Source organism: Panicum virgatum, chromosome 1K (assembly GCF_016808335.1).
Source record: "Panicum virgatum strain AP13 chromosome 1K, P.virgatum_v5, whole genome shotgun sequence".
NCBI classification, from domain to species: Eukaryota; Viridiplantae; Streptophyta; class Magnoliopsida; order Poales; family Poaceae; genus Panicum; species Panicum virgatum.
The window spans coordinates 15,403,722-15,467,903 of NC_053136.1; the positions used below are offsets into that span (position 1 = coordinate 15,403,722).

A 64,182-nucleotide genomic window follows, 5' to 3' on the forward strand; every position below is an offset into this window, starting at 1 on the left:
GCCTAGGCCCATGAGGCTGGTCGGCCTAGCTCATTTCCGAGGCGGTTCGGCCTCCCCTTCGACCGGTGGCTTCCTCGGCTTATGAATAGCTCGCACCTTATTCAACTCGCGGAATCAATCCACCCAGAACTTGACGAAAACCTAGGGCGAAGGCCGGAGGGAGACGACGGCCGCCGCAAGTCTTCAAAGGTACCTAGGAGATGGCTTAGGCCACCCCTAGCCGCCATTGCCTCCCTGCGAGGTTGTGCCATGGTGGAGTTCGGGAGTCATCCCTAACATTCGTCGGGGTATGTACACACACGATGGTGATATCAATCTACTCTTTATTCTAGTTGTCTCAGCTTTGGTCTAATTCAATGCATGCTTTCTTTCTCATATGTGATGCATCCATATGTTCATAGTAAGATTAGATCTATTCGTGGTGATTAGTCTATATCTTGCGGATACGTTGAGGTAGCGTGTTTTAGCTAATTGGTTGATTACCCCGGTGTGGTGACAGCATGGCGGAGGGAAAAATTCTAGCGACACATGATGTGGAATAGGATCGATGGCGAGTACCATGGGAGTAGTTGCGCGGCCACCAAGAGGAGGAGCTTCGAGTAAGAGCACTTGATGGGCTTTTGGGGTAAATCTTTGGGAAACCTTAGGCATTAACAAGTACCTCGAACCGGCGACCTTGGGAAAGTAGGCTGCTTGCAAGCCGCCTTTCTGAGAGATGATTTCGTGTACCTTTAGTTGAAATGCAATCTATATTTTGATCACCTTTTTTACTAGAACTGTACCTAGAGACGATAGGCCCCAGCTCCTTGGTTGTGTTATCTCATCTACGGTTGTGGGTGTGATGAACACTTATGCTTCATTCATATCTATCAAGTGTTCAGTTTATATGCAATCTTCGCTTCATGTTTAGGATAGGTTCGATAGATTAGATGGTAAACTCTAGTCGGTTCGCTTCCGATCCACGGATTGATAAACCTTGGGGGAGTAGTCTAAGGGAAAAGCTACCACGATCCGTACGCTTGCGGTACGTAAATTGGGGCTCTAAGGAGTGTCAACACCTCCCCTAAGTCAACTATATCGCTTTACTTGTTTTCGAATGAAATTTTATAAAAAACTTTCAAAAACAAAATAAATATTTACTACTTTATTTTCCTTTTCTATCATGCGTGGTAAGAATGTTTTAACTCCTTATGATAAGTTGAAAGGATGAGTTTTGCTTTGCTCTGCCATGTCTGTTGTGCTTAGTTTGAAAATAAGAGTTCTCTTGAGTTTAAATCTGTTAGTTATGTAAATACCTTGCCAATGAATCTGAAAGTTCCGTGGGTTGCATATGCTTGATCCAAGTCTAAGTTGTTGTGAGTATAGATATGGTAAATAAAGTTGTGCAAGTTTGTTCTAGTGATGCTTGAAGTCTGGAATTATTTTTGAAAATCTAAAACGGCAAGATCCCCAGTGATATGCAAAGTCCTACCAGAGCCATATGTCATATTTCATGAAAAACCTTACACATATGCTGCTTGATCTTCTGTTGAGTTTTGTCAAATTGTGTGACCCTAGTGAGATGCTTTTCATGCTTTCTCGACCATAAGCACGTACACGACCCATCCATTTGCTACATTCCTACACTTGGAATTAGCACAATCATCCATCCATTCCACATTAATAAATGCTCTATGTCTTGGTGATCTCTCTCCTAGAACATCCCTGAAATAAAATAAAGTCAGATTATGGTTGCCCTAAAAAGAAAAAAGATGGCATGCCAAAGAAGCATGACCCAAAAAAAAAGAGAAAGGGGTAGCCATGTCTCAAAAAAAAAAGAAAGAGACATGGGATGATTCGAGAGAGAAAACCATTACCTCAAGGAGTAAGCCACATCCATCCATCCATTTACTCATACACTTGCACCTTTTGATCGAGATTGCATGACTTGTTTCTCTATGGATCCTTTCTTTGACTTTACAATATTCAGAATGCAAGTATGCCCTGTTCTTATTCTACCTTGAGCTCCACAAAGGCTTTGTAGTAGTAGGAAAGACAGAAGGCAGATACTGCTCTGGTGAGGAAAATACAAGTTGAGTGCCTCAAGAGAGTCATCCTGGGAACTTCGCCATGTTTTCAAAAATCTTTCAAAAAGTATCTCCAGATGGATTGCGGATCTATGAGCAAGTAAGTACTACTCTATGCACCGTTCTAACTCTCAACAGCCCAAGATAAGGAGACAACTAAAAAGCCCCATGAAGGAGTAAGGTAATTGTGCATAGGCACAATAGCTAACTTATTTAAGCTTATAGATGAATCTCTTTGCTTCAGACTATGACATGATAGGTAAGGAACGAGTCAAAGTGATTTTCTGATCAACAATCTGATTTGTCCTACTTTGCTCGGGATGAGCAAAGGACAGCTTGGGGGATCTTGTTGACGCTCACTAACGATCATTTCCAGGCGTCAACTTGATTAGAAAATCATAAAAGTTTGCATTTCTTACATGCATCTTTATCCAATAAAGTCCCTAAACCACACTTCACCTTCTAGAAAATACAAGTTGTGTTTTTGAGCTAATATGCAGGTTGCAATCACGCTTTGACCCGATATAAAATCACAGAAATTATCAAAGCAACGATTCAGGTTCAACTGGACCAAGCGTAGCCCAAGAATCACACCAAATCCACTCAAGATAGGCCAGCACCAGCATGGACCAGACGAGGCAGCCCAGGACAGCCCACCAGAGGAAATTGGGGGTGGTTGGCGCCACTAGCAGGCCGGCCGACCGGCCCGTGGGCCCCACCACCTTAAGCTTGCTATGTGGCGACGTCTCATTGGCTCACAACGTCGGTTTGCTGAGGAATGGAAACTTCTCACCTGTGGCTCCTTGCTATAAATACAAGGGGGGGGGGGGTAGAGAATAAGACACACACACACACACACACACACACCACACTCACCTCTTGCTTAGTATTTAGGTTTAGTGGAGTTTAGGAGAAGTCTAGGAGTCTTCGAGTCGCCGGATCTGCTCTAGAGTTCTAGTATGGGTTCATCTCTAGCTCTCTCTTGTAATATTTGGTTGTTTGTAATAGAATTAGACTATGGTTACCAATATCTGCCCAAAGTACGTTCTGAGTTATCAGATATATGCTTCTTGATATGGTTGCGCTATTGTTCAATGCTAGCATTGCATGATCGCCCTGTGCATGAGATGGTTATCATATCGTGCTTAGAACTCTATCAACTGCTCTGGTATTCGTATGTTTGCTCTAGTGTGATGTCTGTCCATCCAGAGGGTGGGGGTTCCACGCGGGACACTAGAGTATCCCTTACTAGTGTAGATATGGTGTCTAGATTAGCTAAGAGTTGCTGGATGTCAACTATACCCACGATTTGTAGAGGTAGCCGGCAGGTGGTGACAGCCCTGTCCGAGCTCGAGTAATCCTCCACGTTCGGTATGGGGGGTAGGAGGTACATAAAGCCGCCGGGGTGTACGGGCTCCTCCCGTTGCTTCGATAGTGGTCTCCCTGTTGTGTAGTTTAATCTCTAACGATCTAAAAAATGAGATAGTATAGATATAGCTAGCCTGGCACAGTTGACTCGAGCTCTAACTTCTGCCTTGCTCCCGGCCTTGAGCATCTTTTATCTTTTCTTTTATTTATTTATCCAAGAGGATAGTTTGCGTGTGTCACACTACCTCCTACCATGTTATATATCTTACCCCTATTTATGCATGAGAATATCCGATCTAGATAAAGTTCATCAACTAGTCTATATCTCTTCACTCATCGCCTTCCCTGCGGAAATATAAATGACACCCCGGTATACTCCCGGGTAAAATGCTACAGCGGTATTCCATGCGCTTGCGGATTTATTCATGGTTCATGAAATACTGCCACAAAAAATTGTCGTCTGCGGGCATCATCGCTGCTTTCCTGGTGGTGATGTTGGTAGGCGCCAACAGGTGGTGAGCTTCACCGCCAACCCATCTTCCCTTTGGGTCCACGCCTTCCACGCTGGTGATTGCTCGCCGGAGCAGAGCACCACCTCACCGGCCCCGCTCGCCCACATTGACCCTTCATCACGCGCGCCATCACTCCCTCGTCCTCCTTGGCTTTCCTGCGCACGGAACCCAGCTCGGGATGGCCAGATTCGGCCACCGCCGGTGAAGCCGTCCGCCACGGTCCCCTTGACCCATCCCTCGAGCTCGTCGTCGCTCCCTCCTTCTCCCCGGCAAAACCCCGTGCCGAACCATGGCCTGGAGCACCGGATTCGGTGTTTTCCGGCGAGTAGCCGCCGCCTCGCTTGCTGCCGGCGTGCTACCGTCGCCCACCGAGCCGCTGCTGTCGCTGAGCCGCGCTGCCGAGCCGAGCTGAACTGCCCCGAGCTGCTCGAGCCGAGCCGCTGAGCCGCAAACGAAGACCCCAGTCGGATCTCGATCCGACGGATCTGATCCATCTGACCCAAGTCAAACCTGAGCCGCCCTTAGTCTTTTTGCTAAAGAGCCCCTGCGGTGTTTACAAATCAACCCGCCATCTAGAGCAGTTCAAATGTAATTAAGTTTAGGTCCTTTTTCTTCTGTTTAGGCCCCTAAACTTTCTGGTTTTTGAACCCATCATCCAGACCTATCTTTTTGCATGCTAGCCCCTGGATCTAAAGTTTAATAATGATCTAGCCCTCGGTTTCTTCAAGTCTAGCTCCCGAAAGTTCTGTTTCTTCATAAATAAGCCCCTGAACCTTGGTTTAGCTATATCTTTCTCGTTCTAACTCCGTTTTCACCGATTCTTGCACTCACGCGATCCTTGCAACACGTAGAACATCCTTAGCACCTTGTCTTTCTCCATTTGTGCTGTTTGTTGTGTTGTTTCTTATTGGTTGCTTGTTTTTGTTTGTGTAAATGTGTAGACAACACGTCGTTCGAGGGAAATCAAGAACAAATATACGAGGAAGAGAATCAGTAGCTTGGCAAGGAAGGCAAGTAGATTTCTCCCCTGCATATTCTATTTTGTCCCAATAATAGCTTGATAATTCACTTTACTTTATTTTTGTTTTGCATAAACTTGATGGGAACCTAATTAAGGATTTTACCTAGTCTTTACTCCTGAAACCTTGAACACCTGGGTTTAATAAATCTTGTTGGGTAGGCATGCTTAGATGATTTATCTTGGGATGGTAATGTAATGAACTTTTTGAGAATGATAAACATGTTTTATTTATGTTGTTGTACCTGGATAAATACAAGATCACTTGATTTAATTGGAACATGGAGAATCACCCAAGAAAATAGTACAACCACAAGAACCACATGGCTCTAGTCTTGGATAATTAATTTGAGACTCTAGTTTGAAACGGTCATATCGAAAGGGCAAGAGGGACGGTGGTAGATGGGGTATAACCGGTCCTCTTGGGAAGTGGGCTTTGCTAAGACACTATGCCCATTAGGGAGGTTTATGCTCTACTACTGCTTCGGAAACCTTAGCGGACTACTTCTTACTAGGGAATCATTATAAAGGTCTCGTAGCGTCCCTATGCAATCACACCTCGGAAGTGTGGTATTGTGCCTGATCAGCACTGCATGGTTGGATTCAAAGTTCTTCTGAACTTTTACGCGACTTATGGTGAAAGTGTATAACCTCTGCAGAGTGAAAACTGATATATCAGCCGTGCTCACAGTTAAGAGCGGCCTGGACTGTCACAAGATAATTGAACTTGAAGAATAATTTAATCTGTGTTTCTATGGTTTTGATATGAGAATATATCCTTTGTGCTTAAGTGGGATGCTATAAACTTATACCTAGTAAATTGGTGCTTGCTATTAAAATATGACCAACTTAATAAAATGATAATCGCTATAACTCTAGCCTCTCTTGTTGGCCATGCATTCTTCCCCCACTTGCCGAGTACCAACATAAGAGTACTCACCCTTGTCTAAATGCTGTTCAGAAGAGAATGTTCAAGTGGAGAACTACAATGACTTCGAGGAGTTCTAGGCGTGCGTTCACCAGTCAACTGCCTGTGGAGGAAGCCGCTACTGCAGTACTCGTTTAGTTTATCGGTGAATCGATTAAAGACCTGCATGTCTGTTTATCAGTGTGTAATAAAGTTATGTTCTAGGCCTGCCAGTAATAAAGAATTTATGCAGCCGCAACCTCAGCCTCAACCACAGCAATATGAGGCTGGATGTTCGTCATGGCAGAGTGCCAGCTCCACCGAGTGGGCGCGGCCGGCCCCAGGGCGCCAGTTCATCAGCTCCAGTTCCAGTGTACCCCTGATCTCCGCTAGATGTTGAGCTTCGTCCAGAGGTTTCGCCATTCTGACTCGGCAAATGGGTGAGCTGAACATGCGCACCAACAACATCGATGAGTCGCTGGGCTAGCACATCGAGTCAACTCAGAACTGGTAGTGACACACAGGCGAGAGGATCTACAACTTGGAGCAGCAACAGCTGCAGACCCAGGAGGAGTGGAGGGCTTACCACCGTTGGGTTGGGTTCAACCCCAACCAACAGCAGTGAGCCTGAAGTTACCTTAGGGGGAGGACCCCCACGAGAGGTAACTTATCAAACTCTATCCTTTACCGCTTTCAAAATCTTGCATGAAACCAAACAAAAATTTGCAAAATTATGAAAATCCACAAAAATTTGCATAACTAAAATTAAATAAAAATTAGCAAAACTTAGAAAACCCCCCAAAAAAATATTTACTTCCTTTCTAGTATGTGTAGTAATCATGTGTAGTTTTTCCTTATTGAGATGATGAATAGTTGCTCTATTAGTTCCTTTCTTATGCCTAGTTACAACCTTATGCTCTGCCTAAATTTTGAGTTTGGTGGCTAATTGTTCAAACCTTAAGGTTGAATCTTGTGGGTAGCAAAAAGCAGAATCCGAATCTAGGTTGTTGTGGGTTATGATATGGCAGAAAAGAGTTGCTATGATCTTCTCCTACGTGATGCTTGATATCCAAAGTATTTCTTTTCAAAAATACAAAAATAAAATAAAGTTCCTTGGCAATATGAAATTTCCATCCAGAGCCATATGAGTTACAAGTTTGAAAAGCCTTGCCACATATGCAACTTGTTTTCTTGTTGAGTTTTGTCAAATTGTTGTGACCCTTTTGAGAGAATCATTTCATACGCCCATGATCAAGATCACGTACACGTCCACTCACATGCTATATTTCTACACTGGAAGATAGCAAGTACATCCCCCATCCATCTATCCATCCACAAATAAAACTTCATGACATACCATGACTATCTCTCTCCAAGTTACACCAAAATGTATGGGCTATACAAAACAAAATGAAAGATGCATGCCCAAAGAAGGTATGCCACATGCTCACAAGGCATGTCAAAAAAAAAGAGAGAGAAAAAAGATGCATACCCAAAGAAGGTATGCCACATGCCCCCAAGGCATGTCAAAAAAAAGAAAGGAAAAATATAGCCATACCAAAAAAATAATAATAATACAAGGGAGAGAGAAATCATATAAAAGGAGTTCATCCACCACCCACCTAAAATATCCACACGCTTGCACATCTTGATCAAGGTTTATGACTTGTTTCTCCTTTGGATCCGGTCTTTGACTCAGCAAAATATGAGAAGCAGGTTTGACTTCATATGCTCCATACCTACAGCTCCACCAAAAAGAAACCATTAGGAGTAGGATGGAAAAGAAAGGTGCATAAAAAGACCTTGGTGAGGAATGAAACACATTTGAGTGATCCGAGAGATCACCCGAGGAACTTACAAATTTTTTTTCAAAAACTTTACAAAACCTCCGGATTGATGGTTGAACAAAGGAGTGGGTAAATGGTACTCTACAAGCCGTTTTGACCCTCAACCGCCAAAGATGAGGATGATGCTATAAGCCCCACAGGAGTAAGATAAAAAGGTGCGAATAAGGCCAACTTATTCAGAATAAAGGTAAGAACACTCGGTTGTGCCTTGTGCATAAGTCGGGAATGCGACATTGTAGTAACTTATGATCAACAACCTAAGTCTAAAACTTTGCTCAGGACGAGCAAAGGGTTAGCTTGGGGGAGTTGTTTACGGTCCTTAAGTGCCAAATCCGACCGTCAACTATACACATTATAAAGGAAAACTATACACCTTACTCACATATTTGTATCACTAACTTTGCTCCACAGTTGTTTTCGAGTTTTGTACATTTCAGATGAGCAAGAGCAGAATAAGTCGAAAACACGTAGCAGACGCCACATAACTACGCAGAAGATCGCATTCGGCGTCACCCACTTACAAGGAGGGCCCATCTGGCAGAGCAAACGGGCGCGCCACGCATAAGGCATACAAAGAAAGATATCAAGGCCCACATGTCAGCCTGTCAGATAAGGATAAGGACGAGGGCCTGCCAGGTGGGGTCGGCCGAACCCCAGGTTCGGTCGAATCTGGCTTGGCTCCCGTCCAGGTGCATTTCGAGGATGAGTCGCCCCCAAGTCTCCTGTTCACCTTCCATATGTGCATTTGGCAGGAACCGACCTCCACTAGTATAAATAGGCCCCCCTCTCACCCTCTTAACATACACACACACCCACCTCTCATTCCACTCTCTCCAAGGAGTCTCTCTCTCTCTCTTGCTCTCTTAGCTAGGTGGTGGAGCTAGGCTAGTTTCCCTTAGCGAAGCAAGTCGTCCTCGGGGTCGTTGAGCAATCCTCGGCTTCCGGTATGGTTTTGTATCCGACTTGTCAAACTTCTATTCATAATATAGAAATATGCCACGGTTGCTTTGCTATCTTGATAGTTTATCAATCCATGCTTAGTTCGTTCGTGAGTTATGCTAAGGTCTTGGTAGGCCAGGTGATCCGGGTACGGATAGGGCTTCGTTGTGCTTTCGGGCTTGCTCTAGCGTTTTACTTGTCCATCTGAAGGGTGGGAGAGCCGGAGACGGTAGAGTAGTGACCTCATGCACGAGCGTGGTGCTCGGGTATGCGGGATCCTTCGAATCTGACCATGCTCCACGGTATGACTGGGGTAGACGACAGGTGGTGACAGCCCTGTCCGTCCGGCATAACAGTTGTGTTGTGTTTAGCGTACTCCCCGATGTTCAAGTTCGGTGTAGGAGTTTATGCAAAGAGGTAGCGGGACTGGATGTACTCCGATGCGGGACCTTCTCCCTGCTATCCTATTTTCCTAGCACTTGTACTCCTAACCATCTCCTAACATGACCCCAGCTTTAGATAGAATCACCAGGACATCTAACCTAGCCTAAGCTCCAGCTGACTTAACGTAGGATAGTGTAGTCTTTTGTTTTATCATTTCTCTCTTTTATTCCTTCCTCCTGGAGTGTGGTTGTGTGTTGTGTCGCATTATCCTTGCTTATTTCTTTACCTGGACTTACCCCTGTTAGAATTTTTCCTATTGCTTGAGACACAATGTCATGGTTAATGTTAAATACAATACCTTTGCCATTGCCATCCTTTGATAATAAATAAATAACGATACCCTTACTCTTCGGGTGAAATGATACAACGGTATATCCGTGCGCTTGCGGATCCATCTGTAATCGTATAGATTATATCACGAGAGTGGCACCCCTTAGGTGCAGTTGCTAGGATGGGTTTGCCGCCCTCATTTTTAGTGATTGTACTAAGGACCGCCAACAGGCGTTTCTGAGGCTGTTGCCGAGGTCTTCGCAAACCCAGTAGTGACTTAAGAAATGCCAACACTGCTGCAGAACACATTTAGTTTATCGGTGAATCGATTAAAGACTTGTGTGTCTGTTTATCGGAGTGTAATAAAGTTATGTATTCTTTCTTGCTTACGTTTTGAATACTGTCTTTTGATATATTCACTTATAATGTCTATTATATGTGTATAAACTTGATCATGGCGCACATATGAGATGCATTCGGTTTTGTTCTGAAAACCGAGCGTGACACATATCTTCGCGACGCGCCTCCGCCCCCGGTCGTCCCGCAGCCTCATTTCCCGCGCGCGAGGAATCCATTCCCGCGATTTTTTTTGTCGCACGCCACTTCGTGGGAGCCAAAAAGCTATGGGTTGATATGTTTTGGGGGAATTTGTTTCTAGAAAGAGTCCCCAATACATAGCTTTGGAGAAGAAATTTTTGGCAAACTCTTAGAATTGCTCTAAACTTAAGATTGATTTTGCATGTGCTGATGTCATCTTTTCTGTCCTTATCTGGCTCTGTTAACACAGTTTGCACTCCACCTCAGAGAAAAGTGAACTGTGTAGCAATTTTTTGCCAAAAAGAGAAAAAATTGATTCCCATGTTGCAAGAAAAGGATAGGTCGTACTGTCGGTTAAATTTACGGCTGGCATATGTTAGTCGGGTCCATATGTTTATGTGTAGAAATTTATCAATATTTTGGGGATTCAAGCGGATGCATATTATATTACATTAGGTGCAGCCAATCGATCATTAGAGAGAAACCACAAAAGGTAAAGCAATGCCAAAAGCAAGGAGTATTATATTATCCAAACAAGTTGATCTTTTCGGTCCTTGCGCATTCAAATCAGGCAGCCAGCTCTTAGGCCTCCTCCAATAGGGTGAACGATATCGTGAGTCACATGCAACTAAAAGACAATAAAAAAAGAAAAAAACTTTTCTTAGACCTTCTAAATTTCTATAGCTCCGGCAAACACGCTCTTTAATTGCTTTGACAAACGTGCCATAAGCTAGCGGCAAAGTGACCGCTAGCACAACAAGATTCTCAGAATTTCTCTCCATGCCACCTCAGTCAAGGCTGGCGATATCGTCGCCTGTTAGAGGAGGCCGTAAGGCTATTCACACTCATCCTCCTCTATTTTCTTTTTCTAAAAAAATATTCTTAGTCTGGTCATCGAAATACTCCCTTCTATACTCAATTTCTCTACACTCATACATCATCTATATCTCTTTTCTATACCAACTGTCTGGTGCGGGGTCTACATATCAGAATTATTTTATTATTTTTCTCTTCCTTCCTATCCAATCCCCTCCGCCCCTCTCTCCGACACCACGAGGGTGGGCAAGCTGCCGGGCCTCCTTCGAGCTCCACCGCGGCTGATCTCCGCGGAGGCCATGGCGGCCGGCCCCGGCTCCTCCTCCCCCCCCTCCCTCCCTCTCCGCGCCGGGGCCCCTACTCGAGCATGCCATGGCGGTGAGGCGGAGGAGGCCACGGCGAGGCGAGGCAGGGGCCTGGCGGCGGCGGCCGGAGCCATGCGGGGCCGGGGCGGGTGCCCACGCCGGGGAGGGGCGTGGCGGCGGCGGGTGGGAGGGCGTGCGTGGCGAGCCAGCGGTGGGCGCGCGCAGGGGCCGGCCTGTGGCGAGCCGGCAGCGCAGGGGCCGCCCGCAACTCCTCCTCTCCCCTCCGCTCGTGCGCGTGTCGGCCGAGGCGGGCAGAGCGGGGCCGCCTCCCTCCTCCCTGGCGGGCCTCCATGGCGGCGGCGTGGCACGGCTCCCCTCCTCGCCGCCGGCGAGTCCCCGGCCGCCGTGTCCGCGTCGCCGGCGCCACCGCCGGCCTGCCCGGCCTCCTTCTCCGTGCACCGGGAGCGCACGGCGGGCGAGCACGTCCTCCTCCCTCGCGCTCCGGTGCAGCCGCGGCCCCCTGTCTCCTCGCCGTGGGGCGGAACGGCGGCGACACATGTGCGGGAAGGGGGAGGAGGAGCAGGTGCACCCACGGCGCGCATGCGAGGTACCGGCGGCAGCGTGCGGGAGGGCCTTCTCCTCTCTCCTCCCTGCTTGCCACCATTGCTCGTCGCCGTGAGCTCGCCAACGCTCGGCCACACGTGGCTCCCCTCGGCGGGGCCATGCGCTGATCCATGGCGGCGGCGGCGGCGGATCCAGGCCCTCCCTCCCTCCGCCCTCCTCGAGCGCGGTGGCGGGGAGCATCCGCGGCCTCCCCACCTGGCGGTGGAGGCCATGGCGGCGGATCCAGACGCCCTCGCGGCCGTCCGCCTCCTCCCTCCCTCTCCGTCCCGCTTCGCTTCCTCTCCGTCCCCTCTCTCCTCTCTTCCTCTGCTCCTCGGCGTGCGCGGGGGCACGGTGGGCGGGCGGCACTTGGCGCGGCCGGCGCATGCGCGAGGGGTGAGGTCCGGCGCGCGGTCGACCTCTCTGGCCGGCGCGGCAGGCGGGCGGGCTGCGGGCCTCGCGCCACGTGGGCTCCTAGAGGAGGAACGGCATTGCCTTCACAGTTGGAGGATCCGGGCCCTTCCCCTATCGTATAGGAGGCTGTGGAGGATGCCGCTGCAGTGATTTCTTCCGTCAAACGCTCCTCTAGGAGGCTGTGGAGGATAGCAGTGTGGATAGCCTAAGGTTCTTGCACGGTGGCTGAGGAGAGACCACAGCAGTAGCTGGTCCTCGTGGAGCGTGAATCCACACGCCTGCAATCCAAGCAACAGAACTGGGTGTGATCAATAAGTTTGGAGGTGCAGAGATCGATAAAGGCCAATAATCCAGCTTCACCTAACGGCCTAACCTTTCCTTACTTGACGGTTGGGTAATTTTTCTCCTGGACATCTTTCAATCTTGATTTTAGCCGGAAGGCATCGCTCAAATTCATATTTGCTGATGGACATTTTTCAACCGTGACTATTTGCTAATGTACACCGGAAATAATAAAATATCAATTTTTAGAAGAGGGAGAGAGAAATGGATAGAAATGCCCATCAAGAGGGTGGCCGTCCTCCCGGGCCTCTCCGATGACGCGGAGCTCGCGCGCGCAGAGGCTGAGTTCGAGTTTGCGTTCCCGCCCGACCTTCGCGCCGTCCTCGCCCTCGGCGTGCCCTCAGGCCTCGGGTTCCCGGACTGACGGTTCCGCACGGGCCTCCGCGCTGCGTTCGACCTCCCCGCCGCCGCTGCGACTCCTCGTCATCGAGTTCCACGGGAGGCTGGGCCTCGCCGTCTGCGCCGGCGAGGACTGAGGTCTGGGTCCTCGGGGACGGGAAGGACCCGCGGGGTGGTGGAGCCGCCTACATCGAGACCACAGACCGTGGCTGGAACAAGCGTTGCGGTGGCGGTGGCCAGGCCCTAACGACGGCAGCTGCCCCCCGGTGAAGCTCTGGTGCGGGCGACGGCGAGCCACGGCGAAACGGGCGGGCGAGCAGGCCTGCACGAGGCTCGGACGTCCCGGCGACACGAAGGCCGGGGCAAGGGCGAGCAGACGGGGCGAGCCGTGCGCGGCACGGGCGAGCAGTGGCGAGGCACGGCGGCGCAGGCGGGCGGGCAGACGAAGGCGAGCCGTGGCGGCACGGGCAGGCGAGCAAGCCAGCACGGAGGCCGTTGCCCGTCGGCGTGGAGGGCGCCATCACCCGCGCCGACGCCATCATCACCGCCTACCGCGACCCCGGCATCCCCGGTTGAAAACTCCATAGCTAGAGGCTGAGATTGAGGTCGAGCTCCCTGCCGCCGTCGTCGTTGTCGCTGGTGCTGCACGGCCTCCTCGGCGCCGCCGACCACGAGCACCTTGATCACCGCCGGCTCGCCCCCGGCCACGACGAGGCTGAGCAGCATGGCGGCCGCGTTCTCACTGGACCTCGCCGTCTCGGCGCCGCCCCGGCCAGCTGCACGAGCGTGCTCGAGCCGGGAGGAGGGAGGGGAATCCAGTGGCCGCCGTTCGCGAATCCGGCGCAGGAGGGGCGCGCCGGCCAGGCGGAGGCCGGCAAGGGAGGAGGATGGGCGCCGCGGCCTCTGCTCCGCCATGGCCCCACGCGGCCATGGCCAGAGCTCAAGGCCGCCGCCATGGCCAGAGCTCAAAGCCGCCGTGCCGCGCGGGACGAGGAGGGAGGAGGAGGGGCGCCACCTGCCGAAGCGGCCACGCTCGAGCCATCTCTGCTGCGGCCGGCGAGGGAGGCCGGGGAGGAGGGCCGCGGCCGGCGAGGGAGGCCGGGGAGGAGGGCCGCCGCCGCCATGTCTCGTAGCTCGGCGCCTCCATCCGCGCGGAGGCCGTCGGGGTCCGATTTAGGGGCTTCGGCGGCCGGCACTTGGGGTGTCGAGGAGGGTGGCGGGGGCGGCGACTGGGGTGCCCAGGGAGGCAGCGGCGGCGCCTCCTGGGGGTCGCGCCATCGGGGGATGGGTTTGGCGAGGCGGACGGGTGGGAAGGGCTGGGAGGATTATTTTTTAAGGGAATATGTACTGTGTTGAACAGATAGAGTTAGGAGGCAGGGGTACTTTGGGCATTTTGGAATTTTTCTCCCTCTTTTTTTTCTAAAAATAAATATTATATTATCTAAAGTGTCCAGGAGCAAATATGCAAACTTAAAGAGCGTCTAGCTGCAAATAGAAAATTGAGTAGTGTCCTGTAACAAAAATCACCATTGTAAGATGTCTAAGAGCAAAATTACCCATGACGGTTCATCAGAGGATGCGGCTGTAGGCTCGTCGACGAGGGGACGCCCGGGGACGAAGTCGAGGCCACGGTGCCCGTTGTGGTCGTCGTACCTGCTCATCGCTGGCGATGGTAATGCCAGCGGCACGGCGACGATGAAGCCGAGGGCAGGGTGCCCGTTGCGGTCGTCGTACCTACTCATCGCCGGCGATGGTGCTGCCACCGACACGGGGACGAAGCCAAGGGCAGGATGGCCGTTGTGGTCGTCGTCGCACCTACTCATCGCCGCCGGCGATGGTGCTGCCCCTGCCCTCGACGCCAGTCTCGCCGAGTGCTGCGGCCGCCTGGCACAAAGTGCGTTGCCCATCTCTCTGCGTCTGCCTAGCTATCGGGGGTTGGGGGATTGCAACTGATGCATTAAGGGCAAGGTATCTATCATCTATGGCTGTGTTTAGTTCCGTTGCAAAAAAATTTTGTAAAAAAATCTTATTAATTTGAAGTACTAAATGAAGTTTATTTACAAAATTTTTTACACAGATGTGTTGTAAATCGCGAGACGAATCTAATTATGTTAATTAATTCATAATTAATCAATAATTAGCGGATAATTATTGTAGCATCACTGTTGCAAATCATGGATTAAATAGGCTCATTAGATTCGCCTCGCGATTTACCGTCCATCCATGCAGAAAAGTTTTGTAAATAGACTTTCCATACATGTATCGAAACATTTGATGTAATTTTTTTTTGTGTGTTTACGGGATTTACGAGGTGGGATCTAAACATAGCCTATGTCGGCCACGCACACCCTGACCCTGTATGATATCCGGGTGGTCCATTGTACGCTCTCGTTTCACACCCTGTATGCTGACGGCTGACCCGGGTCTGCTATGCATCTTCTGAAACTTCCCAGCAGCTTCTGCAGGGACGGGGAGAAGAGGCGTCCACGGTCAGGTCCACGCTAGAGCCAAGCATCAGAACTGTGCGCCTCCACAGTCCCCCCATCCATCAGCTACAGCTAGCGGGGAAGCCACAGCCTCCTCGCCGACCCGACAGATGCAATGGCTGCAAATTTCTTCGGATGGTCCTCCTTCCTTGTCAGCTTCATTACGGATAAACAAAAAACATTAAATAAGGTAGCTTTTCCTAAACTCGTACAAGAACCATGCCTCATGTATATATGATTTGTGTTCCCATTTTCCTTCTCTCTGCAATGGAATCCCAATTCCTACTCATGGTATTGAATTATATTATATATAATTGTTTTTGTGATTAGAGGGACACTTATTGTATTAAAAGGCATCATCATTGTATTCATAACTTATGGTATTTAGAGGTATCTTTGTCATTACCACAAATCTAACTACTATTCTGTGTATTTTCAAAAACAGGGCTGCTACAAAGTGGATGCAGCTGAACTAAACAGGTCACTTAAAACACCCTAGATTGGTATGTAGCTTAATTTCACTTAAATCACCCTAAATATGAGCTTAATCTTACAAATTAACCTTCATTTATGCAATTGATGCTATAATTAATTTATATTTAATATTTAATTGGTGTCAAATATCCAATGTGCCGGGAACTTATTAAGGGCCTGTTTGGCAGGGCTCCGGCTCTTCCAAAAACAGCTCCGGCTCCGGCTCCTTAGATGGAGCGGCTTCTCTGATGGAGTTGGAGCCATTTTAGAAAATGTTTGGCAAAACAGCTTCACTTGTTAGATTGATGTGTAAGCCGCGTGAAGCCACGATTTCATGACTTCACCTTGCCTGTGTAAACCGCTGATGGCTTCAGGACCGACTTCATACGTGAAGCCGGTTACAAAACAAACATTTGGGAGGGCTTTACCTGGAGCCGCTCGTGAAGCCGCTCCAGAAACCCTCCCAAACGGGGCCTAAGTCCTGGAACCAATCGAAGTGTTAGCAGCTGGGTCTGCCATTGCCATTGACAAGTGGATCAGCAGCTCCATCCTCCATGGACGAGGAGACCACGTCCTCTGGTGCCACGCCGGACGCGTCGCCTGCAGGTACGACGGATCAGGAGGACCCCTTGGAGCTCGCCGTCGAGCGACGGCTTGCCAGCGACGGGCGCCACGACGATGGGGGCTCCTTCACCATCTTCCGCGTCCCGGCCTGCGTCCGCGACGCGGACCGGACGCTGTACGAGCCCCGCCTCGTGTCCGTCGGCCCCTACTACCGCGGCCGCGCCGAGCTCCGCGCCATGGAGCGCCACAAGTGGCGCTACCTCCGCCACCTGCTCCAGCGCGCCGCCGCCACGGCGCAGCCGCCCCTGCGCGCCTTGGTGCGCGCTGTCCGCGCCGCCGAGCCCCGCGCCCGCGCCTGCTACAGCGAGCCCGCCGCCGACGCCGACGACGACGCCGAGGACGCCGGCAGGTTCGCGGAGAAGCTGCTCCTCGACGGCTGCTTCGTCCTCGAGTTCTTCTTCAAGTGGAACAGGCGGGAGCCCGACGCGCTCTGCGACGCCGGCTGGGCGCTCGCGCTCCTGCACTCGGACCTCCTCCTCGTCGAGAACCAGATCCCCTTCTTCGTCCTCGAGGCGCTCTTCGACGCCTTCTTCCGCGGCGAGGTCCCGAGGGCCGACCTGCTCAAGCTCCTCTTGCGCCACCTCAAGCCCAACGGCGCGCTCCTGCCCGGCCACCAACCGCCGTCGCCGTACAAGGCGCCCACAGGCCCGATCGACCACCTGATCCACCTCTTCCACGAGGCGTTCGTGCCCAGACCGCCTCCGGCGCCACCGTCGAGCCAGGCCTCGCCGCCGCCGCCGCCGCGGGTGATCCCTTGCGTCAGCGCGCTCCGCGAGGCCGGCGTCCGGTTCGTGAGGAAGCCGCCGGCGGCGTCCCCTCGCGGCATGTTCGACATCACGTTCGACGCCAGGAGGGGCGTGATGGAGATGCCCCCCGTAGCGATCGACCAGGCGAGCCTGCCGCTGCTCGTGAACCTCGTCGCCTTCGAGCAGAGCAGGGGCCACCGGAAGGGCTCCGGCGGCGCCCCGCTGACGAGCTACGCGGCGCTAATGGCGTCGCTGGTGAGGACGGGGAAGGACGTGGAGGAGCTGCAGCGCCGGGGGATCGCGGACAACATGCTGTCCAGCGACGACGGCGCCGCCCTTCAGTTCTTCCAGTCCCTGGGCGCCTGCAGCACCATCGACTACGACGACCACCTCTTCGCGCCGCTCTTCGCCGACGTCCAGCGCTACCACGACAGGAGCTGGCACAGGCACAGGGCCAGGTTCATCCGCGATCACTGCAGCAACCCGTGGTCCGTCATCGCGCTCGTGCTCGCCGTCCTGGCCTTCTTCTCTCTTTTCAACAATTCCGTGACCGTCTACAAACTAGTTCACCCTCAACCCAAATGATCTTCGTCAGCGACGAAGGAGGATTTCCTGCATGTGGCACTTGCAACTTGCATTGCAAATGTAGCTAATATCTTACTTTAAATAAGTTTGATATGCTAAAATTGGTGCCTAGTAAAATTTCTCAAAATTTTATGACACTGAAGAAAGTCATCAAAATTTGCTAGGGGTAAAAAAGAAAGGCCCCAACTTTTCTTTACACCCAAAACCTGTAATTTTATGACTAAGCATCAAAATCAAAATCTGATTGCACCATTGAGTTGCCGCCAATAAAAACATCAAAACAAGTTTCTCATACCGTTCCAAAAACATTTTATTAAAAATTGAAAGCATATCATAATAAAACAGATTGATTTGAAACAAAATTAATTAGGAGGATGGAGCTGCTGATCCAGTTGTCAATGGCAATGGCAGACCCAGCTGCTAACCGAATTTAGGCGGATTTGTTCGGGGACTTTAAGTTCCCATCACAACAGATGTTTGACACCAATTAGGAGTATTAAATATAAGTTAATTATAAAATCAATTGCATAAATAAACGCTAATTCGTGAGAAGAATTAGTTCATAATTTGATAATGATGTGCTATAGTAAACATGCGCTCTAATACATACGGACGATATAAAAGTAAACACATTATTAGGGCATCAGTTTTAGGCGTAGTAATTTGAGCTGGAAGATTGTTATGTTTCAACGTACATTAGAATGTATTAGACAACACATTGTTGCAATGCTGAATACACGAGCTACATACATTTCTTGAAATTAAGCTCTTCTTCATAACAAATCTAGGGTGTTTTAAGTGACCAGTTTAGTTCAACTGCATCCACTTTTGTAGCAACCCTGTTCATGAAAATACACAGAATAGTAGTTAGACTAGAAAACCTCGTGGCTTTGCCACGAGTGGCCAGTGGATGTACCCGTCGGACATTTTTTTTCCGTGTACGATGTGGAAGCACTTTGAATTTTGAGAAACTTTTTTATGAATCACTTTTTTTAAAGATGTTTTGGTTGAACGGGTGATTTATCATAGAGCTTTGTATTTCTAAATTTGCTCTGTAGCGGTTGTAGGTTTTGGAATTTTTAGTAACCTTTATACTGAATGCTTTTAAATTATAAGACTTTCATTTGAGCGGGTTTGGACATGAAGGCCTATTTGATCAATTTCATTTGAGCGGGTTTGGGCATGAAGGCCGCGTCTGCCAACCTCTGAGCTTTTTTCTCAATGTTTCTCCGCACGCGTCAGAAATTGAATGGTCACCAAAAAAATATCTCCTCTAGAAACATCGTAGCCTTTCTCGGCAGCGGTTGCTCCTCCTCTCCGGGCCGAGGCCTTGTGCCGCCCTGGCCGCGGCTGCCTTTGTTACATTATTGGCATCCATTTCTTTTCAAGAAGTAGAACATATACTTAATTCGCATAATGGACAGGAATAGGTTTGTGTAGTTGAGAAAATCTGCTATTATAATTCAGCAGATCTTAAGGGTTTTGATTAGAGGTAGAAAAAGGCTGCAGAACAAACTTGGGAGCATGTGGATACATTGGAAGCTTCTGCTGCTCATATTCTTAATTTTAGACTGCGAGCATGTGGAACATTGTCAGCAGTGACAAATTGTCAATATAATATATCACATTATATTGCTAACAATGTTGGCTTTACCCAAAAGATAGGTATCTAACAACCTGTGATTTCATCATCTATGCTATTTGATGGTGCCTACAAATCTTCTAGACTGTCGAAAAGTTCTGTTTTCGCCCAAAAGATATGCAGCAAGAGCGTCAGTTAACGAAAGTTGTACCCAAAACTATAAGCAAAAGTAGCGATCCACATTGCCATTCCCTGTAAAGCAAAATGTCCTTTTGCTTGGTTCATTGTTGTGTTGTGTGTAGTTGTAGCACGCAGCATCAGTTAACGAAAGTTGTATAAGAAACTATAAGCAAAAGTAGCTGTCCACATTGACGTTCCCGCTGTACAACAAAATATCCCTCTGTTTGGTTTATTGCTATTAGTTGTGCAGTCCTGCCACATATAGGTAAAAATAAGGAGTGGCATATATATATGGATAAAGGTAACCTTTGGGACTCGACAATTATGTAAGGGTAACATACTTTTGATCATCCTTCAATTTTTAGCTTCTTCCTCTTCTGTTCCTCATGCTTCTTGTCATCATCGTCATTAATCTAGAAAAAACAGATGGATGAGAGCTGAAGGCATAAAAATTGACTAAGCACTATTAACCTACTTATCATCGAATGTATTCACATGGTATGATCGTGATTTGGTTAATCAACAAACAAAAATATATTTCTATGAAGTAGGAATATGAAGATATCTGATTAAGCCAAATAGTGGTGTTATTGTTACGTTGCTCAAACACTAAAATCATCCAAAATATGTATCAATATTTACATGTAGATCATAAAGGAAGCAGCCAGAGAATACCAAGAATGCAGAGAAATATATTCTAGTTTAGTGGTATGTGTGTGTGGTATGTAAAAAGAATTCAACTGCAAAATATTATAGGCCAAGTTACTGCATGGTGAAACAGCTAATAGTATCCACAGATTTAGCAGCACATAATTTTGTCCATTTCCTTGTGCTGCGCCATGCACATTTACTTTATTACTTGGAATGGAGCTGGTGAGTATCGCAAGGAAGAAGAGTACCTGTGATTTAGAATGCTTCTCTGTGGTATCCCAAGCACTGTAATTTCTTGAAATATTATTAGAAACAGGGAAATAGGATATGTGTACGAAATAGTAAAAATATACTTACTCAGACTGCTGGTCGACATCCATATCTTGTATATCTGTGAATTGAGGAGTGTATGATAATGATTGCTGCAGCAAGTACATAGTTAGCAGAAATATATTTTATAAAACATGCATGGATGAAACAAAAAATTATCTTTTGGTATACCTGATCGGTCTTTTGCTTTGAGGATATTGTTACCAGTGGCGGGAGATCATCATTAGATACACTTTGTATGATGTTTGGTAATGTTGCTTGTTTTCCATGTCTCTATTTGATCATCACAACCTCAAAAGAAGGCTCCATGTTTCTGACACTTATTTTGAATAGCACTTTGACTACGAAAGTAAATTTATGGGAAATCCATTGTGATATCTCAAGTGGAATAGAGCTGGGGTCATGTTGTTTCCTTAGGGTCTGCGCTTTTTCCAATAAGCTCTACCCCTTTTTTCTCGAAAAACATGAACTCAAGGCTATGTGTATCGTCTGCTCCTCTGAAGCAAACTTTGTACCTGGAGCATATAGAAACTGCAGTTAAAGGACCATTTGAAGATTTATAAGTGAGTATATGTTACATTTTAGGTATGGAGGAATTTTCTTACTTCCAATCATATTGCTTGCATGAGCAGCCATCTATCTTTGTGCACTGATATCCATCATCACCTGGTGTCATTCTGGAATTGCAAACTCGGGAAGCTCTGTAGCACCATTGCTCTTTTTCTGGTATAGATATCAGTGTGACCGTGCACTGAAATCTTTTGTTCTAAACATGTTCATAAAAAATAGATACAATAATACAATGATCCGTAGCCAATGTAAATATAGAGCTTGCAATTGTTGTTAATAAATAACAAGGATTAGTGTTTTTACCTTGTCAGTCAAAGGATCTATCTGTTTCAGGTCAAACAGAGTTTTTTCTTTGACACCTTGCTCCATGTAGTCCTCACTTTGGAGTTCTAGTTTTTTAACTGGTGTCACCTGAGATGGCAGTCTGTTGGCAAATTATAATTAATGAAACATTAGTGTAGGGATAAGATATAGATGTTTGTATTTCAATTCAGAATTGAGAGAATACCCTCTTTGAAATGTCCTCATTGCTGGAATATCATTTTCATTTATGTACAACCGACATGCTGAAGTTCCACTGAGAAATTTGTAGTCTTCTCGATATATTTTCATGAGTGTGCCCACAAATATTGCTATCACGTGATGATTCTGACCAATATGAAAGACTGCCTCAGCATCAAATTCAAGGGCCCTTTGTCCTGAGAGCGATAAATCAATTGTGTTTCCCCTGCAAGTAATGAAGAGAAATCAAGAATAGAGTTTGTATATAAAAATATGCATGTGAGTTGGCAAATGCAGAAATTGTTATTTGGAATATTACTTGTGGTCTTGAAGCGTTATCAGCCTACGCATCATAAGGTCTCCAGATGTGTTACGCACTACAGCTGCATTTGAGATGGCTATGATTTTTCCAATGACATCTACATTTAAAAAAGACAAAGAGTGTAAGTCATGATACTTGAATAGATGATGAATGTAGGTCAAGTGTTAGCCAAGGACGAATGTGCAATTTTTTTTTTGTTACCTAGGAAACGATCTGTCCTTCTTGCATATTGGGGTAGCATTTCGATTGGTGTTAATGAAAATACATACTTTGGGAAACTTGTGTCATTGCTATTTCCTTCAAAGATCTGTGTTCTCATGATCAGTTTTAAAATATAAGGAGCATCCACAACTCTGTACCCAGGCTTAGGCCTTTCAACACATGCGTTGCATATGTAGAGAACCTTTCCTTCTTGAAAATATTGTTTGAACTGATCCACCGCTTGTGGAGGTACCTCACAATACATCGCATAACCCTGTAATTTGTAACTTTTAAAGATTAGTACAGATGGAAAGAATAATTTTGAAGGGAAAATGCTCTGAAAGAATATCTGTATAAAAATTGGTAGCAAATGAGTGTGCAGTCATACCTTTTGATCGATGAGCACCATGTAAAAATGGATCAGAGGATTTTTCTCACTTTTACCCCTGTATTCCCAAGTCCTTGACACCCTGACATGAACATTATACAGGGTGTTCATGGGACGGAGCTCTGGTAATGGAGTTATTTTGCCCTGCAAATTGTTATTATTTATTCAATTTGGAGAGCAGTGTAAACAACAATGTAGCTGGATACATTACCTGCATTGCTAGTTGAATAATGGACGGGAAGCTGCAAGGATTAAAAAAAGGAATAGGTTAAATCAAAGCGTAATAGTAATAGTTAATGTAAAGAACTATTATAAAAACAAAAAGGTAGAACCACCTCATTGTTTTGTTTCCTTTTTCTTTTTTGGAGTGATGTTTTTTTTTCTTGCCTAAGCTTCTTAGAATGTGGTTGAATGTCTATAGGATTAATAGCGCAGGTGTGGAGATGGAGCTACGACCTGGAGGCTGGAGCTATCGACCAATACGAAGGGGGCGTCGACCCCTTTTGTGGACGACATGAGATGATGCAGACTGCGACATCGATGCAGGGTAGATAAAAAGAGAAACTGGTGATGGATATAGGAAGATTCTGATTCTCGTGGAGAAGAAGAGATCACACACCTTTCTGTTGGCCGGAGATTTTCTTGCGCTGTGGTTGTGATGGTTGAAGGGTCGGTATGAAGCAACGGGTAACGGAGAGATAAGTGAAGAGAGGAAAGAACAGGATAAAAACGCTTCCTCTTCTGACCGAGGAGCTGGCCTCTCGAGAAACTTCAAGAAGAGAGGCACGTTGAAGGGCTGGATGCCGTTCGTTTCTCATCCAATGCTTGAGGAAAAGGAGGCGACATGGCCCAATAGTTTTGCTCGATTTGGTGCAGGAATCGTAGATTAAGATTTGTGGTAATCACAAAGATATATACCTCTAAATACCATGAAGTTATGAATACACATATATCTCTGAATACAATGAGCGCTCCTCTAATCACAAAAAGAATTATAATTCAATGAGGGTCCCTCTAAATACCATGAGTATGAGTTGGGATTCCATTGCAGAGAGGGGAAAATAGGAACACAGATCATATATAGGTGAGGCATGGTTCTTGACTTCTTGTACCACTGGCAGCTACCTTGTTTGTTTGTGTCCATAATGGAGCTGATAAGGAATGAAAGGACCAGTGGAAGAAATTTGCAGCCGTTGCATCTGTTAGGTACGGGTTACCAATCGGGGAACAGGCGGTGGCTTCCCCTTCCTTGCGTTCACATGTTGTTCCGCTAGCTGCAGCTGATGGATGTTCCGCTAGCTGTAGCTGATGGATGGATCCGTGGAGGCGCACAGCTCTAACATATAGCTGATGCTTGGCTCTAGCGTGGACTTGACCATGGAAGCCTCTTCTCCCCCTACTCAGGGAGACTGCCGTCGAGGGAATCAGGGGCAGCACCATCGCCGACGATGATTGCCGCCTCGGCGAGACTGCTGTCGATTGAAACAGGGATAGCACCATCGCCGGCGATGAGTAGGTACGACGACCACAACGGGCACCCTGCCCTCGACTTCGTCCCCGGCCGTCCCCTCGTCGACGAGCCTGCAGTCGAATGCCCCGATGAACCGCCAGGTAAAGAAAGGTTAGGCCGTTATTAGCTGAAGCTGGATTTGCCTTTATCGATCTCTGCACCTCCAAACTTATTGATCACACCCAGTTCTGCTGCTTGGATTGCAGGCGTGTGGATTCACGCTCCACGAGGACCAGCTACTGCTGTGGTCTCTCCTCAGCCACCGTGCAATAACCTTAAGCTGGCTGATTTCGATGCTCAAGGGCAGAAAGATCTACTTGTTTTGGCTAGTATCCTTGCTTTTGGCGTTGCTTTACCTTTTGTGCTTTCTCCCTGATGATCGACGAAATAAGACAAGGCTTGGTTTGGCTGTACCTAATGTAATATATGCGCATCCACTTGGATCCCCAAAATGTTCACGACAAATTCCTATACGTTTCAGTACTTCAGTGTGTATGTGCTAACAATTGAATCAGGAGTGTCATAAATACATTTTTTTTAGAGCGCGTGTAGCAAAAACTTTGTTGCCAACAAAGTAACCGCGGCCTAGTTCATCACTCTCCCACGGAGGTAACGCCCACTACCCCATGAGCCATAACACATATAAGGCCAGTAATCTCAGTGCACAGTTTTATGGCACGATTACTTAGTTTGGAAATTAGGTAACTGTTCCAGCTGAGTTTCATGGGGGATGAAACATCTCTCTCGTCCCATGAAATTCTTCAATTCTCCCTTGTCACCATGTCAGCAAAATTAATAATGTGCTATAGAATTTAATGTCACAAAACTCTTCATAAAATCTCCATTAAGACTAGACTAGGCGTGCCAGAGAATGGGAATATACATTCTGTGCACCGAGCGATATGTGCACACCCTTGTGCCGTTGCGACATGGATATCAATACTACTATAGGACCAAAGCAATGTCACAGTTATTCTCGATGGTTTAGTAGCAAAGCACAGCACTTGGATAGAGCATATACCCACAATTCGAAGCGACGTCGTTTCAAAGACCAAGTGGATGGGAAGAAGACGCATGCAGGGACGTGGGTGGTTGGACTTTTGCTTCACGGGGCTTGATGCTGCGGCTTACGAGGTACGAGTTTTGATCACATTGTGTTGGACGTTTCGGAGGTACTCCCTCCGTCCCGCTTTAAACGTGCCTGAGGGGAATTCCTCTTCCTCAACGACACTTAAATCGAGACAGGGACTATGTGTTTGTCGACACGTATTTGCGGCCTAAGGGTTATGTGGGCATACAGTACTTATAGGTCTGCTTGGGGCACCACACAAACAACAAGCATGGGATGCGTATCTTTGTCACAGCATACTATTTTCAGTGGTGTAAAATGCACTGTTGCTCCTTGAACTTGCTCGTAGTATCATCTAGATTCAGTAGCGAAGCTAGAGTGAAGAGAAGGAGGGTGTACTTGCCTTGCGAGTGCGTTGAGTTGTGGAGGGTACGAGTTGAATTGTGGAGGTTACGGTGTATATATGATGAAAAATTAGATTTAACCACTGATTTTGCTTATTTTTGTGGGTGCATGGGCACCCTCTATATTGTATACTAGTCTATTAATCTGTACACCCGCACGGATTAGTTAGACATATCTAAATTATCTATGTAATGCGCTCTTTTAACCCTTTAAAAGTTCAGTACTGTAAAGATACATAATTATTATTATATAATTGTAATAAATGTGATAGATTTAGTTACTAACAATTTTTCTCACTTTGCATTGCGCCTCCATATATGTTGATATATATTTAATTAAACACTTTGTTTGAGCTATATGAATAACATGAAAATTGGTATTCTTATCTCTTCTCTTATATAAGAATATATGGTGACACACACATTGTGGTTAATATTTTTATATAAATAATAACATAAATAATATAAATGACAAAAATAGTAATTTAAAATTTTATATTGACACGCTTTAAGATTTTATTATAATAATATAATTTTGGTTCAGATTTGGGGTTTATTTTAACTTTTTATTATGATATCGTTAGATAATCAATATGAAAATTAGGAGGTTACTTTATATTATTTTTTATAATGGTAGAGTTGGGTAATTTAGATACATGTTTAGAGGTTACTTTATATTATTTTTTATAATGGTAGAGGTGGGTAATTTAGATACATGTTTAGAGGTTACTTTAGTCTATTTTTATAATGGCAAAGGTGGGTAATTTATTAGAAAAAGACAACAGATTCAATGGCTATTGTGATTAGACTTGCCGAATTGATGGTCGGATGTTTCTAATTTTTATGAGAATTGTAGGATTTCTCTATTTTTAAATTGTCCACCTAGGATGCTAGGTGACTTCATCTGAAGGCTTCAGAAGTAGCCTCCAATTAGTAATTATAAGATAGCTTCGCCTCTGTCTAGTTTTCTAAACTTTGAAATTGCACACTTAGATCCTCAAACTTGCTAATTGTGTCATGTAAAGTTCTAATAACCATTTTTAAGTTATCAAGCGCAAGTATTGTTTTTGCTAATGTGGAGCTTACATATGGGCTCAAGTTTTATTTCTGAACTCTTGCGCTCAACTCTTACATTTTCAAAATTTTGTCCAAAATTTTATTTCCAAACTTTATGTCCTAAATTTTTACGCGATGTTTCTTCCAAAATTTATCTTTTTATTCTCTTTTCTTTTACAAATTTTGTCATATGATTTTTATTTTCATATAATTTTTTATACAGATCTTTTGTATTTGAACATATTTGTACAAGTAAATTTGTTATAACTTTGGATATATTTTATATACAATTTCATACTTGAACAAATCATACAACATTCGATTTAGCTTAAGTAACTGTAATTTGGACCTCACTTGATATAATTAGCAAGTTTGAGGGCTTCAATGTGCATTTTGGAAGTTTGGAAACCTAGTTGACTGTCAGACCCGGGCTAGTAGGACTGCTCACAGGCTTAGAATATTCTAGGATTAGGGAGGCACGTGGACCATACCTTACGCCATTGTAACAACTCAAACGCAAGTAGAACTAGTCAGAATAAAAGTAAACTACCCTAGTACTCGGGTAGGACTCATAAGCTAGTTTTCGGCTAGGATTTTCATGTAACCCTGTCCCCCAGACTATATAAGAGCGGGAAGGAACCCCTCCAAACATGCATCATCTAAGACAATACAAATCAACACATAGGACGTAAGGTAATACTCTCTCGACGGCCCTAACCGGTCTAAAGTTTTGTGTTCCTTGTACCTTCGAGTCTCTGATCTCGACGATCCCTCACCTAAATGTTACCACCTTGGGGGTATCCCTCAGTGGACTTTGCGGCCAAACACCGACAGTTGGAGTGCCAGTTAGAGGTTGTCGCTGATGATCCACTGGCGAACTCGATGGCATCGTACAACTTCAATCTTGTCAACCAATGATGACGACCAAGAGGCAGAAGCTGGAATACATGTCAGTCCATCTCCATGCAAGGAGCATGAGTGCGCATCAGCCATCACCATCATCTCCGACCCTCTCTACACTTTGTCAATATGATGGCTGGTGAAATTTCGGTGTTTCACACTGCTCCAAGCCAGCTTATATGATCAATGAATGATATGCTAGCTGATAGTGATAGGGGTACTCGAGAACGTGGTAGCTCTAGAGATTCAGTGATGTTCTCTACATCACTACTGCAAAAAAGATTTTTAAAGGCGGGTAAAAACGTATTTTTAGGGGAGATACGGTACTCGCCCCTAGTTTTCGCAGCTAAAAATGATAGTGACCAAGAGGCAGAAGCCGTAATACATGTCACTCCGTCTCCAAGCAAGGAGCATGAGTGCACATCAGCCATCACCATCGTCTCCGTCCCTCTCTACACTTTGTCAATGTGATGACTGGTAAAGTTTCAGGGGTTGTTTGGTTTCAGAGGCTGTTGACACTGTTTTTTGACACGTGTCAAGGAAGGTGATTTTGTGAAGGAGTTTGTGCCGATTTGAAAGAAACCAAAAGATGCATAGGGTTAGAATCGGCCGATGGGGTACAGCCGATGGGCCAGAATAATATTCCGTGAAGATGCTGATCCGTACATTTGGGTGATCGGTCGATGGAGAGTTGACGATGAATCAAGAAGAGGAAAAGAAATTCGAAATCTAAAGGATTCTGATGATTCGGTTGTAATCTTTAAGTAGTTTAAATTAGAAAGTTTTATCTTTTAGGTCAAGTAATGTTTGTCATAATTGGCTAGGACTTGGTAGCGCTAGGCTATAAATACCAGTTGTATGGAACCGGAGAAACTTGATACACATCCAATACAACAAACACTTTACAATTTCTTTTGCACTTTTTCGGCGACTTCGCCTTTTCTTTTCTTTTCGGTGAGTTCTTTCAAGTTGATCAAGGACGCCTCACATTCGAGCGACTTGATTTGCTAGTGAGTCTTCGTTTTACCGAGTATATTTGAGCTTTAGCAATCGGGTGCATCGCTGTGGCTTTGTTCAAATCTATTCAAAAGTTATCGAGTTTATCTAGGCCTTGATCTCGGGCGCATCGCTGTTTTCTCGTCTAGATTTATTCACAATTTATCGATATTGGCTACATTTGTAGGTTTTTTCCTATATTTTTGGCCATTATCACATCTATCTGCTTAGAGACATATTAGATCGGCTTTAGGTTTTGAAATAATACTTTGTTATCTTAAAAGCCGGTCTAGATTTGTTTTGAGATTGCATCATCTGAGTTACACATTCGTAGCTTAGATTTTGTTATACACGTGCAATCGGCTATCCTAAGCTGATTTTTGTCGTTTTCTGCATCAGCTGATCCTGCCTATGCGCTTGTTAATTACACACTCGCATTTAATATTCTTTTATCGTCTTCTGTATCGACAGAGCCTTTCGATACATCCGCGTGAGAGATATTCGGAATCCCAGCCGATACGCTCTCGAATTTGACTTTATTTTATCCCTCGTCAATTATAGGTCAAATTGACTGGCACGCTTGGTTGACTTTTCGAAGCTTGGCGAACACTTGCCCTCGGATTCCAGTGTGTTGATTTTTGTGTCAACACATCTTTTTGCACGCTCGGTGGGACCGGAAGCTTCAATATGGTGGATATCACTGATAAATCTAAACTTGGTGAAGATAACTGCATCCCTACTGATGAAAGCAAACTCAAGGAGGATCAAAAGCGGAGTACTTGGATCTCGTGGAAAGATTTAAACTTGAATGCCTCAAGTCATACAGCGTCACCAGATCTGGTGACATGATCAAGAAGTTTAATCTTCCATCCTTCCAGCCACTAACGGAAGCGCAACATGACAACAAGATAATTGATGCGTGTCTCAAGTTGTGGCACAAGCGTTTATCAAGAGCGCAACAGTCATAACCAACACGGTGCACAATGCAGTAGTCAAGACTTTTATAGAAGGCACGTTTCCAGGTTGCATGGGTCCTTGCTATATACAGTCAGATTAGATACAGTATATCCCCTTGGAGGTGTCTATGGCAGCAGCTTTGTCGGCTCAAAATAGCCAGGTAGAAGCGAGTAACGATCAAGCGCCACCACAAATTATTACCGCAATGTCCACAGCAACGACGGCTCCTGTCTACACGACTACTCCGCCTATTCCTACAGCCGTGCAAGGTGGATATGCATCTAGATTCCCAAAAGGATAGAATCCAGTTACTGGGTATGGTATGCCTCCAGATTTCTTTACCACACCACCCAAGATACAGTTTAATGCATCGGCTACTCAGCTGATGACTCCTCATCCTGATCCATCGGCTACTCAGCCGATGGGCTCGCAGCAAGATGCATCAGCAGCACAGCCGAACGCACATAATACATGGAGTCCGCAGATGGCTGCACAAGTCAACGCATCGGCGCCACCACCGAGGACCCCACAGCAGCGTCTCGCAATTCTGCTCTAGCCCAAATCTTCTTCAGAGGTCCTGATTTCACAATCTCCTCATCAGAATGGAGTCAATTGGGTTTTCCATGATCAGGCAACTGGAATATTACGATATGTCAATGTGCCGTACATGGATTCTACTGGTCAGCAATCGGCTAGTCCCTTAGGTCCACAGCCGGCGATGACCCACCAGTCACACAATCAGGTGGCTCAGCAAGCGCATCAGATGCCATCAGCTGGACAGCCGATGATGCCTATGTCACCACAGCCTGTGATGATGATGAACTCAGCAAATATGGCTTCTCAGTAGATGCCAGTAGTTGATCAGCAGGTTGATTGGAATACTAAGATAGCTGAAGTGATGAGGGAATAGTTCGGCTTAAGGCCAAAGCAGTAGTCTGTTATGTACAAGACTCCTTATCCTCCGGCTTACAATCAGATTCCTCTCCCACACAAGTACAAGATGCCTAACTTCACTAAGTTTTCAGGGCAAGGAGAAGTTTCTACAATGGAACATATTAATAGATTCCTTCTACAATTGGGAGAAGCAGACAACCAAGACGCACTTAGAGTTCGGTTGTTCTCCTTGTCTTTGTTTGGATCGGCCTTCGCTTGGTTCACCACTTTGCCAGCAAATTCCATATTGTATTGGGCCGATCTGGAGAGGCAATTCCACCAGTTCTTCTTCTCTGGAGTTACTGAATTAAAGTTGATCGATTTGACTGGCTTAAGACAAAGGAATGATGAATCGGTCGCTGCTTTCATTCAAAGGTTCAGAGATATAAAGAACAGATGCTACAGTCTGGTACTGTCCGATCAGTAGTGGCCGATGCGGCTTTTAATGGACTCTTGGCACACATCAAGGACAAGTATATATGCATCGCAAGAATTTGAGAGCATCAGTCAGATTGCGAATCGGATGACAGGAGAGACTCAGTCCTATGAACCTAAGAAGCCTTTTCAGAAGAAAGTGAACTACGTAGAGTATTCTGCTGGTCATGATTCTGATGAGGAGCAAGAAATGGTCGCATCAGCTGAGTGGATTCAAAACAACAAGAAGTCGGTAACATGTCCGTTTGGGAAGAAGGAACCCGAATCGTACGGGTTTGACATCACCAAGGCCGATAAGATCTTTGACTTATTGTTGTCGGAAGGGTTGATCAAGTTAAAGCCGTATCACAAGATCCCGTCGGAAGACGAGCTTAAAAACATGAAGGATTGCAAGTGGCATAACGCCACATCGCATGACACAAATGAGTGCAAAGTCTTCCGGCAGCAAATTCAGTTGGCTTTTGAGCAAGGGAAGCTGAAGTTTGAAACTCCTAAGAGGACGATGAAGATCGACTAGCATCCATTCGCCACTAACATGGTGGACGTGGCCAGAGACAAGAGTCTTCGTCAAGCCAAGATCCTGACGTTATCATCGGCCAGGAAATCTGGGGCTGTTGATCCCAAGGTACAGATAGCGGCCAATGAAGTCAAAGGGAAAGGTCCACAGGATGAGGCCGAAGGTTCTTCGGTGCCACGTAGACATGTCACGTCTCAGCTGTTGTTGAACAAGTTCCAGCGTGACCGTGAAAGGCAGCAACGCAAAGAAGAGGAGGCACGTCGTGAAAAGGAACATTGGAGATGTCCTTTCTTTGTCTACTACTGGGAAGAAGGGTTGACCTTGCCATCGGCATATGATTGTCCCGAGTGCAATGGTCAAGGAATCCGATCATATAAAAGGCCACGTCATGTTGATGAATCATACCGACGTGAGCGTACTCCTGTGCATGATCGGCTAGGAAAAAGGGTATCAGTGCGTGATCGACTGGGGGGGTAGGACTATGCTACATGATCCTGCTAGAAGATGAGTACCCACACATGATCGGCTGGAACAGATGGCCGATGACAGGGTGCATGATGATCAGCCGATGCACAGAGATCCAGAGCTTGAGCCGCATTTAGATCACACGGATCAACCTCAATGGTGTCCAGGAGGTTTGAGCAGATCACAGAAGAGGCGTGTTCAGAGGCTGTGTCAACTAGAGATCATAGAGGAAGAACAAGAGCAGACTCTGAGCAAGAAGGGGGTCAAATCACAAGTTTGGCGTGCTAAGCCGAAGGCCGATGATGATCAAGATTCTGGATCATTGGCTGCACCGATTAACATGGTTTTCATAATGCCAAAGGAATTCATGGCGCTAGATGCTAAAGATCACGAGCCAAAATTGGAAGAAGCCATGGCACAATTGAATTTAGAGCCATTACCAACAACGTTTGAAAAGCTGGAAGATGATAAGAGGCAATATCATAAAGCATTGTTCTTGAAAGGGTTTGTTGATGGTAAACCAGTCACCAAGATGCTCGTTGATGGAGGTGCAGCTATGAAAATAATGCCCTACATGATGCTGCGCAAACTTGGAAAAAGCTAGGATGATTTGACAAAGACTGGTATGATGCTCAACGATTTTGAGGGAGTTGTGTCTCCCGCTTTGGGGGCATTATGCGTCGATCTGACAATTGGCAGTAAGACCCTTCCTACCACTTTCTTTGTTATTAATGGCAAAGGTTCCTACAGTTTACTACTGGGTCGGGATTGGATTCATGCCAATTGTTGCATTCCATCTACTATGTATCAATGTTTGATTCAGTGGGTTGATGATGTTGTTGAGATAGTATCTGCCGATTCATCATTCAGTGTGGCATCGACTGAATCTCATATAGTAAGTTATGATCGTATGAATTGCCTTTCTAGTCAACCATGGGAGAAGGGTTTCTTTCGGATGGCTGATTATGAGATCGCGTCAATGAAGGCTGGAGATTCTTCAGACGAATCTTGATCGATGAGGGATATGGCCGATTATGACATCGGCCAGATTTTTAGTTATAGCCAATACTAAGGAGTATTACCTTTAGTGCAAAAAATATGTAAAGCCGATTGTGAGTTGTGTACATCGGTTGTAACGTGGCCGACGCGATATGTGTCACCCTTAGAGCAGCAAAGTATAAAAGAAAATATGTTTCTCAGATTTGGTCAAGATTGTCTACAGTTTCTGAAGATTACAGCATGGAATGTTAAGAAGTTCTTACAGTAATCCTAGAGCCTCTAGGATTACTTTTATCGCACGTAGGCGAATCTGATCAACATCTTGAATTACTTGATTATCGTTTTCTGACGAACCAGGAATCGGCCGCAGACTCTTGTGAAGCTGGTATGCTTGGCGAGCATGCGTCTGTCTCTCACCTTCGAGTCTGGTGATGGCCGATAGGATTTATGTGAGGTCATGGTCTGCAGTATCTATCGCCTGGTTTACTTTACTTAACTCCTACAAAAGGCGGTCGCGCTTGGCTTCCAAATCGGCCTTGTTCCTTTGGATGGCAGCCTGGTGTTGTTCAGGGACTTGATTTCATCACAGACTAAGTCCACGAGAGCGTTGGATTTGTCTCTTTGGCCGATGATCTCCTCTTGCTGAAGGCGATCGGCAAGTTGCTTTTGGGCCTTGAGAACTTGCACACGGTGACTCTCGATGAAGGCAGCAGGAGTTGGTGCTTCTTTGATTGTTTTCGAAAGCTTGCCTTCCAAATTTTCTAAGATGGCACGAATCGGCTTGGCATTCTTGACTAGTTGGCCGATATCTTGATTCAGGAACTAAAGTGTCTCCTGAAGTTTGGCCTTGACCTTGTCAGATAATGCAACCGATTCGGCCGATGCTGTTTCTTCTTCTTCCTCTTGTGAAGTGGCTCCAATCTGGAAGGAGAACATGCTATTGTCCGGAGATTCTTGTGCCTAAAGAGAGAACAAGAATCAGGGTAGCCAATAAAAATAATATATGTTGTGAAGTCGGCTGAGGAGAAGGATGCTTACTTGCTTTAGGTTTATTTCATCAAAATTGGAGCCAGCAGGAACAAGAGGCAGAGATGTACAAGCCGGAATTATGATGTTCGGCCGATGAGATGATTCAATCAATGCATGATCGGCAAGCTGAAAGGTGATTGTCAGTAATGTACAGAATGCATTTGTGAGCAAGTTCTGAAATTATACCTGTATCAATGGGGAGTCTGCCCTGGATTTCCTGGGAGCCAAAGGTGAATGCTGCACCTGATCGGATCAAAGAGGATGTCAGATTTAGGATCATGGGAAAGTTTAAGTATTGGCTAAAAGAGCATTTATTGAATGGATTCATACCTGAATAGTTGATGATATGTGAGGAGGTGTACTCTGAGAGTCTTCTTCCTCTCCTCCAGATTGATCCTTGGGAATATCTTAATCACAAATTAAAGATATGTTTAATGATCAGACGGGATGAAATTACAAGGGAATTTAAGACTTTACCTTCTGAAGGAGGAGAAGGAGGATTAGCCATGTCATCTATCTGAGATATTGCTGCTGCTGAAGATTGGCCTCGAAACTTCTTTTTCTTGCGGGTTATCACCTTGGTATAGGATAACCTACGCTTTTTCCCACTGGCTACATTTGTGAGAGACGGAGCGCCGTGGCCGAGATTGGGTTTATCGGCCGGTAGTGCATAGTTGATCGGTTGGCCACTTCTGCTGATTATCGGAGGGTCACGATCATCATCCTGCGAAAAAGTGATAATTAGAAAATATAGGCGAAAGATATTGTGAAATATTGCAGAGGTTGATGATTTGTACCTCATTTTCTGCTTGGTAGTTGTCATTCAGAGCAGTGCAGTATAGATTGACAGATCCGCAGAAGAGGTGCTCTTACCATTCTGACCACCATTGGGTAAAAGGGGTGGTGACAAAGGAGGCGACTTGCCAATCGGCTAGGAGTGCCATGTCAACATTGGGCTCCAGATCCATCAGCCGATCGTACGAGAGAGCTTTGCCGATAGTTCCCCTAAACTAAACTTCGCCTGCAAAGAAGGAAAGGGGTGGCACTTGGCCAAATCCCAATTGTCTGGCTGCCACTGAAGAGTTGTTGAATTCGTAACTAGGAATTTCTTTGCCAGATGTGAAATTGGTTGGCAAGATTCTTGGGGAAATCATTTCCTTCATGCTTTTTGAAGCATCTTTGTCAGCCTTTCAAGAATCAAGCTGGAATTTGAAGGGATTCTCATAGCTGGTATTTTCATCGTGGTATGCAAATCAGATGGTAGAATCTTCGGGAAATGCTTGATAGAAGCATTTGAAGAAATCAGTAATGCCTAAAGTCTTGGGATCATTGCCAATCATTATGGCTGCCTCGCCAAATGATGTGCATCGGCAGGTAACTATTTCTTCTTCAGAGAATTCTTCTGGTGGGAATTTCAGCTCTGATAAGTCAATTACCATAGTCTTGTGCATATACATGTGTAGCCACAGCTGAATGAACCACCAAGGACGTCCAAGGTTGGTGATCGGCTGATTGATTCTAAGCCTGATTGACACCTGGTGGAGCAGGTGATAGATTGATCCCAAGAGGTTTTTGCCAAGGGGAACCAGCTTTCCATTGGCCAAAGTTTCTGCCAACTTAAGGTTATTGTTTGTTGGGCCAATAGCTTTGCCACTGAAAATGCATTTCTCAAGCCACATATTGAGAAAGACAGTGTGCTCTCTGACAGATACTGATCCATTGTTTATATTCTTGCCGATGTACCCTTTCCATCCGCCGATGCTCTTTGTTTCAATCTTGAGGGAGGCTTTTTCTAGAAGCTGGAAGGGTATATCGGAGGTATGAATGTTCAAACCAGTAAGCATCATAACATCCATCAGAGTGGGTGCTATTAGTCCATGGTTGAACATAAATGCATTGATGGCATCGGACCAAAAGAAGCCGATATGAGCATCGGCTCGTTTCAGATCATTTCAGATAAAGATAGATTCAGACACTGGCTAATGTCATACTGCTCCTAGTTGGTTCTCTGAACATTAGCCATCCTACGGAACTAGTCCCTCCATCCAGGGGTAACACTCGGCCAAGATCTGAATGCCTGAGACCAATCTAGACTCATGGTGGATGATTTGAGGGGTATTCTACTGGTCTCTAGATTGATCATGCTGCTGGGATCTGGATTACCCATGGGACCTAGGCAAATCGTGCTAGGTTGGTTTTCCAAAGGAATGATTACATTACCCCTGAGATTCTGGAAATAGAGGCAGAAATAAGAGATGCGTACAAGGAAATAGGAGCGAAGATTGAAAGTAAAAGCGGGGGTGAAAAGGTTGAGTATACCTCTGGGATCTCGGAGATGGACGCCATTGCTGGAACGGGTGATCCTCGAGCTTGAATCTTCAAACCCAAGGGGTGTTCCGATTGCGTAGATGGCGGCAGAGCCTGCGTGTTCTTGAGCGAGAGAGAAGGCGAGGAGTGCTACAGAAAAAGTGCTGACAGAGAAAAAGACGGAGACATTTATAACCTTGGTTGAAGGGCAGAATGGGGATTTGATGCGCTGTTTATTTGGAGAACAGAAATTTCTTCGGACGTTAGCAATCATGATTGGAATTAATTTCGGAGCAACAAATAAATTACTACGAAACTGGGGGGTATGTGTTGAAACCATTTTTTTGACACGTGTCAGGGAAGGTGATTTTGTGAAGGAGCTTATGCCGATTTGAAAGAAATCAAAAGATGCACAGGGTTAGAATCGGACGATGGGGTACAACCGATGGGCCAGAAGAATATTCTGTGAAGATGCTGATCCGTACATTTGGGTGATCGGCCAATGGAGAGTTGCCGATGAATCAAGAAGAGGAAAAGAAATTCGAAATCTACAAGGATTCTGATGATTTGGTTGTAATCTTTAAGTAGTTTAAATTAGGAAGTTTTTATCTTATAGGTCGAGTAATGTTTGCCGTAATCGGTTAGGACTTGGTAGCACTAGGCTATAAATACCAGTTGTACGGGACCGGAGAAACTTGATACACATCCAATACAACAAACACTTTACAATTTCCTTTGCACTTTTTCGGCGACTTTGCCTTTTCTTTTCTTTTCAGCGAGTTCTTTCAAGTTGATCAAGGACGCCTCACATTCGAGCGACTTGATTTGCAGGTGAGTCTTCGTTTTACCGAGTATATTTGAGCTTTAGCTATCGGGCGCATCGCTGTGGCTTCGTTCAAATCTATTCAAAAGTTATCGAGTTTATATAGGGCTTGATCTCGGGCGCATTGCTGTTTTCTCGTTCAAATCTATTCAAAAGTTCCGAAACTTGACGAACACTTGCCCTCGGATTCCAATGTGTTGATTTTTGCGTCAACAGAGGCTAAACTTTAGTCCATGTCACATCAAAGAGAATGTTAGTATTTGGAAGTATTAAATAAAGTTAATTATAAAACTAATTACAGAAATCCTAGAGCTAAACTGCAAGATGAATCTAATGAGGTATATTAATCCATGATTAGCGGATGGTTACCGTAGCATCTCTGTAGAAAATTATGGATTAATTAGACTCATTAAATTCGTCTCCCGAATTAGCACTCAGCTGTCAATACTCCAAAATAGTAAGATTCCTTTTGATGTGATACACTGCTAGAAAAACAATCTTTAGTACCGGGCCGGAACCCCCCATTAGTACCGGGTAGCTGACCGGTACTGCTTGTCCGGTACTAAATGGCACCTCCATTAGTACCGGTCAAGCTGCCCGGTACTAAAGGGTTTCTTTAGTACCGGTTGGTGTTACCGACCGGTACTAACATCATTTGTCCCCAAACGTTGCTTTTTCATTCCCGCCTCTTTTTTTCATTTTCATTCTTTTCTCTTTCCCACACCGTACCACCTTCCGTCACATTCAAAAAATCACATCACATTCACAAATATTAAAATCATTCTTTTCTCATTTTCTTTCTTTTTTCTTTCCCACAACACCGATCATCACAATCAAATAATCACATAACAATCACAATCACAAATTTCAGAATAATACATTTTACAATCACAAATTTAAAAAAATCAAAAAAAAAATGTGACGAGCAGCGCCGCCAGGAGGGCAGGCTGGGCCCCCGCGTGCCGCCAGAGGGGCGGCCAGCCCCCGCACGCCGCCGGAGGGCAGGACGGGCACCTGCGCCGCCGCCGGAAGGGCGGCCAACCCCCGCGCGCCGCCGGAGGGCGGCCTCCACCTGCGCGCCGCCGGAGGGGCGGCTAGCCCCCGCGCACCCTGCAGACTGCCTGAGGAGAGGGAGGGAGGGAGAGAGAGGATGAGAGGATAGCTGGAGGAAGAAGATGTGTGGCGTACTGGATGGTGGTCGGTATTTAATTTAGTACCGGTCCGTGTCTCCGACCGGTATTAAATGTCGCATTTTATTACCGGCCAGTGCCTTGGCCCGGTACTAAATGGCCGTGCCATTTTAGTACCAGACCAAAACACCGGCCGGTACTAAAATGCGACATTTAGTATCAGCCGGTGTATTGGCCCGGTACTACATTTTAGTACCGGCCGGTGTTTTGGTCTGCTACTAAAATGGCTCCGGGGGCTTCCAAATTTGAGCCCGATAGTAATATTGCCCCGTGCCAATATTTGTACCGGACTAAAGCATGCTCGGTACTAATGGCCATGGACGAATGAGACTTTTTCTAGTAGTGATAGAAACTTGAAAAAATCCATAAACAAACAAGGTCTCAATGTTTGACACTGCTCCAGCCCAGCTTATATCATCAATGAATGATATGCTAGCTGATAGTGATACGGGTACTCGAAAACGTGGTAGCTCTAGAGATTCAGTGATGTTTCGTACATCACTAGTGCAAAAAAAGATTTTAAGGGTGGGTAAAAAAGCATTTTAGGGGAGATGCGGTACTCGCCCCTAGTTTTCGCAGTTAAACATGACAATTTCAGAGACGGGTAATGCATCCGCCCATAAAAATGATTTTTAGGTGTCCGCTCCTACAAATTCATGTCCAGAAAATTTAAAAGGTCAAAAAAATCGAAAACAACAAAATAAAAATAGAAAAGATTTTTTTTAACAAAATATACACACTTGCATCACCTGAGATTCGAAGCGACTACCTCCAGCCTGGCGCGTACCTAACTTTCCACTACACTAAACAACCACTTGTGACTTTATGGGGTATGCTATCCTTTTATATTAACTCAAAATTTGATTTGTAGGGGCGGGTGACGCCATCATCCGCCTCTAAAAATATTTTTATTTTATCTAAAAATTCATTTAATTGTTTACATATGGCAAAACAAATTAAAAAATGTGAAACTTCTACACTATGATTATTGTAAACTATAGAAGCGAAAAAAAATATGCCAAGTATATTTTAGTGTATATAAAGATTAAAATAGTGGAAACTTTAAAGTGTGACTTGAGATATATGAGATATTATATAGTTATAGCTATAGAGAACTTATAATAATTTTTTGAACCATTAGATGACCTTAACTGTAAAATTTGTCAGCTACAAAGTTTTAGATATCGTCATTCTCTATAGTTTTAATTTAAAGTTTGACTTCATCAGAGATCATATGAAAAATTTATGATTTTTCTTTTGCATGGAACCATTTGTAGGAATGGGTGAGGCCATGACCTGCTCCAACAAATATTACCATTTTTACGGGCGGTTCATGGCATCAACCGCCTCTAGAAATGTTCTTTTTAGGGGTGGGTTATGCCATGAACTGCTCTAAAAAATGGCGCTTATTTTTTGGGGCGGGTGAGGGAGTGACCCGCCCCTAAAAATGCTTTTTTGGATGGGCCGGATGCTACAGTAATCTCACTTTATTTGTAGTAACGGGTGAAATTTTGGTCCGTCCCTAAAAAGAAATTGTTTCTCCAAATTATTATTGTAGTAGTGCACAGCTGCTGCCATAAATTTGCTGGTTCATTAACAGAAAATCTGTTAAATGCTGCTAGCAAGTAGGGTTGGTTTCCTTGGGGTCTTAACTCTTAAGCCTTTAAGCTTTTGCATCGACATCACCATCTTTAAGATGTGTTTGGATCCTGCTAAAATTTGGATGAAATTTATTATAGTAATTTTCAATCAAAGATTAGAAGGATTAAACATAAACTAATTATAAAACTAATTACATAGATGGACGGAAAATCATGTGACGAATCTATTAAGCCTAATTATTCTGTCATTAGAGGTTGTTTACTGTAGCACGATATTGTCTAATCATAGTTCAGGCTTAAAAGATTCGTCTCGCAATTACACCCGGGGTTGTGGAATGGATTTTATCAATTATCCATATTTAATACTTTTAATTAGTAGTCAAATGGTCGAAGTTACTGTAGCACTATAAAAATTTGAGGATCTAAACAAGGCCTTAGCTTACCTTTGATGCCTCGCAAAGATTATTTCTGTTGTGGCTTTCACTTTCGCTGAATCAGTGTAGAGCTTGTGCTTTGATCTCCTCTTCTCGGTGCCGATTGATTGATTGATTTAATTTGCAACGACTTGCGTTGCTAATAAACCAGTCAGATAAAACAACTCGAGTACTGTTTCGGTAGTGGCCATTATATATCTTAGGTGATTCCCCGCGCGTTGCTGCGGGATTTGAGAGAGCTTTTCGATAAACTATAGTAAAAATATAATAGTTCTTTAAATAAAACAACATGGAGAGCATGTAGTAAAACAAATAAGTATTTAGATCGAGTTTGCTAAAAACAAAAAATAATAGATTTTTTAATAAAGAAAAGCTCGTATAAATCGTGCGTTTGTAGAGATTACGTTGAAAGTCATATGAGAAATCTTGGATGAAAAACAATAAATTTTTGAGTTATTCTTTGGTTAGAGAAAAAAGAAACGAATAGAGATAAATTTCATGGATATAAGATGTGCACGAAGTTGATTGGATGGTTACAATAATGAAGGTCATGTGGCTGAATCAGAGAACAGAGAAATAATAATAAAACCTTATGGATCCCATTGGGATGCTGAAACGAACATGGCACCATTTATGCCATTTCGAGTGATTTTGGTGATCGAATGACAACACAACACTTGGACTAATATGATTGTTAAGATGACCATTCTCAGACTTTTAGGTTCAAGTGATTACAAAGAGAAAGAGAAGATAGGCGTAGCAAGGCCCGAAGGGCCGCCACTACGGGGGTTCCGCTCTTCGGTCAATAGCACCGAAAGAACCGACGCATGAGCATCGGTGCATCCTATGGTTATCGGAAGAACCGACGCCATAGTATTTTGGTGCAGAAGGGAATCGAAGCCAAGTCAGCTTAGAGGCATCGGATGAACCGACGGGTCAAAAAAAGGGGCATCGGTGCTTTGGGCGTACTGTGTTCCAGAGACGATGCAAGTTGCGCAAGAGCCAAGTCTTCAGCACCGGTTGAACCGGTGAAGCATCTGTGCATACCATCGGTGTAATGACGTCAGCAGAAGAGTTGTGTGCTGTGAGTGACCGGTTTAACCGACGGCTAAGCATCGGTTCAACCGGTGGTCACTGTGTCAGCTGTCAGGAGTTCAACGGCTACTTCAGTTTATGAGTGACCGGATGAACCGATGCTACCCCAGCCTGAGGCATCGGTTCATTCAGTGATACGCAGATTTTCTGCTGACCGTTGGAGCAACGGCTACAAGACTTGGTGGCCTATATATACGCCTCACCCCGGCCATTTGAAGATTGCTGGAGTTGCTGGACATCCCACACACAGCCAAGAACATCTCCAAGCCATACAAAAGCATCATGATCATATCCTTAGCCCTTAGCACACTTTGAGAGTGTTGTGTAAAGGATTAGCTCTTAGTGAGTGAGATTGCAAGGCTTCGAGCCTTTGTGCTGTGGTTCATTAGCGAACCAAAACAAGAGCTTGGTGCGCCGGCACCTTGGTGCAAGAAGCTCGCCGGCAACGTCATCGACCCTCCGACTTGGTGTGGAGCGGCGATGACATCTTTGTGCGGGGGGCGTGGTGACCCCTATCTTTTGTGGAGAAGCTCCTTAGTGGAACCCGGGGCCAAGGTGACCGTGATTGTATTCACGGAAGAGACTTGGTGGCCGAGTAGCAATACTCTTAGTGAGTGCTACAACAACGTGGATGTAGATGTGTCTTTGTGGCTAACCGAACCACGGGATAAACACCCGCGTCAAGAGTTTGCTATCTCCTATCCCGCTCTTTAAGCTTCCGCATTTCATACTAGCAATTTGTGTGTCTTTACTTTCCTAGAATAGTTTCTTGATAGGAAAGGCTATAGGTTGCTAAACTCTTTTGGGATAGGGGTTTCACACTAGAACAACCTAGTTGCACATATAGATAGCATGTTTTAGTTTAAGTTTTGTGCAAACTAGTTGGAACCATAAGTCTAAGTTTTTAGAGTGCCTAATTCACCCCCTCCCCCTCTTAGGCTAGAGCACCCGATCTCTTTTAGTTGCACATGCACATGTTGACATGGCTGAATGAAGAAATTATATATATTCTAATTATTTTTATAAATGAATAAACTAGTACAGATTAATGCTAGTGGATTATTGCATGACATGTTGACACGGCTAATAAAATGCTAGTATATATATTCTAATTACTTTTATAAATGAATAAACTATTGCAGATTAATGCTAGTGGATTATTGTATGACATGTTGATGTGGATAACAAAATGCTAGTATAGTGGATTTTAATTACATGTGATAGTGCATTGCTGAGGTGGACAGCTTGCATGTCGAGAGAAATCTCTAGTGGGGACCAACTATATAGGTTTTATAGATTAACCTCTTATATATCCACTCAAAAGAAAAGTTAAGCTGCTGCTGTGAGATAGTGGAAACTATATAGAGGTAATTATGATTAGGATAAAGTCTATTTTTGGCCATCCAACTATTGCCCGAGTTTGATTTTGGCCATGCAACTCCAAAACCATATCTTTGACCATCGAACTATCAAAACCGTTCATATTTGACCATCCACCTATTTTGAATAGTAATTTCACTGATGTGGCTAACACATGCTGGTAGGCCCACATGTCAGCCCTCCTCTCTCCCCTCCCTCAGTAGCTTCTCTCCTCTTCTCTCCCTCTCCTATGGGTGGGCAAAATACCCGAAACCCGAGCCCAAAAAGCCCGAGACCGAACCCGAATAACCCGAACCCGAAAAACCCGAACCCTATTTCGGGTTCTAACCCACGGTACCCGAAATTATTACGGGTAGTTCGGGTATTGGGCCACGGTACCCGAACTACCCGAAATACAATCCAGCCCATGTATATTTACTCATTGCACTTGCAGCCCAGCCCACGAAACCCTTAACCCTAACCTAGACGCACAGCCCAGCCCAACCGCACAGGCGCACAGCCCACCCCACACCCCAGTGGCCCAGTCAGTCACGCCGCCACTACACCCAAGTCGCGATTCGCGAGTCGCCCAGGCCACCAGCGCCCCTCGCCCGCCGACCGCCACCGCCCTTCGCCCGCCGGCCGCCGTCCCCGCGCCACCGCACGCGACCACGGCCTACTTCCTCCGACGGTGCTGCTCGAGGCGACCCCCTTGCTCGCGGCGACCCCCGGCGGCCGGATCCAGTGCCGGTCCCCCCTCTCCTCTTCTCCGACCGGATCCATGGAGGCATCCGGCGCCTCCCGCTCCTTCCTCTCCCTCCCCGGCGAGCAGGCGAGCCGGCGCAGCTCCGGATCTCGCCCTCGCCGCAGTGGCCGCCGGGGCGGCCGCCTCACCGTCACCGGCTCCCTCTGCGCCCTCGTCCCCCTCCATCTTATCCTCTCGGCTCGGCCCCAGCTCCTCCGTCTCCCAATGGCCTCCACCAACGCCATCTCCACCGCCTCTCTCCTCCGGCCCCTCTCTCAGGTGATCTGCGCCAGGCCGGCGGGCGAGGAGCTGCGGCCTCCTCACCTGCACCGGGCCGAGGAGCTGCGCCGGCCGGCGCGGGCGTGGGGTGGGGCAAGCCTCCCCTGCTCCAAGCGGCGCGGGGCGAGCGGGTCGGCAATTCGGGTGGTTCGGGTTTACCCGAACCCGAACCCGAAATTTCGGGTACCCGAAATGTCGGGTTCTGGTTTTTGTCAGCAAATTTCGGGTTCCAGTTTTCAAAACCCGAAATTTTAAAAGTCCGAAAAACCCGACCCGAAATGTTCGGGTAACCCGAACGCCCAGCCATTCCCTCTCCTCTCGCCCTGCACCGGCCATCGCCCTCCCTCCGCACCTCTCCAGCTCGCCTGGCTGGCCGCGCTGGCCCGTAGTGGAGTTCCAACTTGCTAGCTCGGTGGCGCGAGCCCGCGGCAAAGCTCGAGCTCGCCCAGCTGGCTACGCTGGTCCTTGGCAGACCTGCAGCTCACCTGCGCCATTTGAGCTTCCCTGCCCTGCTCCCGCCACCTGAGCGCTGCCCTGCTTTGCACGCAATTGCCGCCCCTGTCGCACCGAACTTCGTCCCTGTCGCCCCTGCCGCAGGGCTCCCCTGCTCCTCGACCAGCTCACCGCAAGGTGCAAGAAGAAGACCGGCGGTAGGGGTCCAGCAGGGGCGCTGGCGAGCGGGTACAGAGCAGGGGCGGCAGTGTGCGCAGACCAGCTAGTTGCTGCGACGCGGGCGAGGGGCGGGGAAGAGGAGGCCAGCGAGTTGCTGCGACGCGGGCGAGGGGCGGGGAAGAGGAGGCAGCACCCGTGGCCACGCTGTAGAGGCAGGCTCGCCGCCAGGGATGAGGAGGTGTCCGGCGCTAGCTAGAGCTGCGGGTGCTCTGGCACCGCGTTCCCCGCGGCGAGCGCAGCCGGAGCTGCAGGCAGTCCGCCTCCGCGTTCCCCCGAGCGACGTGGTTTCCGTCGAGGCCGGTCGAGACACAGCAGAAGGGAAGATAGAGAGAAAAAATATCTGATATTGTGGGCCCTACCGCCATGTGCCAGCCATGTCACCAAAACCACCAAGTAAAACCACCGGATGGCCAAATGTGAACGGTTTTGATAGTTTGATGATAAAAAATATCCGGTTTTGGAGTTACAGGGCCAAAATCAAACTCGGTCAATAGTTAGATGGCTGAAAATGAACTTTATCTTTGTGGTTATTGGTTGGTCAGTCAAATTCGAGCGCGTGACAGCTACCACTACATGCAGTCGGGCCCTGTTTAGTTCCCAAAAAAAATTCTACAGTATTCAGCACATCGAATGTTCGGACACATGTATGGAGCATTAAATACAGTTAAAAAATTAACTAATTATACAGTCTAACTGATTAGCACGAGATGAATCTTTTAAGCCTAGTTAGTCTATGATTGGACATTATTTGTCAAGTAACAACAAAATGTGCTACAGTACCAAAATCAACAACTTTTCACCAAACAACAAGCAACAGTCCAAACATGCGTGCACAGTGCACCCAAAGAAAGCAGATCATGGAACTACGGCAGTGCTTGGATCTTTTGCTCCTGATCTACGAGAATGCACAGTAGTGGTCAGTGAGCCAGTAATGGGAACGATTGAAATAGGAAACACAAGTGTTTCTTGCATTGCCTTTGCCTGTGTCTTTGGTACCTGTGTTGTTTCACGGGCAATGGCAACCGGACAAGGTATCCAGCAAGATGAATGCGAACAAAGGGATGGTGGTGCTTCCTTGACCTTGAGTTGGGCATTTCAGTCATGTAGTGTCCCTTTGTCTCAGTTGCTGCTAGTGTTGATCTATAGCAGGATAAGTCTGTCTGTTTGCAAAAATGTTGTTGGGATTGCAGTCGTAACAACTTCCTGAAACATCCAGATCAGGAGCACGGAAGAGGATCGCCGGATCCTAAATTTTTGTAGGAGCAGTAGGGGGCGTACGTACCAGGAATGAAATCGTCAACGAGGTTTCTTCACTTGAATACGCCGGGCGAGAAGGCAGCAGGTGCGGGGCCAGGAGGACCGACCAAGAGTGACTGTGATGCCCGTGCTCAAACAGGAAGCGAATCTTGAGACCAGGAAGCCCTTGCCAACAAATTCCAGTTCGTCGCTCGTCCTGGCAACTCGGGCGATCCGCGCCGCCGCGAAACTCCCCTCCCCGGACCGCCCCTGGTGGCCGCCGCTGCCGCCGGCGATCGTCCAGAGGCGGCGGCGGTGGCTCGCCCCCTACCCGCTCCTCCCTCTCCCCTCCTTTCTCCCCTGCCTCGCTCCTCCTGGTCCACCAAGCTTGCCATCAACGTTGACTCGCCACCGGCCGCTGGGATCGGATCCGGCCACTGCCTCGCCGGATCCGGAGTCCACCGGCTCGGATCTAGCCGTTTCCGTCTGGATTGCGGCCTCCCCCGTCCCCTGCCGGCCTGGGCGTCGCAGCCATCTGCGGCGTCAGGTGGCCTCGCCGCCGCCGGTGCCATGGCCACCGCCGCTCGCCTCGGGTGGTCGCGTCCCGCGCGCCTTCGTCCGCCGGGCCGTCCCTTCCTAGCATGGTGGCCTCTAGGCCTGGCGATCCCCTTCCCGCCGCCGCGGGTTGGGGGTTAGTCCCTTCCCTTGGCTGCTGCCTGTGGTCGCCGTGGGTCGTGGGGTACTGTGCCGATGGGGGCGCTGTCCGTTGGCGCTGCTATCGGTGGACGCTCGTGGTGGGCGGCCTTCGTCTCCTTCCCAGGATCTTCAGGCGAAAGCTCTGTCCAGTGCTATGCTGGGCCAATAACGACGGCGCTTGCGGGCGTCGTTCCCCTCCCTGGAGGCGTTGTTGTGTTGTCCTGAGAGACGTCGTCCTTCTGTCTTATCGTCGTGGTACTGTCTCTTGTGGTGGGTCCTCGTCTCTAGGGTGGGTGCTCTAGGGTGGAGCTAAGGCGAAAGCCTTTGCCTGTCCGCAGGCCGATGATGGCGACGCCTTCGAGCGCCGTTTTCCTTCTTGGAGGCATCATTCGTTCGCTCCTTCCCCCGCCGTGCCCACCATGGCTGGTCGCCTTCCTCTGTACCTGCCTCGCTCCGATATATGCACTGTCGTCTTGGAAGCCTAGGTCGTGGTGGATGCTTTGCCGCCCTGTTGCGATGTCTGCTTTTGCTTTGCAGATGGTGGATTGTTGGCGGATGCGTTGCCGCCGTATATTGGCGGATGCTTTGCCGCCATGATTGTATTGCTTGGTGGATGCTTTGCCACCTGTGGTTACTTCGAGCTTGGCGGATGCTTTGCCATTATGGTCGTGCTTTTCGGTGGATACTTCGCCACCATCTCCTGCTTCGTGTTGGCGATAGTTTTTTGTGCAGGTCCAGCTCTTCGGGTGGCCTTTGTTTGGGTGGCTTGTTTGGAGTGCCCCCCCTGCTTCTTGTGTTGTATAGTTTTTTGTGCAGGTCCAGCTCTTCGGGTGGCCTTTGTTTGGGTGGCTTGTTTGGAGTGCCTCCGCTTTTTGTGTTGTCTGTTCGTGGCTGTAGCCATATGTGAGTTTGTCTGTACTTTTTCTTTGGTGTTTCTTCTTCGTTAGTCCTTTGTGTTCTTGTGTGGACCAAGTCCTGTTTGGCCGCAATAAGATTGTGTCTGTAACTGCTTTCTTTTTAATGAAAAATGTGCTCAGGCACGGTTGCGAAAAAAATAAATTCCAATTCACATTGAGTGCAAGCATCATGGCGAGAACTTGGGTCGGAGAACGATGACAGGCATCTGGTCAGGAAGAGAGAATAATATATGGAGGAAGAACGGAATAGTAACTGGTAGCTCGTTTCTTCGTTGTGTGTTCTCTGAGTAGGTCCCTATCTCTGAGCCACCATTTGTTCCACACAACCCAAGCATCTGTAATTTTTCATAGTCCAAACTTCAAACTGCAGCTGTCACACACACACACACACACACACAGGAAAAAAAAAACTCCAAATTGCGTCAATTCCTTAGTTTTTTTTAGAAGCAATTTCTTCTTTGTTTTTTTTGAGTGGTCTTCTTTGTTAGTCAGATTGTAACTGTTGGGCTCTTCCCCCACGGTTTGTATCTGACCCAATATGCAAGAATTTGGGCCCCTTCCTTTTGCATTTGCATCTCATAGCAGCGAGGCCTGTACAGCCCATTGAGCTTTGGGCCACCCATATGAAGAAATGTTGTATCCAGGAATTTGTAACCGACTCCGCTTCTTCTAGCTTCTTCCACTGCTATAGTTGCGCGGAGGCGAACAGTTAGCGACCGCTTTCTGGCGCCGATTTCCGCCGTTCTCCTACCGCTCCGGTGGCCGGATCGGCACCGGAGAGGATGGGGAACGGGGATTGAGGTGGCCGTTGTGCATAGTTCTACCTAATAAGGTTAGTTTAGGCCTACGCAGTGTCTGTTCGGCGGAGGTGATGCTGTAGCTACGGAATAAGCTTCTTCAGCTCCTTCTCCGCCTCACTGGTACGATCTCTGGTACCAGTGAAGGGTTGCTGAGGTTCCTGATGGTTCAGATCTAGAGAAACTGGGTTGGATTTTGTGTCCCACCTATTTTGGATTCATTCCCCTTTGGGTTGTGCTTCCGTCCGGTGTGCTAGAGTTCCTGGTGACTATTGAGGCGCCAGATTCCTTGTACTCCGGCGATGAGATGGCCGGCGGCCATCTTCTTCGGCCTGGGCGTTCAACGGTCACAAAGTATGTTGATTCTTTCGACTCTTGGTGCCAACAAAAATTTGTGTTCAATCGTCGAGAAGGAGGTCCGCTCCAAGCTTCATGGTGCTCCGACCGCCAGCGACGAAGACGATCGGGAGGAAGATCTTGCAAAGACTGTATTGTAATTCTTATTTTCTTCAAGATTTTCTTTGTAAGATTTGGAATGTAAACCTTATGAAATATATATGAATACAAGCCCGGTTTCTAAAAAAAAAAAGGAATTTGTAACCTCCACTCAAAAAAAAAGGGAATTTCTAACCATCCGTCGGGTGATTGCTTTTCAGGTTATGATTGCTTTGAGAATTTTTACGGACGTAAAAAAATATATATGGGATGAGATTTTCTGATGTTGGGCTGTTTTCTGATTCCACGTTTCAAGCTTTTAGCCCAAATATGTTTCTTTTATTATTTCATAAAAGATTGATTTAAAATAAACCTAGTGCACTTATCTTTTGTGGTTGGAGCGGCTAGGATTTTTTCTTGACCTGGATCACAACCACACCGTCTGCGCCGTGCGCGTGTCGGCAGCTGCAGAGTTGTTCGAAGAATCCGGGTAAAGAATGCGCGGGGAGTTGAAATCAAGGAGCCAACGCGTGTTCCGCTTCCACCAACAAGAATAAGAACGTGCGGATGATCTGCCAAGCTGCATTTTAAAAAACAAGAACGTGTACAAACACAAACTAAACTCAACACACTCTCCGTCAACGACACAGACACTAAAGTTGACGACGATCCGGTATCAGAGGAAGTTGTTAATTCTAATCGTTTTTGTAAGTTTGCTACCACTTAATGGACAGCCACCACAATATCTGTCCATCTGTTTGCCTTCCTCTCAAAATTACATTAGCAGCAAATTCCACTATACAGCTTGCATTCTGTTAGTGACCTGTGAAGGATCATGACGGCATGGATGCCTATCAAAGGTACCAAAATGATTCACCTGAAAATGAAAAAAAAAATTTGTTGAGATGGGCTGTCCACAAGATTCATTGAAGAACAAAGGATGGTTTGGCAAATGAGTTTGCATGGTAACAAAGCCCCACTTGGTATATAAAACACATTCACATGATAACATAGTTAAGAAAACAGCATAACCAATTTTTATGCACACATAAACAGTAATTCGTTCTAGATTCATGTGCCAAACCCATGCAGAATAGGAACTGTCCTCAAGAAAAATTGTATTTGAAAATGTAAGCAAAAACAACTAACAAGTACCTAATTGATGGCTTGGTTAGCTCCAGCATCATGCAACTCAGGAGGATAATCAGCTGTGAGTAATATATATATTCTTCATCAGTTAGTCTTTATGCCCCAAGCCTGAAGGATTGGTTCAAAAGTCTACTGTTCAGAGATCCATGTTTCTTGGGTGTATGTCTGATCAGCCTACTTAAATAAGGAGACGGCTGGTCATTTTCCAGGTGTACAGCTTCAATCTTGTCAACCAATGATGACGATGACCAAGAGGAAGAAGCTGGAATACATTCAGATTGTACTAGTCCACTCTTCTTCGTTGCTTCGCTAGGTGAACCATTGCCTGCATAGGTCCGCTTGTTGTTGAAGAGGGAGCTGATCCTGGAGTGCCTTTGCCTCAGAGGTGTTGGAGTCTCTACATGGCTACAGCTCTTTACAGAGCTCACTGATGAGGCATCATCATCCAGATCCTTTTGGTCTCCGCCTGGTTTCTTCCCCTTGCGGCGAGGCCATTTGAGAAGGACTTTGATATGTTTCGCTGCATCTTGGAAAGAATTCAGCTTCTTCAGTTTGGGTCCCGGGATTTCAGAATCAACCCTACCAACACTAGAGGAAAATGATGTTGTCCTTTCACTGATGACTGACACGTCAATTCCAGCATGGAGGAAAATCTCAGCATCTGATATCTTGAAAGATGTACCGGGGCTTCCTACAATGCAGTGCATCTTGAGCTGAGATGCGATAGCTGATCTGGTCTCATGGTCCCTCGAGTTTGTGATTCCACCCACCAAAATCAGTTGTTTGATCAGTATTTCTGATGATGCCGTTCGTGGTTGTTTCCTGAGTAAATCCAGAGGAGTCATGCCATCATTGTCACGGATGTTGAGGTCAATAGAAGGTGCTCTCATCAAGAGTTCAACAAGGTTAGACTGCAAATTGCCAACCACAGCTAAGTGAAGAACTGTCTTTCCATCATCATTTTGCACATTTATAATGCTGCTGACATCCACAAACGCTCCACCAACTAACTGCCTTATAAGCTCCATCTGACGATCAAGCCTTCGGAATCCAGGAGTCCCAAAGCCAGTCAATGCCATGTGAAGGAACGTGTCACCAGCTTCATTTGTTGCTGATACAAGAGATGATGATGCAGTAACAAGAGCCTCAACCACAGGCAGATAGCCCCTAAAAGCTGCTATATGCAACGCTGTATTCCCTTGGTCATCTACAGAGTTGACTATATCAAAAGATGCAACGAGATCCTTGACAACCTGCAGCGTTTTGTCATAAATTCAGGTTAATACTTTTTTGTAACCTGTTTGTTAAAAGTTGGGCTAGGATTCATTCCAAGGTATGACTGTGGACCAAAAGAACAAAGGAAATGGCATGAACACTTCTCGTGAGTCTTAAGAATCAGCTCAAAATATCATCTTTCAATTAATGAACATAACCACTTAAACTGTTCTTTACAAGCAATACAATGTACTAGATGGGCATGTCAACACGAAATTCTATTGCCAGATCAGCAATTCATGAATAAAATCTAAAGGTGCCACCAATAAACCTTTAACTAATGTTTTGCTATGGGACTTGAACAACAAGCAATCTTTATCAAATCCCTTTCCAGTGGCCACTAACATCCTGGCTAGCATGTGCACCGGATCAGGTTGATGGGGGAATAAAGTCAAACACAATGATGATTAAATAATTCTTAGATTACAGATCAGAGAAGCAGTATTAAGTCTAAATCAATTTGAGACAACGATCAACATGCTTCTTCCTCTCTCTAATTAAACTACGGAATATACATAGCTATAGCTAACAAGAAGGATATCTGGATGGAGACAGCTGACAACCTGGCTAAAGTATTCAGTAAATCAATTAACAAGGAGATTCAAGTGAAAACAATTATACTGCAATTACTATGTAACCAAATTAGCCTCTTAGATGTGACAAAAGCAAGCTATATCGATCTGAGCTGCACAACCTTAAGCATCCGGAGACAAGGTTGAAATTAGAGTTCAATGGGAACATACATCAATCCTGAAGACCGAATTTGAAAAGAGGAATTGCAGAACATACCTCAACCTGGCCCCTTGCAGCGGCGGCGTGCAAGATGGTCGATCCCTGCGCGTCTCGGTACGCCGCGGCGTCGGAGCAGCCGCGCAGGAGGTCCCTGAGCACCTCCAGGCTGCCTCCCCTCGCTGCGGCGTGCACGGCGCGGTTCATCATCTCGCCCCTGAATTCCTCACCGACGACAGGGCAGGACGCCGGGGACAGCACGGCGTCGAGCAGGAGCCGGAACACCTCGGCGCACCCGCTCCTGGCCGCGGCGTAGAGGATGTCGGTGACGCCGTACTCCCCCTCGCCGAAGACGAGCAGCGGCTGCGCCGCGAGCAGCTCCCGGACGAAGGCGGCGTCCCCGGCCGCGGCCGCCGTGTAGAGGAGCCAGCCGCCGTACCCGGCCCGGAGGAGGCGGTTGCCGGGGCCGGCGCCGCGGGGGTCGCAGTCGAGGAGGAGGTGGCGGGCGACGGCGGCGCGGTTCCTGGCGGCGCCCGCGAGGCGCGCGTCGTCGTCCCAGACGGACTCGAGGCGGCGGATGCGGCGGAGGGAGGTGAGCTTGACGAGGAGGTTGGCGTCGAGGCGGAGGAGCTCGCGGACGAGGTCGTAGTGGCCGCCGGCCGCCGCCCAGTCGATGGGCGTCGCGTACCACCACTGGTCGCCCGTGCTCTCCCACCGCAGCGGCAGGAACGGCTCCGCCGGCCGCGTCCCCGTCTCCATGGCTGAGCACGCCGCCGCTGCCGCCTACACACTGGGGGGAGGGGAGGGGATTGCGCTGTCAAAACCGAAAATTTCTCCTCGCCATGGATGGGAGCCAAAGCGACGCCAAGAATAGGATCGACGGAGCTGGAAACGGCTTCCGCTATGGCAACGCCCCGATCCGCAGCCACCGGCGCTCAGGCAAGACAGCGGCAAGGTGAGGCTCCTATGGTTGGGACGAAGACGAACCCAACGTGGTGCGGTGTTACCAAGGCGCCGGCCATGGCTTGGGAATTGGGATCGGGCGGAAAGAATCAAGAACCCACAGGTGGAGGAGCCCCGGCCCACAAGAAACCGGTTAAAGTGAAAGGGGAGGAAATATAACCAGACAAGGCATCATCCGCCATGTGAGCTCAGGACCCTTTCCCGCAGCAGTTGAAGGACGGACAAAGTCCAGCCAGGAACAGGTCATGGCCATTCCATTCCATTTCCATTCCCACAGGAAAAGATGAGGGAACCATGAAAAAAGAAAAGAAAAACACTACACCTAGCAAGAACCAGGAATGCAGGCACAAGTTTTGCAGCGGGGGCAACAGTTTAGACTTCTTTAGAGGATATTAAGGATTGAAAATCAGCAAGGAAACAAAGAGAGCAGAAGGCACGGATTTGGCCATTTGGGCTTACCTATGTTCCTGTCGCCTGAAACAATCTGCCCTCTGGCGTTTTGCCCTTGGCCTCAGCTTCTTGTGTTCACAACCATGGAGCACGCTAACGAAGAAGCTTGAGTTTGAGTAGCTGAGTTGCAAACGGACACCGCGGAAGATTTTTGCGTCTGCCGGCGTGTCGTCGTGGTCCACATGCCGGGAGCGGAAAGTTTGAGGCGAGGCAGGCACGAGAGGATGGGAAGGGCCCAGGATAAGGAATGAAGCACGTCCAGGATAACTATGAAAAACGGGGGCCCATAAAAAGATAAAAAAGAAAGAAAGAGGGGGCTGCAGTGGCATACTACGCGTTAATGGGCCGTCAGGTGCGTCATACTCAAAACGTCGGTGTGCCATTTCTTTCCTTTGTCCGGGTGGGTATACACGTCAGCGCGTGGGCCTCAATGGTAACACAGATACTAAAATTGTGAACTAAGTAACGGTACAAAATAAATTTTATAGTAATAAAACTCCTCCCACATTATATGAAACCCTCCCTCCGCTCTCTTCACAATGATCCTGCTATGTCAGCAAATTTACTAATGTGGTATGATATTTAATGTTTATGGTGTCACTTAGCACATAGAATTACAAATTTACAATCTAGTTGATGTTAATCTAATTTACAAATAATCAGATGAACAATGTAAACCAAGTGCATTCCCTGGATGGAAGCTATAAGGGCAACCATGATATCCCCAAAAGCAGTCTTTATAACATCGTAAACTCATCCATAATTTATCTATTCTAATCTTCTATATATATTATAAAGATAAAAAATATTTATCATCTAAATTGGACCGTCTATGTCTATCGGGAATGAAAGAGGTGGAAAGGAGGGTAGATTAAAAAAAATTCTCACCGTACCGCAAGGTACCCGCCCGCGCAATCAACTTTTACAGCTCCGGCAGTCCGGCCTCGCGCTCGTCCTCCCCGTGCCCTGGGGCGGCTCGCTTGCTAGCCGCCGAGCTCCGCCTCCACCATCCGCAAGCACCTGCTGTCGCAGCCGTGATGGCCGCTGGCTCTGCGCCCCGTGCTTGCTGGGCACCAGCAGCCGCATTCCAGCTCTGGTTGTTGGGGGCACGCGTCGGGAGCCTTCGCTCATCGGCGGTCGGGTCCCGACGATTTTAGCAAATCCATTGTTTAGACAACTGATGTTACTTTCCCAGTATGTATGTACAGGGGCGTAGCCAGGATTTAGACCTCTACTTGTGCTGCCACGGGAGCTCCGCCCCTGTGTATGTGTCTGCAGCATTGGGAGCGTCCTCTAGGGATGCTGGTCCAAGAGACCCTCAAGTGCTTGAAATGCTAAGGGGCGTTGATGTGCAGGCAGCGGCCTTCGTAGTTAAACAATGTAGTGCAGTGATGATAGTACTCAACACCATGTGGTTTATGGTTGGAACAAACTCTTAGCATCACAGAATTGTTGGTGCTGGTTTCAATCTGTTTTCCTTTATTCGGGTTTTTGGTGCCTTAATTTTATTGGCTCCTTTATTATCTTTATCTTTTAAATCGATCAGGGCTCATTCCATGCTCATTGGGCTTCTCTCTGTGACCACTGCACAGCATCCTGCTACTTGACCTGGAATCAATATGTTTCCTTCAACTCTTTTCTCATGAACTTGTAATCGATGCAACTTTCTATTTTGAGTGAGTTAAGGTTGGAGGATACCTCCTCGGCTGTAATCGTTGCACCAAGTACATTGATAGCAAAATTCGGTGATGCTGGCGCCTGTAACGAATCTTTAGAACAAGAACCATTACTTTAAAAGGGGTTTTCAGGGGCGGTTGAAAAGCTATTTCCAGAGGCGGGAGCAGTACTAGAAATGTTATTTGCAAGGGCGGGTACCTCTCCCGCCATCTAGAAACCTATTCAAAACTAAAAAAAAAAAAGAATCAAAAGAGCACGGTGGCGTTCTAGCTATATGGGTGCGGCGCCCACGACCAACGGCGGAGCCAAGGGGGGCTAGCAGGGGCCACGGCCCCCCTAACGGTGCAAAAAATTGTTAATCCCTCCTCTTATTTACAGTAAGTATAATTAGATAAGTAGTTCTACGGCAAGTCTAATGACTAGTAGCTCACATTGCACTTCAATTAAAGCCCACCGGATTGCTCAAGAGGCAACAACTACAAGCAAGCAAGTAGTAACGTTCTATAAGAGCATGTTTGGCATAACTTCCTCACTGGCTTCACCACTGTCAAAGTGCCATTTTCAAAATGGTTTCATTATGAGGGCCGAGAATAAGCCGCAAAATGGCTTTATCTATGTGACTGAAGCAAAAATTTGTAGCTTCTGCGGCTACCGTGATCCTAAGCGAATGAAGCCGTTTTACCAAAAAAAAATTTAAAATAGCTTCGGCTTAATTTCTTCAAAAAACTACAGTCAGAACTATTTTAGTAAGAGCCGTAGATTCAAGAAGGCCTCGGGGACGGGAAACAAGGGCCGCGAAGGACAATTCCAGGCGTGCTGCGGAAGCAGGGACGCCACCACGCGCCCGCGTCGTCGCCGTCGCCGTCGCGGCTATGGCTATCGGCTCGCCTTCCCTTAGTCTTCTGCCCCCCCCCCCCTTAGAATTTTTGCTGGCTCCGCCACTGCCCACGACAGTGGCGGCAGGTCCCGCCTCTGGTCTGCAACGGGTTCCAGACGACGAGCGCAGGGCACGCCTCAGGTGCGGCATTGCGGGTGGGGTCCTAGCGGAGGAGGACACGCCCGTGGCGCGCGTCCAGTGCGTACCAGCCGCGGAGACCAAGTGGGCAGAAGGCACATGTAGGACGAAGCACGCCACGAGGTTGGCGTTGAAGAGAAGGCGAGTAGGGGCGGTGCACGGTGGAGCTCTCAAAACCGACAGTGGAAGCCGGCATTCATGACGAGCGCGCGCCATTGCCAGCAGACTGAGTGCAGTGCCGACGAGGCGTGATGGTTCCGCCGGCGGGAACCATAGGAGGACCTTCTCCATGAGCCCCTCCATCAGCGCGCTCGCCGGCTGCGGCGGATCTGGTGCCATGACGGGTCGGAGGGCGCCGCCGCTCGTGCTAGGGCTCGGCCTGCACCCCGCTAAGACTCCGTGCGTAGGGAGCTCGGCAAGCTCGCCGCCCGGGTCCAGAGCCGGTCCTCGCGGCTCACCCCCATGCTGCAGGAGGCCGTCTGACAATGTTACCATAAACACTAAACGGCAAACAGTGGGTCACCCTTCGTTTAGCGTTTAGGCCGTTTAAACGGTGTTTAAACAGAGTTAAATGGCCTAAACGGTTTGGCATAGTAACACTAAAATATGCTAGAAAATCTACATATTTGCACATGCAAAAAGTATGTATTATATCAAATAACCTTTTTGGAATAAATCTAAATCCCACAATACTTCATATAGTTACGATGCTAATTAGTTCGGTATTGATTGTGGCAATTGTAATCCTCCTATTGACTAAATTATGAATTAAATGGTCATTTAGCTTATCTAATCACATTTAACTCGACTCTATTTAGATGGTTTAGACTATTTTAACGGTTTAAATGGGTTTAAACCAGTTTAATTCACCGTTTAGAGCCAAAACAACACAATTGACCTTTGTTTACCGTTTAAATGCTATTTAAACGGACTAAACGGCCGTTTAGGCAAACAGAGCCGTCTGCCGAGCTGGAGCAGCTCCGCTGCCCCCTCTCCCTCTCCCCCTCGCTGCACCATTGCTTCCTGGGTGCAGCCGACGGAGCACAACAACGGGCCGCCGCCGCCACCGAAGCTCCACACCGGCCGCCCCCGGCCTCCTGCGCGTGGCCGTCAGGGCAAGACATGGGTGCTGGGCTTCTCCAGTGAAAGAGGGGAGATGACAGACAGAGAGATTGGGAGAGAGCTAAGGATAAGGACCATGTACAACCTTTTCTAGATTTTTTAAGCCTTCTTGTTGCGTTCAAAATGCATTACCAGGGCGGGTAGGCCCGTCACCCACCCTGAAAACCACCTCCATTTATAGGGGTGGGTGATGGCATCACTCATCCCTAAAAATGCTATTTATAGAGGCGGATGACGCCATCACCTGCCCTTGAAAACGGTCGTCATTTGTTTCAAGGATAGATGATGGCGTTACCTGGCTCTCAAAATATTTTTCCAGAGGCGAGTCAACTGCTACAGCGACTCCATTTTTTTTATAGGAGTTAGGTTTTGACCTGCTCCTGAAAAATTAGGGCATTCGTACAAAAAAAATGTAGTAGTGAGCGAGCTGCCCTCCTTTTGCCGGCAATCCAATTTTGATCGGGTTGGAACTCTAGCTGGAATAAACTCGGCGTCCCGCAGCACACGTGACAACGTGGCGCTAATAGCAGTATGTGTTTTCTAATTCTAATTGGAAAAAAAGGAAGAGAGAAAAGAAAAGAGCGAGAATACAGTGAATATAGTGTGTGTTCTGAACAACAGTACCGTTCAAACTTCAAACCAGCGTTTCAGTTCATACGTTCTTCTTTTTTGAGAAATTTCAGTCGCCAGTAACTGGGCCTTTTCCTTGCATCCCATTCTCATACAGGGACCTTTTTCATTTTTATATTTAAAAAAACAAAATTTCAAAAATATATGTCGAATAGGAAAATTTTCAAAAATGGGTGCCTGTCGCCCCCCTAATGGGCGACAGAACCTAAATGTAAAAAAAAATTTACATTTAGGTTCTGGCGCCTAGGGCGCATTAAACAGTGAACTTGTAAAATCGATATAAAATCGTAGAAAAATCGGAAAAATACAAACTCAATTGTTCTAGATTCTATGAAACAATATCTACAACTTTTGTTACATAAAGTTTTTCATTTGATCAATGTATCTAAATCAAGAAAAATAGTTCTTGTACCTAGAAAAATCTGAAATAATTCATTTGGTCTAGTTGTGCTTATCTAAAATTTACCAAACTTTTTTTATAGCTCTTAGGAAATAAAATAATGGTACTGTAAAAGTTATGGCTTCTAATACTCAGTATAGCAGCATGGATAAATAACCCATTTAAACTAGACATATTGCAAGATCTAATTTTAAAACTTATTCTAGAAATGTTTTCTGGGCCTACCAATTTTTTACAAGTCTATGCTCACCATATGCAACACTCTGGCCAAAGATGACATGCATACAAAGGATGGATCTTGAGATTTAAATAAAAGTGCATTAAACTGGTATTTAAAATAGAACAAGATACATTGATGAAATGAAAAACTTTATGTAACAAAAGTTGTAGATCTTGTTTCATAGAATCCAAAACAGTTTAGTTTGTATTTTTTTGATTTTTATACGATTTTATATTGATTTTACAAGTTCACTGTTTAATGCGCCCTGGGCACCAGGACCTAAATGTAAATTTTTTTATATTTAGGTCCTGTCGTCCATCCAGTGGGCAACAGGCACCCATTTTTGAAAATTTCCCTATTCGGCATATATTTTTGAAATTTTGTTTTTTTAATATAAAAATGAAAAAAGCGCCTCATACAGTCCCATTAATTTCTTTCATGTCTCTAGGGGGCCCTCAGCCCTCAGCTAAGCAGCTTATAGCCCAATTCAGCGTTGGGCCTCCAGTTTGCACAAAGGTTGGTGGAAACTGAAAAGTGAAAACCGTCAGCATGAAGCCAAGATGCAGCCTTTTGAAGGCACTGACGATGCAGGCGTGACGCCTGATTAGCGCTAGCATCTAGGAGGTTCGGATTCATTTCAGCTAGTCAAAAGCCATTTGAGCCGTGAACAGGACATGCCCTGGAAATGAGGAGGACACGTCTGGTGAGCATGATCGGATCGGCCATGGCCATCGTTCGTTCCTTGTTTGCGGAAGCAAAATGCCAGTGACCGGCTACGCGTTTCAGGCTGCACGCGCCATCTAGGCATCCTGCTAGGGCAACCGAATAATGCACGTCAACTAAGCGACCGCCAATCGATCATCACGGGTTCATCGACGACCGCTAGTGAACGAGCGACCACGACGAGAACGATTTGCGCAAGTGCCGGGAGTTACGGCGAGACGACTGGATTTCCTTGGCCTTGCTTGCGAGATCGAGTGATCTGCACGTACGTACGCAACCCTCTTGCTGCCAGGATCTCTCCTCATCACTTTTCTTAATATAAAAAACTGCTAATTTGATGAATGGAACTGCTACTACATATACAATGATTATAAAGTACTATAGAGTATTTTTAGATACTTTTTTCTTGAATTTTATGAAAAATTAAATTAATTTAGTATTCGGTCCCACTCTTTTTGGGACTTGATCATCCCCACATTTTTTACCACTAGGTCCAGATACCTCTGACCTTACCATCGTACGATTCTATCAGATGAATAACTCTTTTTTTTCAATCATTGTAAAACTTCATTTTTTAATAACTATCAAACTACATCTCCCTTCCTAGTTAGTTGGATTTTAACGATCATCGTAAACAAATGTAAAAATCATTACGGAAGAATTTTGTAATACGAGGTACAAATAATCTGCTAAAGATGGTGCGCGCGTCTCTGATTGCATCCTCTCGCTCGCGTTATTTTCAGGGAGCTAAACTTAATAATAGGCCGGCCGGGCCGGAATGATTGTGAAGGACCAAAGCCGGCGACCAGAGAGGTGAATGTGAGCCGATTAAATTTTTTTCGAAATTCGAATCATCGGCCTATGTCCCAAAAACGCCCAAGCCTTCAAGCGTTCTGACCAAAGTTTGGAGTAGTTATTGAAAATCTAAACCAACACAAAAAGCCTCGAACGAGCAAGCGAAACCACGAAGCAAATCGGAAAAACTACAGAACTGATCTGCCTGGACCGGTCTAACCGGTGCACAGGACCGGTCTGACCGGTCACAGCTGTTCAAGAACTAGCAGACCGGTCTGACCGGTCTTGCTTACCGGTCTGACCGGTGGCACCCAGAAAACCCCCGAAAACTTGGATTCAAACGATGAATCTCAACCAAACGACCACGAAAATCGATGAAACTTGGGGGATAGTTTCGCCCCTATCCAGTGAACATATCCCCAAAAGATCTCGTCCTAAAGATCAACGAATCTTGAGAATTATGGGGGAGATCAAAAGGGATTGGGGTTTTCTCAAGAACTCAAGAAATCGAATTCGAACACGCCAGTGATTCCAGAGGGGTTAGGACAGGGTTAGAAGCACGGGAATCACAGAAAAAAACTCGTGGACTCCTCGCAATCAAGTGCACCAAAAACGAAATCGAAATTTCATCAAACAAGGCACAAAATGAGGAGATGGATTGATTCAAACCGCCCAGAGGGCACGAGGAGGTTAGGGCCTCCTTTCCCAATCAAATCCACAAGAGTCCTCACACAAACAACATTCAAATCTATCCTAAAGAGATGAACAGGGAGAGAGGAACACAGGGGCGGCGGCCTGGGGAAACAGAGAATTCACAGACATAATACAAAAGCCGCTCTTGACCTAACACAAGTGAAGGGGTATTTATACCCGCGGGACCGGTCAGACCGGTACGCTGGACCGGTCAGACCGGTTGGTCAGACCGGTCAGACCGGTGCCAGGGACCGGTCAGACCGGTTGGCCTGCAGCACAACCTGTACACGATCTCATCCGACGGCCGAGGTTCTTTCTTCGAAACGAAGTCTTCTCCGTGATGCCGCCGTCTTGATGAAGATCCAGTCCGCGGTTTTGGAGGGTCCGCGAAACCTGGGTAGGTGGCCGGTTTTGAGAAAACCGCCAAAACCTCACGCGCGGGAAGATTCCCGCCTCCGCGCCGTAGCCCTAGACGCCGTTCCCTCCTCGGCCTTCTGATGGCCCTAGACGCCGCCCGACGCCCGTCACCTCCTCGCCCGCAGCGAGGCCCTAGACGCCGTCGACGCCCGTCGCCTCCGTCAGTCCCGAAACCGACGCCCGTGCCTCCACGACTTGGCGTCTTCAACCGCCGTCCAAGAAACCCGCGTTCCGTCGCCGCTTGCGCCCTCGATCCAGGAGTGGACGCCACAGCTGCCGCCCGGTCCGAGCTTCGGTCCCGGCTGCCCTTCACCGCCGTCCACCACACGGTCCATCGGCCACAGCACCTCCACGGCAGCTCCCCGTCGACACTCGACGCCCGTGTACCTGCAATCCAAAGACCAAGCGCACGATCACACCACACGGTTGACAATTCACTCATCACAAGCAGGATAGAGTACTCTCGTTCCTCAATCTCCCTCTTGATGTGTGCATTGTCAACACACCACAAACGAACCAAGAGAAGTGAAACCAAAGAAGAACAAAGAAGCACAAAAGAGAAGAACTCAAGCAAGTGACGAAAAGCTCAGAAAGGCAAGAACAGTCACTTACTCAAGCAAAGATCGATCCCCTAAGACAAGGGCAAAGGCTCGACGCAATCGATCAAAAGCCACAACATGACTCCTCAAAGACGGAGGTAACGCTCGACGCAGTCATGCAAGAAGCAGAGGGTATACAAGTTGTTAACATTCATTTTTCAATCAATTTTATATCAAGCAATTCTTAATGCCAGGGGTTAAAAGCTTGTCATGCTTCACTTAGCAACGAGGCCAAGCCTATGCCAAAAGATAATCAGAAGCTTGAAGCACTCGTTTTAGTCATGCACAGCCTTGCCCGGGTTCTCACAAGTGCAAAGTGAGCCGTCCCGAAAGCTCGATCAGTGCGACAAGCAATCCCACCTGGATCTTTTCAATCCATTTCAAGAGTAGTTCAAGCAATTTTATCAGATTTAGATCATTTCAAGTATGAATTGCTGAACGAGAAGGCACACTAGCATGAATAAGATAGCAAAGCACATCAACACGCCCTAACATGCTAGCAGCCAAGACAGGGTGATCATGTTTTCAGATTTTCAAATCAAAATAGCTTAACTCAGATGATGTCTTATACACAATGGAGCAAGTTATACATGATCAAATTTATCAACTCACACTAGCAAGTACTAGAAGATCATAGCAATGTATTCAAGAATGCTAGTGCAAGTGAGACAATGCAAAATGCAAACATGTACAATGCATATGCACAATGCAACTACCAAACCTAGAAAACAAAGAGAAGCAAAACAAAGACCTACCAAGCTAACCAAAACAAAAGTCAGCGATCAAAAGGGGTAGCAAACCCCAAGCTCCCCTCGCAAGCGAGCAAAAGTGTCATGCTCAAGCGGTTTGGTGAGAATATCTGCGGTTTGCCTCTCTGAAGGGACATGGATCAGGTCTATGTGTCCTCTCTCATGGTTATCTCGCATTAAGTGGAACCGGATATCTATGTGTTTGGTTCTGGAGTGTAGGACAGGGTTCTTTACAATGCTAATGGCTGACATGTTGTCTACAAAGATGGGAACCCTACCGGAACTCAAACCATAATCTTGCAAGGTTTGTTTCATCCAAAGTATTTGGGAGCAGCAGCTAGCAGCGGCAACATACTCAGCTTCTGTGGAAGAAAGCGCTACGCTAGCCTGCTTGCGAGAAGACCAAGACACTAAAAATGTACCGAGAAATTGACAAGTGCCGGATGTCGACTTGCGATCCAACCGACACCCACCGAAATCGGCATCAGAAAAACCCACCAAAACCAGAGAAGAATCCGCAGAATACCAAAGACCAAATTCAGGGGTGAATTTCATATACCTGAAGATGCGTTTCTCCACCTGCCTGTGGGAGGTGTGCGGCGAAGCCTGATACCGCGCGCAGAGGCAGATGCCGAACTGGATGTCAGGTCGCGTCGCCGTCAGGTACAGGAGAGAGCCGATCATGCACCAGTACTCCTTCTGGTCCACCGCCTCGCCGTCCAAGTCCTCATCAAGCGTTGTAGATGTGCTGATAGGAGTCGGCTGAGGAGACAAGTCACTCATGTCGAACTTCTGCAGCAAGTCTCTAGTGTACTTGACTTGATGGACAAAAGTGCCCTAAGGAGTTTGCTTGATCTGCAGCCCGAGGAAGAACTGCAGCTCACCCATCATGCTCATCTCGAACTCCCTGGACATCTGCTCAGGAAATTTGGAGACAAGAGCGTGAGAAGAGACACCAAAGATAATATCATCCACGTATATCTGAACCAAAAGGAAATCAGTGCCAGATCGCATGAGGAACAAAGTTTTATCAACACATCCCATTTTAAAGCCCTGAGCCAACAAAAAGGTTTTCAATCTATCATACCAAGCTCTAGGTGCCTGTTTCAAACCGTAAAGAGTTTTCTGAAGTTTATAAACACGGTTTGGAAACTTGGGATTTTCGAAACCAGGGGGTTGCTTCACATAAACCTCTTCCTCGATAAAACCATTCAAGAAGACAGATTTAATGTCCATTTGGAAAACTTTAAAACCCTTGGAAGCAGCAAATGCAAGAAAGATTCGAATAGCTTCCAAACGAGCAACAGGGGCAAAAGTCTCATCAAAATCAATACCCTCTTTTTGGCAAAACCCCTGGGCAATAAGACGAGCCTTGTTCTGAACAACCAAACCATCCTCACCCTGCTTGTTTTTGAAAACCCACTTCGTTCCGATGGGATTACAAGCAGGTGGAGACTCGACTAAAACCCAAACTTGGTTTCTTTCAAAATTTTCAAGTTCCTCATGCATGGCATTGACCCAATTAGAATCAGAAAGAGCGTGTCCAATATCTTTGGGCTCAAAAGAGGCAACAAATGTTGAATGAGCAAAGCCAGCGATACTTGTTACCTTGGACCTGGTGACTCGCTCCTTGAGATCACCTAGCATCTGTTGAGGTGGATGGCGACGCTGAATGTGTCACAGTGCTTCCCGTGTCGAAGTCGCCTCCTTCTCAACCAAAACTGGTGCCTCTTCAGGATCAGCTGGTGTAGCCTGAGTCTCCTCCTCGAACAGCCCCCGAGAAATAGACGTAGTCGGGTCGGGGCTGTCGTCATCGTCCGAGCTCGTAGCAGAGATAGCTGGGTCCACAGCACGCGTGGTAGCCTCAGCCTCGCCATCTGCAGCTTCTTCCTCCTCATCTTCAAAGATGGAGGTGCCGAGCTCATCATCTCCTGCAACTTCAAAGACAGAGGAATTGCATGGTGCAGTCTCATCGAAAGTGACTTCACAAGTATCTCTGACGATGTTAGTATCAATAATTAGCACACGGTACGCTCTAGAGTGAGAAGCATAACCGAGAAAAATACCGTCAGACGAGCGAGACTCAAACTTATCAAGATTTCCATCTTTCAGCACAAAGCACCGGCAACCGAAAACTCTGAAATGGTCAACACGGGGCTGGCGTCCAAACCGCAACTCATAAGAAGTCCTTTGCATGAAAGCACGCAAGAAAATGCGGTCGGACACGTAACAAGCGGTGTTAACCGCCTCAGCCCAGTATTTGCGAGGAGTCCTATGCTTATCGAGCATCGTCCTCGCCATCTCAACCATCGTCCGATTCTTCCGCTCTACAACTCCATTCTGCTGTGGAGTG

General features: G+C 46.8%; 3 protein-coding genes and 1 long non-coding RNA gene across 7 annotated transcripts; 2 read left to right on the top strand and 2 right to left on the bottom strand.

The window, feature by feature from the left end:
* Positions 1-16,108: 16,108 nt before the first annotated feature.
* LOC120696937 (putative UPF0481 protein At3g02645) lies at positions 16,109-19,590 on the top strand. The gene has a single exon (XM_039980008.1). It carries the CDS (start codon positions 16,242-16,244, stop codon positions 17,640-17,642), a length of 1,401 nt encoding a protein of 466 aa, XP_039835942.1. The 5' UTR covers positions 16,109-16,241; the 3' UTR covers positions 17,643-19,590.
* LOC120696944 lies at positions 19,172-33,111 on the bottom strand. Of its 3 annotated transcripts, none has more exons than XM_039980017.1 (14): positions 33,101-33,105; positions 22,743-22,749; positions 22,579-22,611; positions 22,368-22,511; positions 21,980-22,253; positions 21,776-21,875; positions 21,464-21,682; positions 21,259-21,379; positions 20,991-21,151; positions 20,557-20,900; positions 20,413-20,477; positions 20,304-20,340; positions 19,746-19,817; positions 19,172-19,656 (listed from the first exon to the last, which is right to left on the bottom strand). In XM_039980017.1, the coding sequence occupies exons 3-10, from the start codon at positions 22,582-22,584 to the stop codon at positions 20,786-20,788; spliced, it is 1,140 nt and encodes a 379-aa protein (XP_039835951.1). In that variant the 5' UTR covers positions 22,585-22,611; positions 22,743-22,749; positions 33,101-33,105; the 3' UTR covers positions 19,172-19,656; positions 19,746-19,817; positions 20,304-20,340; positions 20,413-20,477; positions 20,557-20,785. The 3 variants fall into 3 exon arrangements, with proteins under 3 accessions (XP_039835951.1, XP_039835966.1, XP_039835959.1); XM_039980025.1 differs by having other exon boundaries at positions 19,232-19,656; positions 20,304-20,349; positions 22,744-22,749; positions 33,101-33,111; XM_039980032.1 differs by lacking the exon at positions 20,304-20,340 and having other exon boundaries at positions 19,203-19,656; positions 22,744-22,749; positions 33,101-33,111.
* Positions 23,266-24,388, top strand: LOC120696965. The gene is made up of 2 exons (XR_005684332.1): positions 23,266-23,988; positions 24,084-24,388. It is a non-coding gene; the product is annotated as an uncharacterized LOC120696965 (long non-coding RNA).
* Positions 33,112-48,777: 15,666 nt separating the features above from the next.
* On the bottom strand, positions 48,778-53,007 carry LOC120696966 (serine/threonine-protein phosphatase 6 regulatory ankyrin repeat subunit C-like). 2 transcript variants are annotated; one of them, XM_039980057.1, is made up of 4 exons: positions 52,799-53,007; positions 51,437-52,166; positions 49,379-50,625; positions 48,778-49,100 (listed from the first exon to the last, which is right to left on the bottom strand). In XM_039980057.1, exons 2-3 carry the CDS (start codon positions 52,133-52,135, stop codon positions 49,468-49,470), a joined length of 1,857 nt encoding a protein of 618 aa, XP_039835991.1. In that variant the 5' UTR covers positions 52,136-52,166; positions 52,799-53,007; the 3' UTR covers positions 48,778-49,100; positions 49,379-49,467. The 2 variants fall into 2 exon arrangements, with proteins under 2 accessions (XP_039835991.1, XP_039835986.1); XM_039980052.1 differs by having other exon boundaries at positions 51,437-52,984.
* Between the last annotated feature and the right edge of the window lie 11,175 nt (positions 53,008-64,182).

Coding starts and splice junctions, on each gene's coding strand:
- LOC120696966 (XM_039980057.1), bottom strand. CDS start 52,135: ATGGAGACGGGGACGCGGCCGGCGGAGCCGTTCCTGCCGCTGCGGTGG. Junction 50,626..51,436: donor CTGCAAGGGGCCAGGTTGAG/GTATGTTCTGCA, acceptor AAAACGCTGCAG/GTTGTCAAGGATCTCGTTGC.
- LOC120696937 (XM_039980008.1), top strand. CDS start 16,242: ATGGACGAGGAGACCACGTCCTCTGGTGCCACGCCGGACGCGTCGCCT.
- LOC120696944 (XM_039980017.1), bottom strand. Junction 22,254..22,367: donor TGGTGCTCATCGATCAAAAG/GTATGACTGCAC, acceptor TACAAATTACAG/GGTTATGCGATGTATTGTGA. Junction 21,876..21,979: donor AAGGACAGATCGTTTCCTAG/GTAACAAAAAAA, acceptor TTTTAAATGTAG/ATGTCATTGGAAAAATCATA.